Source organism: Trachypithecus francoisi, unplaced genomic scaffold (genome assembly GCF_009764315.1).
Source record: "Trachypithecus francoisi isolate TF-2019V2 unplaced genomic scaffold, Tfra_2.0 Lachesis_group17, whole genome shotgun sequence".
NCBI lineage: Eukaryota > Metazoa > Chordata > Mammalia > Primates > Cercopithecidae > Trachypithecus > Trachypithecus francoisi.
In genome coordinates, this window is record NW_022681462.1 from 79,339,271 (window position 1) to 79,397,803 (window position 58,533).

General features: G+C 40.0%; 1 protein-coding gene and 3 non-coding genes across 4 annotated transcripts; all 4 read right to left on the minus strand.

Annotated features, from left to right (window-relative positions):
• Positions 1-963: 963 nt before the first annotated feature.
• On the minus strand, positions 964-58,038 carry WDR43 (WD repeat domain 43). Its single transcript, XM_033176162.1, has 18 exons — positions 57,752-58,038; positions 50,017-50,154; positions 44,712-44,833; positions 38,754-38,874; positions 37,573-37,712; positions 33,610-33,712; positions 28,700-28,764; positions 26,485-26,656; positions 25,091-25,177; positions 23,714-23,845; positions 21,432-21,563; positions 14,532-14,618; positions 13,197-13,228; positions 10,595-10,658; positions 7,594-7,707; positions 6,795-6,864; positions 2,673-2,722; positions 964-2,571 (listed from the first exon to the last, which is right to left on the minus strand). The coding sequence occupies exons 1-18, from the start codon at positions 57,974-57,976 to the stop codon at positions 2,389-2,391; spliced, it is 2,037 nt and encodes a 678-aa protein (XP_033032053.1). The 5' UTR covers positions 57,977-58,038; the 3' UTR covers positions 964-2,388.
• Positions 23,040-23,117, minus strand: LOC117063140. Its single transcript, XR_004428756.1, has one exon. It is a non-coding gene; the product is annotated as a small nucleolar RNA SNORD53/SNORD92 (small nucleolar RNA).
• Positions 24,275-24,352, minus strand: LOC117063139. The gene has a single exon (XR_004428755.1). It is a non-coding gene; the product is annotated as a small nucleolar RNA SNORD53/SNORD92 (small nucleolar RNA).
• On the minus strand, positions 38,035-38,119 carry LOC117063141. The gene has a single exon (XR_004428757.1). It is a non-coding gene; the product is annotated as a small nucleolar RNA SNORD53/SNORD92 (small nucleolar RNA).
• Positions 58,039-58,533: the final 495 nt, after the last annotated feature.

Here is a 58,533-nt window from a genome sequence, read left to right on the forward strand (position 1 = left end):
CCCCAGACATATCAATGCACCCAATGTTTCCATTATGAAGTTCCAATTTCTGAGCCTCACCAGAAGCATTAACCATTCTACTACGGCTTCAAAACCCCCAAACCTGAGGCCCTGACATCTACTCACATTAAAACCTTCTCATATTCATTTATACCCAAGTAATTCTCTTTTAAAAATTCATCTCTAATACCACCACCTTTTTAGGATTGCTACCAAAAAATATTTAAACCAGAATCTAATCATAAGGAAACAACTGGACAAATTCACAATGCAGGACATTCTACAACATGGCTTAATTTATGTGGACTCATTTAAACATTAAAATCCACACATACATAGGATGAGGGTGACTATTCTGAATTATTAAGAGCAATATGACAAGTAATTACAATATATGATGACTGACTTGATTGTGGTTGGAGGGCTGAAATTTTTCAAAATGAAAAGTTGGGAAGAAAAATTAATCTCAAAAAAGAAAACACACACAGGAAAAATACAATGAAATACTCTAAAAATAGAAGATTCTTTTCACAACAAGCCTAATTTAACTCTGGATTTTTCTAAACCAAAGAAATAATTAGAAATTACCATGTGGTTTGTCATCATTTACTTCTTTAGGCAGAGTCAGGTATAAGGGAAATCGGACTCATAAGCCAAGTGTTGGTTACCAGTACAGGACTGAATTTACCAGCACATACCTCTTTCTTTACTGTCACTATGGCCCTGGGTTGTGAAGTCACAACCCAGTCAAGTGGGAATGCATGAAGAATCAACCAGCTATAGCTGACACTAGACTAACACAAATGTCTTGATTCTTTCACTTCGTTGCAAATTCTAGGTTATCCACAAGCTTTGAAAGCATTTACCTATTTAATGCCAGAGAAGCAAAACTGCTTTTTAAAAACCTTCACACCACAAGCCCAAACATGTGGCTGTGTTCCTCTACATATACCACAAGACAAGCACTGGGTAAAGATGAATATTTATTCACTTTACAAAGAGAATGGTATTAAATTGCCATAAACAGCTCCATTTATAGACAAATATAACTGTACATTACACCAGCAGCTGGTTCAAACTTGCTTTCCCAAGATGCTTATATGGCTCTGGCTCTTAAGTTGAGCACACAAATCTCTGTTCTGCCATTGGTATTAAAAAGTCCCTCAAAGATAATGGTTTTGTTTTACATATTCACAGGTGGGAAAAAATAAGTCCATCTGTCCAGCCCTTTCTTAGAGGTGAGCTTCCATCTGCATGTCCCCTAGTGAGCACTAAGCCAATATCGGCTCATTCTTTAAAAAAAAAAAAAAAAACTACTGATAATTTGCAAAGGCTTTTGTAGCACACCAAAATATTTATACATACATAAAAAATCTTGAGTGAGATTTATCATTTTGAAGGTAAACAGATACCCTAACACTGCCAAGAGTAGGTAATGAAAAGGAAGAAAAACATTAAATTATTTAATTATAAAAATATTTTCTTTGGAAAAAAATTCCAACAAGGTTATCATTAATATCTAAAACCAAGGAGAAAAAATAAACAATTGTTCTTTGATCCATTAGTAATTTAAATAAAATGAAAACCTCTTCAAAAGCAGCTATAACTGAATTTTTTTAAAAGTTGCAGGTAATGAGCACTTCTAATCTACATACTGATGATTCTTTACAAGCAATTTGCATTCAAGAAAAATCCTTAATATGGCTAATCTAGCTTTTTTAATGATCTTAATTTTTGTTTTGTTTTAAAAAAATACTTCACATGACAGCTTAAAAAATAAGTGGTTATTTTGGGGAAGCACTCCAAATAATCTGACTCATGTCAGATTATCACAGTTAATAGACAAACTAGAGATACTGATGATTTTTTTTAATTACTATCATTTTTACTTCAGTTTTTAGTTATCCCTTCATATTTTATGAAAATGTATCAAATTAAATGTACTAAAATTAAAAAAGATTTTCACTAGTGCTGCTTTGCATCTGGATTTGATGAAAGATACCAACCTGAGATAAGAGCTGCCTCCTTCACAACAGTCCAGTTCTTCAACTCCTATGGGAAAGGTCTTTATCTGCACTTGTCAATTCTTGATATAACCAATCATACTAGGATATTATATTATAAAAATATACCATATATTGGACACTGATGTCAGTACATTGCAGAAAATGTGTCTATATACTGTGTAAAGTTTATTAACATCTGAATGAAACACTCTTATTTACAGAGTCAGGTCTGGGGTGCTCAGGACAGCAGAGTGGCATGGGATCCACCGCTGTGAATTTGGAAATGTGCAGCGGTCCTTGGCATCCTGGCACAGAGGCAAGCCTCACCACTGGGCAAGGTGAGCCAGAGTTTATACGGTTTGACCGGCTTGCTTTGCTGTCTTCATTCTTCCTCACTTTCATTTTCAGGATCTAAGTCAGAATCTCCATTTAATTCTTTTTCACTTGCTATATCTCTGTCCTCACCATTTTCTTCATCTTTTCCTTCAGCATCCTCATCTTCCTCTTCATCAATGTCCTCATCTTTTTCACTTTCACTCTCCTCCTCATCTTCATCCCAATTATCCTAGTAGAAATACCAACAAGGAAAGCATTCATGAAGGCCTCATTCTTATGAGAGTATGAGGTTACAAAGGCCGATGTATATACAGGGAACAAATCACTCACTTCAGAATCCTTATCTGCTATTTCATCGTCAGACTCCTCTTCAGAAGATTCTGTAAGGGGAGAAAAAATCCAGCCTTAATTTTAGAACAAAACAGAGGGTATAGCCTGGAAAATAAACAGAACCAGATTCCTGAACTTACTTTTAGAAATATTATTTATATTTAGCAATCATCCAACTAAGACATAACTTTTTTTTTTTTTTTTGGCAAGCTGGAGCGCAGTGGAGCGACCTTGGCTCACTGCAGCCTCTGCCTCTCGGGTTCAAGCCTCAGGCTCCTGCCTCAGCCTCCTGAGTAGTCACCACACCCAGCTAACTTTTGGTAGAGATGGGGTTTCACCATGTTGTCCAGGCCAATCTCGAACTCCCGGACTTCAAGGATCCACTCACATCTGCCTCCCTAAGTGCTGGGATTACAGGCGTGAGCCACACCTGGCTAATTTATTCTTACATGTATAAAAGTATATTCATTATATTATTCCTTCAAGATCTCACTGGGCCAAACCAACTAGCCAAACCCCTTACAAAAATCTCATCTTAAAATACTAAGCCATAGCAGGGCCACCAAATAGCCCCAGCGGATGAGGAACACTTCAACACAGAAAAGCTGGCTTATAAATGAAATGGAAGAATTAGCATTATTTTTAATCCACAAAGTACTAACAATGTAATATTAGCAACTGATAAATTAGATGTATGATTGTTGGGGGAGTAAACACTCAAACACTAAAAAAAATTAACACAGCTAAACTATTTTCTAAGCACTAAGGACGATGTATCTCACAGTGGAGAGGAAAAAAATGTGAACACGCACAATGTGGTTCTCGGTGTGATGTAATAAGAGTGATCTGCATTGATGCAACCCCTCCAAAAATAAAATCTAATCAAACCTTTAGACCTCACATCCAGTTTAAAGGAACTGTAACTTAGAGGAGCAAATTAAAAGAAGCCAAAAGGAAGCAAATCCACAACCACAAGGTGGGGCATTCTGTGAAATACACTTCAGCGAAGTCCACGTCATGAAAAAGGGGAGTTCTTAAAGACTAAAAAGAGACTTCAGAAACACAGTAACCAGATTCAACCCCATGATGCACAACTCGAGTCTAGTATGGGAAAAACCGCTTTAAAGGACAGTCTATGGATAACTGGAGAAAGATGAAGATAAACTGAGCACTGGATAAAACTCAGGAATTGATTTCGTTAGGTGTGCTAATGTTATCCAATAATACAGAATGGGGTTCCTATTTTTTAAAGACATTCTAACATCCTTCTTCTATCTACTTTTTCTTAAGAAAATAAATCATTATCTCCAGATGAAGTTCCCTCACATGCCCATCTCCCTAAGCCCATTTCCCAAAAGAACCCACTGTTGTGAGCTTCTCATTCCTCAGTATGCTGTTGTAACATATACATTATATTACCCATGAATTACACATGTACATATTCACGAAAGACTTATATAGCAGTTTCCCCAATATGCGTTCCTTTTCCCCAGTTTCAGTTTCCCTTGGCAACTGCAGTCCAAAACTATTAAACGGAAAATGTAACAAATCAAGGATTTCTGAGTTTTCCATTGCGTGCTGTTACGTGCAGCATGGTGAAGTGTCGTGCTATCTGGCTCCGCCTGGCTGGAGAGGTAACTCATCCCTCTGTCCAGCTTCGCTGTCTACACTAACCACCTGTTAGTCATTTAGTAGCCACCTCAGTTACCAAAACGAATGTTGCAGTATCGCAGAGCTTATGTTCAAGCCACCCTTATTTTGCTTACTAATCCTTTACAATTATACGATGCTATACAGAAGGTATCATTTTGTGACTTGATTTTGTAATCAAACCTATGCATGTTAACTCGACCTCGACTCCAGGCACTCTGGCTAAAGTAGTGTTATGCTAAAGGAATAAATCATTTTAAACACGCTCCCACTAATGAAGAATTATGTTGTTTACAAGTCTTTTTCTTAATTATAAAGGCTGCAATGAACATACTTATATAATCTCTTTACATTTATGTTTTAAAGCTGTGTTGTCAAGCCTTTTAGCCTTAAAATGCTTTCACATTATTAAAAAACTGAGGGCTCCAAAAAGTTTTTGTTTATGTGGGAAAAGTCTACCTATATTTATCACATTCAAATTCAATTTTTAAATTTAAGAATATTTAATCTGTTTACAAATGCCCATCCATTATATGTTAACATAAATAATGTTTTAATGAAAAATGGTATTTCTGTGCTCACTTCGGCAGCACATATACTAAAACTGAAAAATGGAATTTCCAAAACAACAACAACAAATTCTACTAAGTAGAGTGGCACTGTTATGAACTTCTCATATTTGCTTCTGCATTCGATTTTTTGGATATGTTGTTTTATTTGAACTATATGAAGAAAATCTAGCCTCCCACAGACGACTGGTTGAAAAGTGGAGGACATCATGAGCCTCTCAGAGAGTTCCGGGCATCCCCATAGGTCCTCTGTTCATACTTGGAGAAGTGTTGGTCCTTGGGACACACAAAAGCACTTCAGGATCCAAGCACTTTGGGATCACTTTGGGACAGCCCCCCGATGAATGGAAGGATATGCAAACTGCAAACTTTGAGATTACAAAGTTGCTCTCTAATAAGAATGCACACATACTCCCACCACAGCATGAGTTCCCATTTCCCAAATCACGGCCAACACCTGACCATTTTTACTCTTTCAAATGTATCCATTTCTCACAATATGGAATGTGATGTGTGATGTGATAATGGTAAATTTTTTTGTTCCATGTAAATTATCGTGTTTCTAACGATTTACTGAGCAGGCTATCTTCTCCACAATGAGACAATACACACCATCAATTAATACACCAAGAGTCCATAGAGCTGCGGGTTTTTCAGGGGTAAGTATGCCAATCCATTGGTCTAGCTGTAACTCTATGTCTACGATCAATTTGCTACTCAGGATATTTGAGGATGATCTAAAATGTTCTCTTTTTGACATTTGCAGGTTTTGTTATCAAGATTCTACTTGGCTCATAAAATGACTAAATTGTTAGTACATGACAAAAAGGACAGCCCAGTGTTGTGGGTCATGCTTCTATTCCCAGCACTTTGGGAAGCTGATGCAAGAAGACTGTTTTTGAGGCCACATGCACAAAACCAGCTTGGGCAACAAAGAGACCTCATCTCTACTTTAAAAAAAAAAAAAAAAAAAATTAGCCAGGCACAGTGGCTCAAGCCTGCAGTCCCAGCTACTCTAGAGGCTGAAGCAGGAGGACTGCTTGTGTAGGAGTTTGAGGCTGCAGTGAGCTATGATCGACCTCGAGCCACTGCACTCCAGCCTGAGCAATAGAGAGACTCTGTCAAAAACCACAAAAAAAAAGACTTGTTCTTTGAAGGCTTGATCAAATAACCTTCAAAATTTCTGGGCGTATCTTGTGAGAGGTTTTATAAAGTCAATTTTAGAGCTACTGGCTTTTTCAAACTTTTTATTTCTTTTAAAGTCAATTTTGGTCATTAATGTTTCCTTAAAAATTAACTATACCACCTAGATTTTTTAATGTATTAACATTAAGTTTGTTCATATAGTGTTCTTCTGTTTAAATCTTTTCCATACCTGGCCGGGCACGGTGGCTCACACCTGTAATCCAAGCCCACTGGGATCACTTGAGCCCAGGAGTTTGAGACCAGCCTGGGCAACATAGAGAAACTCTGTCTTTACAAAAAATCTCAAAGTTGGCCAGGCATGGTGGTAGCACGCCTGCAGTCCCCAGCTACTCGGAGGATGAGGCAGGAAGACTGCATTGAGCCCAGGAAGTCAAGGCTGCAGCAAGCTGTGAACACGCCATTGCACTACAACCTGGGCAACAGCCTGAGATCCTGTCTTTTAAAAAAAAAAAAAAAGAAAGAAAAGAAAAAAATCTCTTCCATACCTAATGCCCTTTTTTGTCACTGTATTATACTTGTGCCTTTTCTTTTCTTATCTGATCAACCACAGACTTTTGCCATGGACTTGCCTATTTTAATTAGAGGAGGCTTGCCAAAGGAAGATCTTCCACTCATGTTTCCACAAAGATAACATAATTCAGTCACTGAAAACTGAATGTTGTAATTCTAGACTCCATCCCATGCCCCTAGTCTTTACCTTCTTCATACACCAACTTTGCCTTCTGTCCAGGGGAAGTTGCTCCCTTTGTTTTCTCTGATGCTGTTACCTGGAAGAAGACGAAGTACTGTTCTGAAGTAGAGTGTAAACATATCCCAAGTATCACAACCACCAGCATTCCCAACTTTCCCACTGCTGCTAACTCACCTCCACCACCGTAATGGAGGACTTTCATACAATACAGAGCAAAAAAAAAATCCTTCAGATACAAGAGGGAAAGAATCTCTGTAAAGCTGAAAAACTCTGAGGTGATTAGAGTATCTTTCTGTGCCAGAATTTTTACTGTATAAATACCCTGTAACTTACTAACTATATAACAATTGAAACACAACAGTGAGAAAAAAATTTGAGTAAAAGTTGAAATAGGCACAACTAAACTTACTGTCAAATTGATAAGCTTTCCAAGTTAAAGACTAGATCCTGATTTACCGATTTCTTACTGAAATAGGGAGCTCTCAGCCAGGCGCGGTGGGTCACGCCTGTAATTCCAGCACTTTGGGACGTCAAGGTGGGAGGATCCCTTGAGCCTAGGAGTTCAAAATCAGCCTGGGCAAAGCCATCTCTATGAAAAATTTAAAAATTAGCCAGGCATGGTGGTGCATCCCTGTAGTCCCAGCTACTTGGGAGGCACCTGAGCAAGGCTGCAGTGAGCTATGATCATGCTACTGCAGTGCAGCCTGAGCAACAAAGCAAGATCCTGTCTCAAAATGATCCCTATTCCTCTCTCCATTCCTACCATATCCAAAAGTTTTAGCCCAGAACAATACAATTTACTCACTTGTGTAATTAGAAGAATAAGCTTTCCATGAAGGTGTGAAAGTTTCTGAAAAGTTTTGACTCTGCTTTCCATTAACTGGTAGAGCGTCCCTAGCTGGGGTACCAGGTCAGGTAACTAGAGAAAAAAATGATCATTTGGCACTATTAACATATCAGAGATGACAAACATGCAAATCATGCTCAGCTATGCCTCAGTATTTAGCCACTGCACCACACACATCTGCTTACAAGTACTTCCAGTGGCAGTGGCTACTTGCAATACAGCCTAACAACATCACGAATTTTCACAGAAGACCCTCAATGTCCTAAGAGGAAAAAATAATAATCTTATAAAAAAAAAATGATACAAGTGCAAGAGAGTGAAACTGCAAGGTGGGACTTTTCTGTATTGATCAAATTATTTCAGATAAGGCCAATATCCAGTATAAAGTAGACAGGAAATTAAAAATGCCTCTACCACATATCTTCAAGCTAAAGAGGCTTTCCTCTGAATCTTATCCTCTGATGCTAACATATTATCTACCCTTACTATAAGGCCCAAAGAGGTAGAGAAACCTTTTCCCAGCTCCCAGAGACCAGCAGAACACAGTACAAAGCTGACCGTTTGCATTTTAAATATACTTCCTGTTAGTGAGTCCTCTGAAGCATGCTTAAAAAATGAAAGTAGGACACACTCTTTTGCTCCCATGTTGCTCTCGTCGGAGTCTTTTGTATTGAGAATATAGCTGTTATGTTTGGAACACAACACGACTGATAAAGGTCTGGCTCCTCCAGGTTCGTTGAGGAATAAAACAATGGTAATTCGCCTTTCTCATAAAATCTTAAAGCCCCCTTGCTCTCTCTGCTTTCACACAGATGATCATTTTTAACATTATGAAAGGAAACCATCATGGCCATAACTTTTCTATCCTATATCAACTATAAAAAGCAACTGGAAAAATATAAATGCCTCTTTTTAAAGGAAGCCATTTGGAAGTCCAGAACAAGGTCTTCCTGTCCCACTGCCTTCAAACACCTGCATCTGGTTAATTTTCCTCCCATCTCTGGGCTCTAAGAACAATGCTGACGGCTGGGTGCAGTGGCTCACCCGTGATCCCAGCACTTTGGGAGGCTGAGGCAGGAAGATCACCTGAGGTCGGGAGTTCGAGACCAGCCTGACCAACATGGAGAAACCCCATCTCTACTAAAAATACAAAAATTAGCCGGGCGTGGTGGTACATGCCTGTAATCCCAGCTACTCGGGAGGCTGAGGCAGGAGAATCATTTGAACCCAGGAGGCGGAGGTTGCGGTGAACCAAGATCGTGCCATTGCATTCCAGCCTGGGCAAAAAGAGCGAAACTCCGTCTCAAAAAAAAAAAAAACAAAAAAACAAATAAAAAGAACAATGCTGGCTTCCCCAACTCACCCCCTACCCCCAGGACATGCTTTCATCCGTCCCTGTAGCACTACAGAAAAAGGGACCCCACTCTTTACCTGATTAGCCTTAACCTGCACTCCTATTTCTGATACTTTAGTAAATAAGTGTTTCATTCAAATGTTAACTTTAAACAGCAGACAGACACGAAAATTAGTAAAGCAAGGGTTTAAGGTGACCGCATTCCAATTTATCACCTCCCTTTTGTGTCCCTGTTCAGACTATGAGCTCCAAGAAGATGGGGACCAGAGTGTTTTGTACATTGCTGAATTCCCATGCCTGGCATAGCCCTTGGCTTAAAGAAAGCACTTAAAAATATCTGCAAAGGAAGGAAGAAATGAAGGAAAAGAGCGAGGAAAAACATGGTTTCCTCGATAACTGCTACAGGCTGAGGGGCCCTCCCTACACCATTCTTTGGTCTGTTCTGCCATGACCTTGAATGTTACACCACGACTATTCTGATAGTTACACCTCAGGAGTTGATTCCAGAAAAGATTTCACTACAAGGCCTCCTGGTCTCTCCTCACTTCTAAGCAAGTAACTGAGGCCACATTAGTGTTGCCCCATTTGCCATCCAGATTCCTAAGATCCGACGTCTGCTGGAATCGTTCATGCAATTGTAATACCCCTCAGCCACCCTCTCACCAGTGCTCCCAGGTCACCTCCCAAGAATCCTACAGGTTGGGAGACCCAGGATCCATCCTTACTGTTGTCTCCATGCTATTCCAGCATCTCACCGAGTTCTCCTCAGACACACAAAGAACAAACTACTGACCTCAAAGCAGATTAACCAAGTTTTCCCTAATTCAAGCCACTGAAGGCAAACGAGCCAGTGACAGAGAACAAGGGACTGTGAAAAGGCAAGAGCTGGGTGCGACTGTGTTAAGAAGAGCTATAGTTTAAAGAACAATTCAGGATTTTTTTTACAACTATCCACTAAAAACTTAAAACTTAATGTAAAACACTAGATAAAGAAAAAGAATTGAATACTTTCATTTCCAGCTTAAAATATAATGGATGTAATGATGTGGCAAAGAACCCAACTCATATTATGAATACAAATTTTTTTTTTCTGGTGTTGCTTTCCCTCTTCTATTTGCATAGGTAATCAAGAGCTGACAGCAGCACCAGCAAATTGTCAGGTAGTAAATATTTATTTATGTTACTGTTACCATTAACTACATTTTATCCTCCTGGGGCAAGGCAGGACAGACATGTTAGCATGTATAAAAACATTTAAAACTTGCCGTGTGTGTGTGTGTGTATGTACAGAAAAACATCTAAATCCTAGTACGCCATTATATAACTTTTCTACTTTCTGTATTTGTAAAGATCCCTATAGAACACATGTTAATTTTTAAATCGGGGGGGCAGGGACAGACCAATTTATAAAAGGCCACAGTAGTGACATCATGAAAGGGCCCATGTCATTGCACCTGGGGTAAAACAAAATCTCTAAAGGAAGCATCTAACAGCTGAAGGACAGATGGGAAAAAGATGGTTTTGTTCAGCCATACTTGTCAAATTTTACAATCCTTATCAAAGCCAAACTATTCATACTCGGCAACTGAAGCTGAAAAGACTCACCGTGGACAGGTATGATGCATGAACTGTTAACACACATTTGAGCCACTGAACCATTAGCACAGCACTGGGGAAAAATAAAACAAAACCCAAGTAAACTAATGTTCACAAATTCAAAAGTAAATTCAACTGAGCTATTACAAAAACCCAGACAGACAAGTGAAAATCTGTAAATGTTGCTCTGTGAAGATGACTACAATAAATATATCACTGTGTATATATCACTTTCCGTTTTTTCTTTCAGATTATCTGAGATCTGTGTCATAGATCTTGGGCAGGGATTGGGGGCCACATCAGAGAACAGGACAAAAACCCCTTCCTCTATAACAGTTCAAGAATAAGGTCGGGGCCGGGCGCGGTGGCTCAAGCCTGTAATCCCAGCACTTTGGGAGGCCGAGACGGGTGGATCACGAGGTCAGGAGATCGAGACCATCCTGGCGAACACGGTGAAACTCCGTCTCTACTAAAAATACAAAAAAAAAAAACTAGCCGGGCAAGGTGGCGGGCGCCTGTAGTCCCAGCTACTCAGGAGGCTGAGGCAGGAGAATGGCGTAAACCCGGGAGGCGGAGCTTGCAGTGAGCTGAGATCCGGCCACTGCACTGCATTCCAGCCTGGGCGACAGAACGAGACTCCGTCTCAACAAAAAAAAAAAAAAAAAGAATAAGGTCGGGCGCGGTGGCTCATGCCTGTAATCCCAACACTTTGGGAAGCCAAGGAGGGCGGATCACGAGATCAGGAGATCAAGACCATCCTGGCTAACACGATGAAACCCAGTCTCTACTAAAAACACAAAAAAACTAGCCGGGCATGGTGGTGGGTGCCTGTAGTCCCAGCTACTCGGGAGGCTGAGGCAGGAGAATGGCGTGAACCTAGGAGGCAGAGCTTGCAGTGAGCCAAGATCGCACCACTGCACTCCAGGCTAGGTGACAGAGAGGGACTCTGTCTCAAAAAATAAATTAATTAATTAAATAAAACCCAAGCTTTGCTTCATAATTAACTGATATGAGGGCAGTAATCTTCATCCAAATTGAGTTCAACTGGTTTTGCATTTTATGTTAACAATAAACATAAAAATCTATTCTGTCAAGAACAGCAGTCCTCTATTAACATTAAAAGGCAAATACAGACCAAAAGTGTGCAAAAAACAGTCATAATTAATGAATTATTTAGTTTTCCTCCTTTGTGAGCTCAGAAGGCTTATGCAGCCCATGAGAAAAAAATTTTTTATAAGAAAACCTACATATTTTACCATCTAGATACTGATAATATACTATAAAGCTTAGGATCTTTAAGATGTCATCTTATTTAAATGTTTGATCAGATTATCAAGAAAAAAGACACAATATTTAGTCTTTTAGCTAAAATATATTTTTACAGAGTCTTAAGCAGCTATCACAGGTTCGGCAGGTATATAAGCAGCTATTTTGTGATATGAACACTAAGTTATTAAATAAAATAAGACTAATCAATTAAATGACCTGCTAATAAAGCTAAAATATCTATTTAGGCATTTTCCAAAAGAAAACTACAAAAAAACGCTAAGAATAAGAATCATTCAACTTAAGGGAGGTGACAGGGGGTTAATATTTGACATTTAAAGAGTTTTACTGGCCAGGCGCGGTGGCTCACACCTGTAATCCCAGCACTTTGGGAGGCCGAGGCGGGCGGATCATGAGGTCAGGAGATCGAGACCATCCTGGCTAATACAGTGAAACCCCATCTCTACTAAAAATACAAAAAATTAGCCGGGCGTGATGGCGGGCACCTGTAGTCCCAGCTACTCGGGAGGCTGAGGCAGGAGAATGACGTGAACCCGGGAGGCGGAGCTTGCAGTGAGCCGAGATCACACCACTGCACTCCAGCCTGGGTGACAGAGCAAGACTCCGTCTCAAAAAAAAAAAAAAAAAAGTTTTATTAGTTAGAAATCAGAACCACCTAATATTTAATTTCATGCTGTCAGACAACATTTTTTTTTTTTTTTTTTTTTTGAGACGGAGTCTCGCTCTGTCGCCCAGGCTGGAGTGCAGTGGGGCGATCTCGACTCACTGCAAGTTCCACCTCCCGGGTTTACGCCATTCTCCTGCCTCAGCCTCCCGAGTAGCTGGGACTACAGGCGCCCGCCATCTCGCCCGGCTAGTTTTTTGTATTTTTTAATAGAGACGGGGTTTCACCGTGTAGGCCAGGATGGTCTCGATCTCCTGACCTCGTGATCCACCCGTGCTGGGATTACAGGCTTGAGCCACTGCGCCCGGCCGACAACACTGTTTTTAAGTCACCTGTTTTTTTTTGTTTTTTTTTTTTTTGAGGCGGAGTCTCGCTCTGTCGCCCGGACTGGAGTGCAGTGGCCGGATTTCAGCTCACTGCAAGCTCCGCCTCCCGGGTTTACGCCATTCTCCTGCCTCAGCCTCCCGAGTAGCTGGGACTACAGGCGCCCGCCACCTCGCCCGGCTAGTTTTTGTATTTTTAGTAGAGACGGGGTTTCACCGTGTTAGCCAGGATGGTCTCGATCTCCTGACCTCATGATCCGCCCGTCTCGGCCTCCCAAAGTGCTGGGATTACAGGCTTGAGCCACCGCGCCCGGCCCAGTCACCTGTTTAATCTTACCTATTAGGATGTCCTTGTAACCTCTTTGTAAGCTAAGGGAGAAAAAAACACTATTAACAACAGCACTTCAGACGCAACCAATGCTGTCAATTCCTATGACACAATGACAATACTGAGAAATTATTATTCTAATAAGTAGTCTATTTTAAACCAGCATAATACAGTCTATGAAGACATTCCCAAAATCAGAGTAATTAGCTGATAAAAGTCTAGGATAGGACTTATATGAAGGAATGTACAGAACTAGCAAATCCATAGGCAGAAAATAGCTTAGTGATTGCCAGGAACTGGGAGAAGGAAGAATGGAAAGTGACCACTAATAGATACAGGATTTCTTTCTGGGGTGACAATTGCATAACTTGCAAACATACTGAAAAACACTAAAATGTATACTTTAAAAGAGTTAAATTTTATGCTATGTGAATTATATCTCAATTTTTAAAATACAAAGAAAAAAATCAAGGTTAGGCAAATTTTTATAGTAGGTAGTATTACAAAAACATATGAACACCCTTTTCTATACAAGACATTGCTTTTTTAAGTACACAGTTTTCCCCACCAATAACAGTACACCAGCCCACACTGTTAATACCATAACTATACTTGCAAAATACTTCAGCAGCATGTTAGACAAATGGAATCCAAGTATAATTTCTAATTACAAAGAATACACTCTATTTTTAGGCCTAATTTTTTAAAATTTATACCCACTCTTGTAGGGCAAGTTTCAGTGAAATTATGCATACTTTAAAAAAAAAAAAAGATGGGGTCTTGCTATGTTGCCCAGGCTAGAGTGTAGTGGCTATTCAGAGGTACAATCACAGCGCATTACAGTCTTAAACTCCTGGGCTCCAGCAGTTCTCCCACCTCTAATTCCATATTGCCAGTCACAGAGATTAACAGCCCATCTGTGATTAAGAAAATCAACACATATAAAAACGGCTTCGGTCTTATTAAAGTACCTCACAGGACATAATGGGAAAAACCAAAATGAGCATTTGGGAACTTTATGTTGGGGTGTTTACAACAATTATTCTCATGTAGATGACATCCTATACAAACAGCATTCTGTGCCACAAGTTCCAAGTGCCTCCAGGTAAACAGACACACAACAGCCATTAGCAGAATAAAGGTAAAACTGCCAATGACATTTCCTTTCACTGCCCCAGAAATTAATCTAATTTCACTTTTTTTTGTCTAAAGTACTTTCCTCCATCCATTATTCACTCTTAATGCCATCTGTCCTTACGTATTACAAATCCATTTCTCTAACTACTGAATTTTCCATTTAACTCATGGCATTAGGATGCTAAAATGAAAAAAGCAGTCAGTTACCTCTTGTAACAATGGAATAACAGTATGCAGGGGCATCCTTAATACAGTCTTCTTTATAAGGTTTACATTCCTAGTTTGAAGTACTTTCTGTGAGAAAATAAAAGGATTATTAAGATGAGCATACTCACAAACCAAGGACACTACAGGGAAAAAAAAAAGTCTGTAAAAATGAATTCTTTAAATAATTTAAGATCAAGGCAATAAACTACAAACGGAATTTAGCAAAAATAAAGGTTGGAGGGACTGAATGGAGTATATTATGTCCTATGGTGAACAGACAAGCATAGTCTTTGGGTATCAGTAAATTTACTTCATTACTGAAGTAATTTTACTTCTTTGTGTTTTATTAAAACATCTCTAGACATTTGAATACAGATATACGCCACTTTAGAGATGTTCCCAAACTTCCATTTTATGAAATTTGACCTGTATCCTCCCTAGAGTGAGCAAAACAGTAAAATTACTTAGAAAGCAAGAAATCCTTTTAAATTAGGTGTAAATTTTTTGGTAAAATTTTACGCCAATCAAAAGATGACATAATGAGAGCTTGAATCAAAACCCTTTAACGGTGCGTCTATGGTGGAGACCCAGTCTCCACACTGGGTTACAGCAAAGGACACAGAGCAGATCAGTTCTGGTCCTGCCCCTTAGAAGCACATCTTCTGGGGCAGGCTGCTCAACTTCTTCAAGCCCCACATGCTTTACAGAAGTAGAAGGTGAAAATTAGGGTCCTTTTGAAAGAGGTTAGTCCCAGAGAGTCTTTCTAATGGTATATGTATTTTTTGGTGATGGTTGTGGCTATAAATATGCTCAGAATAGAAACAGCAGTGGCACCGAAAGGCAAAAATAGAGAAAGTTGGTTTCCAACCTATTAATGTATTTATTTGAAACAGGGTCCTCATTCTGCTGCCTGGGCTGGAGTGCACTGACATGATCACAGCTCACTGCAGCTTCGACCTCCCGGGCTCAAGGGATCCTCCTGCCTCGGCCTCTTGAGTAGCTAGGCACACCACTATGCCTAGCTAGTTTTTTAATTTTTATTTTGTAGGGCTGGGGTTTCACTATGTTGCCCAGGCTGGTCTCAAACTCCTGGGCTCAAGCAAAGCTCCTGCCTCAGACTCCCAAAATATAAGGATTACAGGCATGAGCCACCATGCCTGGTTTCCAACTTACTTTAACAGTTCCTAAAATATTTTTTCAGAATTCCCTATGGATTTAATTTGCTTGTAAAGCTATCTTTACACTAAGCCCTTCTAAATCCATCAAGTACTATTTAAAAACTATCACTGACATAATTATATAGTTTGTTTCTTATGCAAAAGAAATAAAACATTTTATACATCATTACTGAAGAACTGAGGGATAGACTATACTGATTTAATAATCTTAACCTAAATTTTCATTTTCAAATAACCAGAATACAAGATTCAAAACAAACTATGCTGATATTAACTTTAACAATTCAAGAGGTGCTTGATGACACTAAATACTCCTCAAACCATCTCTTCATTATAAATAACAGCAAAAAGTTCCAATGATCTAGAGGCTACAGGAAACATTCTGCATGAACTAGTCTACAAATTATCTTTTTATATACAACATGCTCTTGTAAAGGTCCCCAATTTTCACAAGATGGTCACCCAAACCACCAGGCTTCATTGTCTTAAATGGCCAAGTAGAGTGGCAGCGCATCAGGTCAAGAACCCTGAACTTGTTCTCCATTATGTATACGAGAAACCAGAAAGGACTGAAACATAATGGAAGGTTCAAAGACAGGAGGTTTGTGAAAACCACCAGTGCTCTAAATAGAGGATGATCATATAATTTGTTGTCCAAACTGGGACACTTCTGTGAATGGAAGGAGTCACTATTAATTACACCAAGATGAGAGGTATAAACCAGAACTGGTGCAGACAAAAAAGTATGGCCTAGCTATTTAGAAGTTATCCCAAACTGTAGGGCAGAAGAATTTTTAACAAGCTGTTGGATACTTCCATGCCCACTAAAGACCAAGGCTCTACAGTAATGATTTTCTAATTTAAAATAAGCAAATAAAAATACGTTATCCCAAACTAAGTGAAATGATAATAAACAGAGGAGTCAGCCTCATTAATTTCTGCAAGGATATATGTAAAGAAACAAACCTACAAGCCATAGTTATAACTACTAAAAAGGTGGTGTTGAAGACAAGATTTTTCTTTTACAACTTTACTGCAGTACACATGAAGCATAATAAACCACATATTTAAAGTGTACTGCTTGATCAGTTTGACATACTCTTTACCCATGAAACAAATACTATGATAAAAATAAACACTGTTATCACCCTCGGGTCTCCTTGGGTCCCTTTAAATGTATCCCTCCTTCCACGACCATTCCAGGCAGCTACTGAACTATATATTGGTCTGCTTTTCCAGAATTTTTATATAAATAGGAATTTATATTACTTTTTGCCTAGCTTCTTTCTCACAGCCTTAGTTTGAGATTCATGCATACTACTGGTCTATTAATAACACAGTACTTATATTGCTAAACAATTTGTTTCTCCATTCACCTGTTAAAGGACATATGTGTTCTTTCCAGTTTGGGGCCATTACAAAGAACATTCACGAGCAAGTCTTTGTATGAACGTATGTGTGTTACTCTCTTGGTAAATATCTAGCAGCAGAATGGCTGCATCATATGGTGGATATATCCTCAATTTTTTAATAAACTAATTGTTTTCCAAAGTAGTTATACCATTTACGTTTCCACCAGCAATGCAACATATTTGAACTTCAGCTGCTCTACATCCTCACCAACAGATGGTATTATTGTCTGTCTGTCTCATTTTTATCAACCTACAAGGGGTGTATGCAAGCTTTATTTCATTGTGGTTTTAATCTGCCTTTCTGTGATAATTAATAATGCATAATACCTTTACATGTGCTTACTGGCCATTTGAATTCTATTGTGAAGTGTCTGTTCAAACCCTTACCAACTGCTTTTGAGTCCAGATTCAAATCCTTTGACTAACTTGAGTTGCTAATATTTTGTTACCAGCCCTCGGCTTGTTTTGTTACACTCCTAACACTGTTTTTCCAAGGACAGAAGTTTCTAGTTTTGATAAGGTTCAAATGACCAATTTTTTTCTTTAACATTTCATGCATTTTGTGCTATATCTAAGAAATCTTTCTCCACTCCTCTTCACAAAGATGTTCTCCTGTTTTTTCTAGAAGTTTTGTAGTTTTAGGTTTTATAGTCAAGTCTATGGTCTATTTTGCATTGATTTTGTGTAAGGTGAGATAAAACTGAGATCCATTTTTTTCCAATTGTATGTGGTCTATTTCTGGACTCTGTTTTGGCCCCTTAATCTATATTTATTTTTTCACCAATATTAAACTATCTTGACTATTATAGCTTTATTTTGAAATCAACTGGGTGATTCCTCCAACTTGTTCTTTATTTTACCATTTCTTTGGTTATTCCATGTCCTTTGCATTTCCACATAAATTTTAGGATAGGTTTGTCAATTTCTACAAAGGTGGCTGACAAGGACTGCTGGAATTTTAATTGAGAATGGATTAAATATATAGACGAATTTGGGGAGAATTCTTGACCCTTAAAATACAGAATATTCTGACCCATGAATAGGGCTTAAACCTCTATTTACTTAGGTCTTCATTAACTTCTCTCAACTGTTATCATTATCAGTGTAGAGACAGTTATCTGTTTTAGATATACCCTAGGTATTTTTTGGTACTACTATAAATGGAACTTTTAAAAAACATTTAACTTAAATGCTTTTTAAAATATTTAAAAATATCTCCTATGGGTGCCATGAATTACATAAATATGCTTCTCTTTTTGCATAAGCTACAGACTAATTCACTGAGTTACAATTCCACCTTCCAAATGCCATTAATGTTAATGCCAGGTTTTCTATGACACAGTATTAACCTCTTGGAAGCACCCATGTTGTACCCCTGTCACTGCTCACATTCTTCTTTTGTTCTTACTTTTAATATCCTCATAACTATGTATCCTCATAAGGCAGCTTTTGAGAAGGGGGAAAACTTTTTTTAGAAGGAAAAATGTTACTTCCCTCTTTCTTTATTAGAGTACAGAATGTATAAATGCATAATCTCCTAGGTAATACATTACAAGAACATCCATTCTTTTCTTTTTTAAAAAAGGGTTTACTTGACTGGGAGCGGTGGCTCACGCCTGTAATCTCAGCATTCTGGGAGGCCAAGAGGGGCAAGTGACCTGAGATCAGGAGTTTGAGACCATCCTGGCAAACGTGGTGAAGCCTCGTCTCCACTAAAAATACAAAATTAGCTGGGCGTGATGGCGCACACCCATAATCTCAGCTACTTAGGAGGATGAGGCAGGAGAATCACTTGAACCTGGGAGGTAGAGGTTGCAGTGAGCTAAAATTGCACCACTGCACTCCAGCCTGGGTCACAATCCATCAATCAATCAATAGAATAAAAAATTTCCTGAAAGGGTTATTTTATGCCAGCACTTTGAGAGGCTAAGGCAGAAGGATTACTTGAGAACAAGACTTTGAAACCAACCTGAGCAACACAGCGGACCCTGTCTCTACCAAAAAAATGTTAAAAATTAACTGGCTATGGTAATGCATGCCTGCAGTCCCAGATACTCAGGAGGCTGAGGTGGGAGGATCACTTGAGCCCAGGATTTGATGTAGTGAGCTACAATTGCACCACTGCCCTTCCAGCCTAGGTAACAGAGTGAGACCCTGTCTCATTAAAAAAAAAAAGCAGAGGGGCATGTGTATTTTATGCTCTATACTTTTCAAGCACACAATTTTTCATCATTCAACCACTTCTCTATTATTTCTACCTAAGTAACCTATACAATTTAAGAAGTGTTTTCATAAACAGCATTTTATTTTTCCTTTCAACAACCTATAACACTTAATGAAAGTTACATATTAACATCTTTGAAATGTTCTTGCCAAAAATGATTTTAAACTGGATCTCTTCTAGCTTATAGATCTAACCAGATCTAGATCGTCAAGCTTCTAGATCTAACCTATATAGAGAACAAGACAGACAAAGCAATGTGTTAAATGATACCACAATGATGCAGTATGCAAAATACTGAACATGGAACTCTCTACTGCGCAAATAACCTAACTTCTCCAAAAAAATAAATTGCAAGACACAGAAGGGGCATACTAACTAAATACAGTGTAGACTCTGTTGAAATCTTGTTTTAAAGAAAGCAAAAATAGGCTGGCACAGTGGCTCACGCCTATAACCCCAGCACTTTGAGAGGCCAAGGCGGGTGGATCACGAGGTCAGGAGTTCAAGACCAGCCTGGCCAACATGGTAAAACCCTGTCTCTACTAAAAATACAAAAATTAGCTGGGCATGGTGTCACGCACCTATAACCCTAGCAACTTGGGAGGCTGAGGCAGGAGAATTGCTTGAACCAGGACCCAGGATGCAGAGATAGCAGTGAGCTGAGATCGTGCCACTGCACTCCAGCCTGGGCTACAGAGCAAGACTGTCTCAAAAATAAATAAAGTAAAAATTAAAAAAAAAAAATTTTGAGACAATCAGGGAAATATAAACACTAACATTTGATAATTTTTAAAGAATTACTTTTTTGAGGTACAACAATGGATTATGGTTATTTTTTAAAAGGATGTTTTAAGTTGAATGGGGCATATTTATGGATAAAATGTATGTAATCATTTGAGACTTGCTTCACCATAACTTGGGGAGACAAGTGAGACTATCAACAAATCAACAGCTGATTGATTAGTATTGATAATCTTTGAAACTAGGTAATGAGTTCGTGATGGTCCACTGTACTATTCTAAATGTTCTGAACTGTTTCTTAATAAGAAAAAGCAAAAATTTGTACTCGATTCATTTGTACCTACTGAGGAAGGTTTCAAAGCATAATTAGTAGGCAATGAGGGCAGTTAAGTTATATTCCGTTTCAAAAACACTGTCAATTGTTTTCTACAGATTTTTCACCAAATCTTCACCCAGGTTTCTATGCCATGGTAAACTAAAATCTACCTCCACAATACATTCACAAACTATTTTAAAAGTAATTTTAGGATCAATGTACCCTAAAAACACGGATCAAGTAAAATCAGACACACTACTCATAGGTTATGGATTAAAGTCACATTGACATTCACTGAAATCATAACACTGCTATGAGTCATTAAGAATAAACGCATTAGCAAATGTAAACTGCTTTAATCTGATCAGGCAGTACTTGAATCCAACCAGTTTTCACTTAAATGTTCTAGATAGAATGCTGTCAAACTGTAGAATTTACGAGAATCAAACTGAGTAACTTCATACAAGCAGTCACCAACTTACACAGAAATCAAAAATGCCTCCCTTTATACAAAGTTTCTAGTAATTTTACCTCTACATATTTGACAACATAACCCCCAACCCTCTTGAATTTTCCCCCAAACCTCCTACCCATTGCCAAGGTTCCACCTCACTGCCCCCTCTCACGGCCAGGGGGAAATAAGTTTCTGGAATCCAGAGTAAAAACTCAGGAACGCATTTTCCTACAGAAAAAAATATAAATTGTGATCTAGAATGCTGAGTATTATCATTCAGCTACACTATGTTTATAAAGGCTTTTATGAACTAAAGCCTAATAACCTAATAATTCAGAACAGTATTTCTATGAGAAAATGCATTCCAGGTTCAAAATAACTCAATGCAATCCCTTTGTAGGTTGGTGACTGTCTGTATAATGCCACCAAGTGATACATGTTTCACTAAACTCATAAAACATTACATTCCAAATGGCTCTGTAACATGATGGCTCACAGCTGTGAATGTGTTACGTCAATCATTTTCTAAGAAATATTAACCATGTTAATTTAGTTAAAAATTGCTACATACTTACATTTAGCATTTCAAAATCGTTACTTTCTAAGCCCTGGGTAAGAAGAACTGGAAAGCTATTTGTCTGGAGGTCATCCTTTCCTTTTTTGCGTGAGTCTATATCCATTGCTCCCAGGCGTTCTTCAATGCTAACCTACAGAACAGAAAGGATTATTAATGTGTTACGAGACTTAAAGAAGTTTGGAGACAAAAAAAAAAAAAAAAAAACAGGATTTACACCTCAACCTTGGAAAACACTAATATGCTCATTCTTATTCCAAGAGAACCTCATTACCATATAATGCCAATGTTGGAGACAGGTGAAACATCTGCAATCCAAGCTTCCAGATTCTAGCGAAAAAAACAACAGCCCAAGAAGCACATGGTTTGAAAATGTTCATTCATAAAAATCCTTCAGAAGAGGCAAGGACCTGGCATCTGATTCTAAAACCCAAGACTTAAGACCTATTCTCAAAGAAGCTTGCCCCACTACAACTACCCCTTGGTGTCACCCTCAGATCTGCAGGAGGAAACAAAATATTATTACAAGGGCATAAAGACCGCTATGTTCCCAAAACAATTTGTAAAAAATGTCTTCCTATTTTTAACGGTGAGCTCCAAATGATTTATTAGCTAGAATATGCTATACTACAACTAAGTGTCCTTGATAAATACTTATCAGTTACGTGTAAATAAACATGATGCAATTTGCTATACAAAAATTCAACTGTGGTCTCGGTGTGGTGGCTCTCATCTATAATCCCAGCACTCTGGGAGACTGAGGCAGGCGGAACACTTGAGCCCAGGTGTTCGAGACCAGCCTGGCAACATGGCAAAACCCTGTCTCCACAAAACAATAAGCCAGGCATAGTGGCATGCATCTATGGTCCCAGCTACTCGAGAGGCTGAGGTGGGAGGATCACTTGAGCCCAGGAGGCAGAAGTTGCAGTGAGCCGAGATCAAACCACTGCACCCCAGTCTGGGTGACAGAATGAGACTCCATCTCCAAAACACAAACAAAAACAACAACAACAAACACCCTCAATTGTATAGAACTGATTCCTGACCAAATCAAGTCTAACATGTTCTGTCAGCCTCTTGGTAACTAAGTCAAAAAGAAATTTGTTCTATGACTAACAGAGCAAAACAGATGTGCTTGGTTTATCCTAACACAAAAAATATTAAAAAGGACATGGGGAAATTAAGAAGTTGAAACTAGGCCAAGCCAAAGAAAGTTGGCACTTTATTTTTAAAGTCAGCTATCACGTAACTGAGGAATAACTTTTATGAACATGTTATGAACCTATGTTATCCCCACCGTACCACCCAATAAACACATTTAAAATCAGTTAAATTATCCTACGAAGTGGACAAAGAAAAACAAAAGAATAAAAATTTAAGTAATATCAGCTAAACAAACATAGTATTTCTGTAAGAATAAAAGTTAAAATTCCAGATTCCTTATGTAAGAGGGAAGAATGTGAATGGAAGATAAAAAACAACTCTGCACAGACATGTACAGTAACCACAAAGGATTTTGGGAACTGAGAAAAACATGAAAATCATAAACACTTACGCAGTTATAATGACTACTACTTTTAGAGACCAACTGGCACTAAGTTAGCCAGGACTGCTCAGACAGCCAAGAGAAAAGATGCATCACTGAAACTCAGCAACATGCGAAACCCAATGATAGTCATCACAGCAAGTCCTGGCTTGACTTATTCCATTTATGTTACCTAGCTAACTACTAATGGTCAAAACAGCACCCTCTCTAGTTACTAAAGGTTCCATCTTCTCCGTTAAACAAAGATGACAATCTAGAATTTTGAAACCTATGATGGTGAAGATAAAAGAGAGCATAAAGAGCATAATAGCAGAAATCTCAGTAAATTTCTAAAGATTTAACTTTGGCTCTATCCAACACACTTATTAGAATTTCCCAGTTAATTTTTTTTTTCTGAGACGGAGTCTTGCTCTGTCGCCCAGGATAGACTGCAGTGGTGCCATCTCAGCTCACCACAAGCTCCGCCTCCCGGGTTCACGCCATTCTCCTGCCTCAGCCTCCTGAGTAGCTGGGACTGCAGGCGCCAGTCACCATGCTCGACTAATTTTTTGTATTTTTTAGTAGAGACAGGGTTTCGCCATGTTAGCCAGGATGGTCTTGATCTCCTGACCTCGTGATCTGCCTGCCTCAGCCTCCCAAAGTGCTGGGATTACAGGCGTAAGCCACCACGCCCGGCCACAATTTCCCAGTAATTTTAAATCACAAACTCAAATATATGGTCACAGTGGTTGCATTACCTCATTTCCCCCTGATTTCCTCTTGCTCTCTACTTGCTCGGTTTGTGGAGGAGCGGGCTTGATAGCTGCATGATGACCAGGAATCCCAGGCACCAGAACTTTTGCTTCAGAATTCATCACTGGTGTCCTCACCTGTTCAACAGGAACAGCCAAAGTGTGAAAAAGGAAATCATACCTAAGTCCTTACATATCCTCAATGAGAAAACAGCTTTTAAAAGGGCTCCTCTCTTGGAAAAATGCAATATAATTAATTTAATATGATATCAATTTAAGATATATTTTAAATTGAATGTTGACAAATTTTTTAGGTGACAATCTGAAAGACTGTGAATTTAAAGCTTACAATACCACATAAGAGTAAAATCCAACTGGCCCGATGGTAGTAGGTTATCAGAACGTATTAATATTTAGTGTCACTAACATTGGTATACAAGCCCCCACTACTAAATTTGACTGGCTTTAAAAAACTACAGATTACATAAGGACACAATGATTTTTAAAAATTTAAAAAGTGAAGTTACACATTTTACAACTACCTCCGGAATTCAATCTCTGCCAGAAATGCTCAGACAGCCAAGAGAAAGGTGTCATCTCTGAAACTCAGCCAGCAGCGAAACCATATGGATGTCATCATAGCATATCCTGGCTTTCCCTTTCTCATTAAACCATGAAACACGTCCCCTACATGTAGACACCAAGTTATATGCAAATAGAGCACCATGATGATGTTCCTATGCTTTTGTGGTATTAAATTCTAGCCCCATGATGGTTTTACTACACCCTGAAATACAGCATTCCTCTCAGCAAAGTAATGCTCTCCTTTTTTTTTTTTTTTTTTTTTTTTGAGATGGGGTCTTGCTCTGTCGCCCAGGCTGGAGCGCAATGGCATGGTCTCAGTTCACTGCAACCTCCGGCTCCCAGGTTCAAGTGATTCTCCCACCTCAGCCTCCCAAGTAGGTGGGACTACAGGCGCCCGCCACCACACCCAGCTAATTTTTTGTATTTTTAGCAGAGATGGGAAGTAATGCTCTTTTAAGTACTGAGACTGATAAAAAACATCTGTTGGTGAATCTGATATTGATATTTATCCCTACATTCTTCCTGGCCCAGACGATTATGCATGGTGGGCAGGGAAGAACCACACCCAAGGTCTTCAACCGCTAGTCTTCTATTCACTCATTCACTCAACAAATCAGGAGTCAATCCTGACATCTAAACGCATAATCCCACAGAATTTATAAGACAAGAGAATAAAGATATTAAAGAATAAAAAGATAAACTCAGTTTAATCATAATACTAAGTAACAGTTCCATTTACCCAAATTCACCCAAAGAAATATCCTTTTTCTTAAAACTTCGAATTTGTAATGTGCTCACCTTTGTTATAGCTGTTTCTACTTTGGGGGCCCAGCAGTTTGAAATATCTCTTACTAAACACATATGAGGTTCTCTGGAGTTTAAAGCCTGAAAATATATTTTTTTAAAGGGGGAGATGAGAGGAAAGAAAAAAAAGACAGTGTCAAACAAAGCAAATGGAAACAAGAACAAAATGAAAAATAAATGACTACTTGTGCGTTTTTATAAAATATTAAAAAGTATAGAAGGCTTCCATACTCAATTGTTAACCATGATCACCACTCAAACTGATGGCAGTTAAGACAAAGGGTAACTTTGAAGACATTGGGTACCAAGATTTACTTTCCTCAGCTATGAACTGCTTGAATTTTTCACCTTTATTGTTTTTAAAGGTCAACAGAATTTTGAAATATAACAGGTTTTAAAGAAAACGTATCAGTTCATCATCCTTTTAAGAAATAGTCTGTGCTCAAAATAGTAAATGGTTCTACTCTTAACTCTCCTATTGTCCTCTCCATAAGCAAGTCAGAGATAGCACTGATGATTAACAAAATGCATCTGTATGTTCTGACATATTAAATAGGATTGGGGGAGTCAGATGCAGCAAACCAACAAAGATTTAAAGTAATACATAATTCTATATGCCCATGTAATTAATCAATATCGGGAAAGACACAAAACAAATAGTCAACAATGGCTGCAACCAGAGAGGCATGGAATTCATATACGGAAAGGAGCCATGTGTACAGCTTAACACTTTTCTCCTTTTTTTTTTTTATTAAACCATATGTATGTATGCTTGTGTGGGCATATAATATTCCACTGATAGTCTTGCTAAGGACCATACTAAGTAAAAGTATTTTAAATGCAAGCTTAAGAAATAACGTATTGTACATGCTTATGATAACTCACAAGTCTTCACAGAAATGTCTGTAGTAAACAATGTTAAATCACTGCACTGCCCATTAAATTTCCACTTAAAAAATGAGTGTTAACACTAAGAGACCCTATTATTAAGATTTATATCTTCGTAACTAGGCAAAATTCAACATAAGTCATACCTGTACTGCCCAACTAGTAAGACACTAGGAACATGTGGCACTGAGCACTTGAAATGTGGCTAGTCCAAACTGAGATATGCCAGAAGTGCAAAATACACACCAGATTTTTAAAACATAGTACCAAGGGAAAGGGCTGATATAAATAACTCAAACAATGGATTATATTGACCACGTGTTAAACTATGTTGGATACAGAGCTCTCAAAATTAAAATAAACCACTCCATGAAGAAATCCTTTAATTAAAAAAGAATATATTATTTATCTTAAAGACCAATGTTGTTATTTTTAAAATCACTCTCTTGCATGGACATAGGGATGCTATATTGCTTTACTCCAGAGTAGCAGCTACGTACCACTCGCTCAATAGTAGGCTGAAACCAACTGCCATATACAAGCAACAATGATATTTTGTCTGAGCAAAAACCAGCAGCTAGAATAGGAATGGGTTTTGGTGTTGATTTCTTGCCTTTCCCAGGTGTTGCTATCTGAATTGTGCAGTTTGAAGTCAAAGGCTTTTTGCAGTACCTGGAAATGGAGGGGGAAATGAGATTAGAGAATCTGAAAAAACGTCTCACATTAACTCTCTGGAACTGACATCAAGTCATGAAATGTGACCCTCCTCTACCCTCTATACTGCCATCAGGAATCACCTGGGTCTCTGGAACATGAGTGCTCCTTTCAAGATCTCACCTAGCTCTACCCATGCTCAAAACCTCACCACCAAAATCAGCCTGGAGACCCACTTTCCCCTCTCTCATTTTCTCAGGCCCCACCAAGAACCCCAAACTGCCAAACATTCTCTCGTCACCCTGTACTTCAGGTTCTGTATGGTTCTGTCCATGCCCTGTTCCAGTCAGTCCCGTCTCCAGCTTCTCCCAACTCCCAAAAGCCTCTGGAATGTAGTTCCAGCAGCAAAATTATGTCCTCAATGGCTTCTCTAGGGGTTCTCTTCACATTCTTCCTCTACCCTGGCTTGTCCCTGCAGCACTCCCAACTTGTACCTGTTTTCTCTCCCATACCCTTTGTGCCAGCGGCCTTGGACATGATGCAAGTGAGTTCCTTGTTCTTCACTAACACTTTAAAACAAAAGTCTATCCCTTTTTTGTCCCTAAAATCTTTTCAATTCTTGTCACCAGATACCAGCTACCGCTCCCTCCTGCCATCATCCAATGATCTCTGCCGCCATCCACATTTCTTAAATATTTCAATGGCTTGAGATCATTACTTCTAATATTACTCTAAATGAATTCCTTTCTTAGTGGTTTCCACACCCAGTGTCCAGGTTGACGGACACTTCTGATACTCAGATCTGTCAACTCCTTTCTCAAACGAACATGCTCCTCACTGTTTCAGCCACAAACTCCTCACACCTTACACACCTTATTACCACTTATTCTCCACAAGTGTACACCCTGCATAATATTCCAGGTGTAAGCACTCATGATCCCTATCTTTCCAACTTACTCCTCCTATCATCCTGACTCCACAATTATCTCTAGACCCAGGATGTGGGATCTCTGCTTTAGCCTTTCGCCCTCTATAGTCTATTGCCAACAAACGACTATCTTAAAACTTAGGTCAAAGCTCATCGAATCCTCTGCTTGTAATCCTTCACTGGCTTGCCACTGCCCAGGGAGTCCTCACTATGGCCAGCTACCAAAGGCCCCACTTCTTCTGAGTCTCAATTATACATTCCAGGTACACACATCCAGGAGTCCTCACTGTGGCCAGCCACCAAAGGCCCCACTTCTTCTGAGTCTCAATTATACATTCCTTCTATAAATAAAAGCTTCAAGAGTTACACACTAAAAGGTTAACAGTCACTGAGAGGAGCAGAACTCAATGGAGGGAGACTCAGGTTTTAAAATCAAGTGTTTGGGCATCCTGGGTGTTTTGAAATGAGTATACACTTCTTTCCATAATCTGTTTATATTTAAATAAATTCCTATACTGGTATTTTAAAACAAGGGTGCCAAGTGACAAGAGGTTAAAACCATTTTAAAGCTTAACAAACTGTGTGCAAAACTGAGTCTCAGACCATGTTTACCGTATAATGACAAGGTTTGGCAAGTTTTCTGAAAAGGGCAAAATAATAAAAATTTCAGATTCCCCAGACCACAAATAGTCTCCATTGAATGTGGCCTGCAAGCCAGTTTGCTCACTCCTGGTCTATGATTGCTACACAACCTAACAACAATCCTCCCCTCTGTCCATGAAAACAACAGCACTGGCAAGGGGAAGTAAAGCACGCTCAAAGATCAAGAAAACATCATCAACGCTCACAAGTGAATCTCTCCAACTGAGCCACTTTCTTCTGAAATGTATCATTAGTATTATCCAACATTTACTAAGGATGCATCATAAAAAGCCACTCTCCTAATCACAAATATATAAATTTGACACCCAGCTTTAATTGGCAATGTATATAGTCACATGGATAAAGAAAATTGTTTTCAAAATAATCTAGCTGAGTAGTAATATGATGCAAAGAATAACCCGGTGAGAGTACAACCAAGTAACAAGTCAGGGAAAGAAACAAATTTCTTACTTGGAAAATTTCTTACTTACCCATTTAATATGTGTTCAAAAAGATGGACTTGACCATCTCTGCAAACAACAGCCAACTTGACAGGCTGAAAGAAAAATGTAACCAACGTATTATAATGGATAACATACTCCAGTCCCCAATCTAACTTATGAAAACTCAGCTCTCCTTCCCACCCCATTATATAACCAGAAAAAAATAAAATAAAAAAAGCAAGAATCCACTTAAAAATAATTACCTCTGTCAAAATAACCATTAGTTGTGGTGGTGTCAAGATTCTAGATAAATATTTAAGCCAAGAAGGGAACAGTCAAGGAGAATGGGCCCTTGAAGTTAGATGAACGAAGTTACCACCAAGAGCAAAGGCTGACAATGTGGAGCTGACATGTCCCTCATTCTGGGAATACAGAAAAAGCCATTTTGCACGTATGGCTAGGAAGGGGTGTTGTAAGCCCTCATCACCTCTCTTCCTCCATCCCTGTCAATGTAAGTGGCCTAAGCTGTCTGGAGACACCCCTATCCACCTAGAAAGGGGTGTTATAAGCCCTCACTGCCTCTCTCCCTCCGTCCACTATCAATGTGAGTGGCCTAGGCTCTCTGCATGCTCCTACCTACCAGACTCTTGCTGTCAGCCTCTCTAAAGCTCATTTTTTAACATTTTGGAATTTTCTTAAGGAAAGCTTAAATGAAAGCACTTTCAAAACACTGCTATCCCTACTCTAGTTACAAAGGTAATGAGAGAATTCAGGGAGTAGCCAATATATTGAGAGAAAATGAAATATATAAAACGTTTTAAAACTAACTTTGCACAACTGTAATATATCAATTAAAAACTAGAAAAAAGAGACTAACTTCCATTGTGAAAACAACTTTGAAAATGTTTAAAATTCTTTACTGGTGTATTTAAAACTAAGAAATTTCAGAAAGGAGACATTTTATTAGGGTAAATTTCAGTCTTTCTGAGGTTTAGTGCTACATGGCAATTGTCAGGGAGGGCCTGACACGGTGGCTCAGGCCTGTAATCCCAGCACTTTGGGAGGCCGAGGCGGGAAGATAGCTAGAGCCTAGAAGTTTGAGACCAGACTAGGATATACAGTAAAACCCCATTTGCACAAAAAATACAATAAAAATTAGCAGGGTATGGTGGGCATACGTCTGTAGTCCCAGCTACTCAGGAGACTAGGGTGGGATCACTTGAGCCCGGGGAGGTCAAGGCTACAGTAAGCCTTGATGGCACCACTGCACTCCAGCCTGGGCAACAGGGTGAAACCCCATCTCGAAAAAGAAAAAGAAAAACAAAGTTTAGGGGAAGAGATAATTTCCCTACCATCAAATTTTCTAGTTCCCCGTTCTGCAACTTCAACTGACAGGCATCCAAATCTAATCTCCAACTTTCTATAGAGAGGTTGGCAATTTTTGAAGATAAAATAAGCAGATTATTCTGCCATACCATAATCAGGTTTGTTTTGGAATGTTAATTCTAACTTATTGCTGTTAACTACAATCTTATATGAAGTGCCGGAACTAGATCTTGGCTTCCTGATCCATCACTCCTAGTTTAATATGTTAAACAATCATTTAAAAGGCTGGGCACAGAGGCTTACGCCTGTAAACCCAGCACTTTGGGAGGCCGAGGCAGGCCGATCACGAGGTCAAGAGATCAAGACCATCCTGGCCAACATGGTGAAACCCCGTCTCTACTAAAAATCCAAAAATTAGCTGGACATGGTGGCATGCACCTCTACAGGTCCCAGCTACTCAGGAGGCTAAGGCAGGAGAATCACTTGAACCCGGGAGGCAGAGGTTACAGTGGGCTGAGATTGTGCCACTGCACTCCAGCCTGGCGACAAAGCCAGACTCCATCTCAAAAACAAAACAAAACAAACAAAAATTACCAGTTGTGCTCCCTCCTTTATTATTGAGCATTTTAAATATAATGCCAACAGTATTCCAAGATAAACTCTGAATCAAACCTAAAATTAAATCTAAAAGTAGCAACAGAATTCACTCAGAAAAAGAGAAAGTAAAAACTCAGTCTTGCCCAGGCACAATGGCTTACACCTATCATCCCAGCACTTTGGGAGGCCAACACAGGCAGAACACCTGAGGTCAGGAGTTCGAGACCAGCCTGGCCAACATGGTGAAACCCCATCTCTGCTAAAAATACAAAAATTAGCTGGGTGTGATGGTGCGCGCCTGTAGTACCAGCTACCCAGGAGGCTGAGGCAGGAGAATTGCTTGAACCTGGGAGGCACAGGTTGCTGTGAGCTGAGATCGCACCACCGTACTCCAGCCTGACCGACAGAGGGAGAGTCTCAAAAACAAAAAAACAAACCAAAAACATCCCTCAGTCTATTCTCTACATAGACTAGTGGGAAGTTTTGCTACTCCAAGCAAAGTGATTTTTCTTCCATAAATTACTTGTATTTAGACTTAAGGAACCTACCTCTAAAAATCACACACACACAAATAAAGGTTTAAAACTTTTGGCCAGGCAGGGTGGCTTATGCCTGTAATCCTAGCACTTTGGGAGGCCAAGGCGGGCAGATCACTTGAGGTCAGAAGTTAAGACCAGTCTGCCGAACATGGCAAAACTCCATCTCTACTAGAAAAATACAAAAATTAGCCAGGCGTGGTGGTATGCACCTATAGTCCCAGCTACTTGGGATACTGAGGCAGAAGGATCACGTGAACCTGGGAAGCAGAGGCTGCAGTGAGCCGAGATCGTACCAGTACACTCCAGCCTGGGTGACAGAGCAAGATTTTGTCTAAAAAAAATTGCAGGCTTATACCTGTAATTCCAGCACTTTGGGGAGCCGAGACAGGCGGATCACTCAAGGCCAGGAGTTCGAAACCAGCCTGGCCAACATGGCAAAACCCTGTCTCTACTAAAGTACAAAAATTAGCCAGGCGTGGTAGTGCAGGCTGTAATTTCAGCTACTAGGGAGGCTGAGGCAAGAGAACTGCTTGAACCCAGAGGTGGAGGAGATTGCAGTGAGCCAAGATCGTGCCACTGCACTCCAGCCTGGGCGACAAAGAGAGACTCTGTCTCAAAAAAAAAAAAAAAGTTATAGGGGAGAATACCAAAATGTTTCTCATGAGTTCCCTATGATCAGAACGTCCAATCATCAGAATAGTGAGTGCACTGATCACACTGAATATGCACAAGCGTGTCCAACAACTTTATAATAACATTAAATCATTATTGTAATTAAGTGTAGGATTCCTAATAGTTTTCTTTTTTTTTCTGAGATGGAGTCTTGCTCTGTCGCCCAGGCTGGAGTGCAGTGGTGCTATCTCCGCTCACTGCAAACTCCACCTCCCGGGTTCACAGCATTCTCCTGCCTCAGCCTCCCAAGTAGCTGGGACTACAGGCATCTGCCACCATACCTGGCTAATTTTTTGTCTTTTTAGTAGAGATGGGGTTTCACCGTGTTAGCCAGGAAGGTCTCGATCGCCTGACCTCGTGATTTGCCCGCCTCGGCCTCCCAAAGTGCTGGGATTACAGGTGTGAGCCACTGCGCCTGGCCCCTACTAGTTTTCTTAAAGACAAAAGTCTTTATAGGGAATCACTGATCTGATCATCAATGGCCCCCACTTCGTATTAGAAAGCCAAGTTTATTAGCAACAGAATTTATATATATTTACTTATTTACTGAGACGGGGTCTCACTGTCACCTAGGCTGGAATGCAGTGGCAAGATCACAGCTCACTACAGCTTCAACCTCCTGGGCTCAAGCAATCTTCCCACCACAGCCTCCCAAGTATCTGGGACCACCGGTGCATGCCACCATGCCCAGCTAATTTTTTTATTTTTTGTAGAGACAGGGTCTTGCTATGTTGCCCAGGCTGGTCATGAACTCCTGGGCTCAAGTTATCCACCACACCCAGCCAGAAACAACAGTAAACCAAAATTTTTTTAGTTTTAAACCAATGCTTTTTCCCCAAAACACTTTTTCAAAGTATTAAAACATGATGAAAAATGTCTAAATCATCTCTAAATCCTAGAGGTTAATGCAAAATATGCATTTCAAAACTAAATTGACTTAAAAGTGAAATATCCTTAACTTGCATTAAAAACGTGAGATTCTGCGCAAATCAAAATCCTGCAAAGCTTTAGTCAAATAGAAACATCAAGTACTTGAGTGACAACAGGTTTAATCCTTTAATCATCGAATCCCTAATTTTTACATGAAAAATTCTTTTTTTATAGGCAGCAAACAAGAGGACGTCATTCTTATAAAATATATACATATATAGGCTGGGTGCAGTGGCTCACGCCTGTAATCCCAGCTCTTTGGGAGGCTAAGTAGGCAGATCACCTGAGATAGGGAGTTCGAGACCAGCCTGACCAACATGAAGAAACCCCATCTCTACTAAAAAACACAAAATTAGCCGGGCATGGTGGCGCATGCCTGTAATCCCAGCTACTTGGGAGGCTGAGGCAGGAGAATCACTTGAACCCGGGAGGTGGAGATTGTGGTAAGCCACTGCACTCCAGCCTAGGCAACAAGAGTGAAACTCCATCTCAAAAAAATTTTTTAACAACCAGATTATTTATATGTATATATACATAAATAAAAACACACACACACACACACACACACCTTAGTTAGGACCTATCACCAACAATTTCATCTGATTAAAGAATTGTATATACATACTCCTAGCAACAAAATCCATCTCAACAACTTTTCTTAATTCACATAACGAGTTCCTGAATTTACTATCGTCCTGTACAAAATTTTCCCTTCCCCCATAAGAGATTATCACAGTGATTTAAGTTCCTTTGAACAGTCTAAATTTTGTTACAGTTTGTTGTTACTCCCTCAGGTCCTCTCTATTCTTCAAGTCATTAAATCATCAAAACCTTGACTGCAAAAATAACATCTGTGAAACCCAAAAACAAATTCTCAAAAATCGAGCCATTTACCTCTTCTTTGTTTTCTGACAAAGTTAAGTCAATATAGACAGGTTCATCGGTAACTGTAAATGACATCACTGCACTCTTTTCTTTGTTTTCTGATCGGACCTGCCTAGATAACAAAACCAGCAATTAGATCGCAAGACAGATTTAATTTTTTTTTCTAAAAAGGCAAACACCTAAGGGGGCAGGGAGATCGGCACATGAGATTCCCAATAGCTTTGTCATCTTTTGAAAACTGGTAAAGTGACTAAAGATCAAAACAAGGGAAACACCCATGTCACTACCATATAACATGGTTGCTTGAGAAAAGAGAAAGCAATAATGCATTTGTAGCAGATTTAAACAAGAGTAACATTCTGTTCTTTTCTATTGATCTGTTTGTCTACCTTGATACTAACACCACACTGTCATGATTAATGCCACTTGATAACAGGTCTTGAAATCAATCTTAGTCCTCCAATGTTTTTCTTCTTTTTCAAAATGATTTTGCCTATTGTCATTTGTATTTCCATTTGAATTTTAGAATCAGTTTGTCAATTTCTTAAACAAAAAAGCCTGCTAAGATTTTGAATGGGTCTGCATTGAATCTGTAGGTCAATCTGGGGAGAATTAACATGATAATGGTATTGGGTAAAGAGCACAGAAACAGACCTCTATATATACACATATACAATTGATTGTCACTATTCATGGATTCCTTATTTGCAAACTCATCTTTTGCAAAATTTTATTTGTAACCTCAAAATCACTGTGACAATTTTATGCTCCTTCAGTCATGTAGACTAGTGAAAAATCTGAGTTGCCTAACACATTCAACGTCTTCAGCTAAGGTAGCTACTTTCTGCCTTCCCACTGCCGTTCTCATACTATCAACAAGTAGGTCACCTAGTACCAGGTTTTTTGCACTTTGGTGCTTTCGTGGAGATTTCACTATTTAAAATGGCCCCCAAGCATACTTCTGAGGTGCTCTATGGTGTTCCTAAGCACAAGAAGGCTGTGATGTGCCTTACAGTGAAAATATGTGTTAAATAAGCTTCACTCAGACATGAGTTGTAGGGCTCTGAATTCCAAGTTAATCAATCAAAAACATACGCATTAAATAAGGTATCTTTAAATAGAAACAAACATATAACAAAGTTTTCTATATTAATGACAAAAATGTTACAAGTTGGCTATCTTTACAATATAAATAATATAAACAAAAAATAAATAGATGACAAAAATGTTATAACTGGAGGCTCATGGGAACCTAATCTTCTATTTCCCAAAGGAGTAATGTTATTGCCTACATCAGTGTTCATGGGGACTTTATAGGACTTAACAACTATAAATGAGAACTGATATAGGGATAAGAGTGTGGGTACAGGGATGTGTGGGTGTGTGTAGATGTTCGGGGTTACAAGGGGAGGGGTATATGCAAAACCAAGTCAGCAGAGATAATCTTTTCAACAAATGATACTGGGATCCCTGGATATCCATAATGCAAAAACATGACTCTTAACATTATGAGCCATTAGAGAAAGCCAATTTAACAGCACAAAATACCACTACCCACCTATTAGAATGGCTAAAAGTAAATGCTACACCAAGTGTTGATGAGGATGTGAAGGAATTCCCATTTTCATACACTGCTGGTAAAAATGCAAAATGATAAAACCATTTTGAAAAAAAATCAGGTGATGTCTTGAAAAGCTAAATGTACACCTATCATATGATCCAGCCACTGCACTCCTAGGTATTTACTCAAAAGAAATGAAATCACATGTCCATATAAAGACTTGTACACAAAAAATGTCCATAGCAACTTTATTTGTAATGGCCCAAAACCTGTCAACAAGCCTGGAAACTGAGAGAGGTTACAAGAAGACATGAAGACACGCATTCAACATCTTGTTTGTGCTGAGGGTTTCACAATGTATATGTATGTTACAATTCATCAGTTTGTACATTCTGGTATGTGCAGTTCATTACATGTCAACTGTACTTCAATATAGCTGTTTTTAAAATTTAGGTACACATTTTAAAAAATAATATATAACAAACATGATTTACAAACATGATTCAAATCAGCTTCTTTGGAGTCCAGAAGAAAATTAAGAGTTGATTTGATAAATTCTAAATGTTTTCATGGAAAAATTCTGAGTAAGATGCACTCTAACATGAGGTCATTCATGTATGTTCAAAATCTCTGCCATCGGACCACTATACACAGTATCTTAACTAATCAACAGAAGATAGTACTGGGGTTGATCTTTTAATCTTCGCTCAGCAAGAAGCCTTTGAACGTTATGTCCTCACAGAAATGTGTCTTTCAGGTAACTTTAGGCCTGCTCTACCTATCCCCATGCAAATTTACAGAGCTCGTTGGGCAGCTTTTCAATATGGGTTTTAATATTTTTCTTTTGTGTGTATGGTTAATTTTAAGTTTAATTCCTTTATACCAAGATACTATTCAGGTTCTTAAGATTAACATAAAGCAACTTTTATTTTATATTATGAAATTTTGTAGCTAGAGACTCCTACGTATGAGGGAGCCTAAGTGGTAAAACATTTGAGATTGAAGCAACTCAGTAATGCCAGGGAATGCTGGTAGTAGATTTTAATTTTTTAGTACTACTAATTTCTTTTCTTTTTTTTTTTTTTGTATTTTTTAGTAGAGACGGGGTTTCGCCGTGTTAGCCGGGATGGTCTCGATCTCCTGACCTCGCGATCCACCCGTCTCGGCCTCCCAAAGTGCTGGGATTACAGGCTTGAGCCACCGCGCCCGGCCACTACTAATTTCTTATGTAATTGTTAGACCCTCTAAAACTAAAAGAATTTATCTCCATTGGCTCTTCTCAAAAATCAAACACGAAACAGAAAACCAAATCTGTTTAAGTACAAGAGTCATAATTAGGAATTATGGCTTTGCTGGTGGTTTTGAAGGTAAACAGAGGCCCACATTTTGACTTATGACCCCCACACATTACCTTTTTAAGGAATACATATTGGATGAGTCCCACTTCTAATGAGTATTGTATAAATTCATAGTAATTCTATATGGTGAAGAACATGCTCAATTAATTATTACTAAGATGAGAAAAGTAGAGATCTAAAAAGATCTCTAATCTCTACTTATTTTGTCCACGAACAGCAGGGTGGTTTTTTTTCAAGCCAACTTCACCATCAGATGCTGTAATAAAATCCAGGAAATTTCTAAAAAAATTTTTTCATGACTTTGTATCACTGATTTTTTCTTTTTTTTTTTTTTTGAGACCGAGTCTTGCTCTGTCTAGCTAGAGTGCAGTGGTGTGATCTCGGCTCACTGCAACCTCCACCTCCTGAGTTAAGCAATTCTCCTGCCTCAGCCTCCCGAGTAGCTGGGACTACAGGTGCGTGCCACCACGCCCAGCTAATTTTTGTATTTTTAGTACAGACGGGGTTTCGCCATGTTAGCCAGGATGGTCTTGATCTCTTGACCTCGTGATCTGCCCGCCTTGGCCTCCCAATGTGCTGGGATGACAGGCATGAGCCATGGCGCCCGGCCTGATTTTAACTTTTAAAAGTGGTTTCAAAGGGAACTAGTTAATAGCAGCTACTGCAAAAAGGGGTTACTGGAAATTCTCAGACAGCCAAGGAATTTTTATGCCCTCCATAAACAGACATTACTGCATTAACCCAGTGGTGCCACATATTTCAAAATCAAAGGTCTTTCCAAATTTTTTAAAACTTATTTCTAAATTGCCCAACCACAAAACTATTCAGTCCAGTGTATCACTAAACAAGCACAGGAGGCTTTATTACATAATGTACTTAATTTTTTTCTCAGAAAGATCTGCTTTGTAGGCAGGCTCAATTCTTTATTATGACTCAATGTAAATCCAATATTAGATACAACAAATAAAGTCCCATAGTCATAATTTACATTAACTACATAAGCTCTGACAGATTCTTTCAATGCTACCTCCCAAATCCAAAAGAACTACATACCAGACATTAAGCAACCGGTCATGTACTGCTCCAGATAAGAAATAAAGACCTGTGATTCCATCAAAGGGCTGGCTCTCATTAGGAGGTCTGATGGTAGTGAACATCAGTGACGAAACTGGTGTTGCATGTCCTGTGAAATGCTAGAGAAAGTTAAATCCCAGTTAGGAGAGCAGATTCAAAGCAGGGACAAAAATTAATAGTATATATATATCATAAGCAAGCCATATGTGATACATATATGAAAGGAGAACTCCACAATGAAGTAACTATTAAATTCAAATAAGCAAATAAGATTATTTGTGCTACAATTCTCCCACTTCTTAAAAAAAATGCATCTGAAAATACTGAAAATTTAGATGTTCCTTCTAACTCCCATGACCCTACCACTCTGCACCTTTATTTCTTACCTTCTTGAATTTAAGATTCACTTAATTCTATCCATTTTAAAAGGCGTACACTTGAGTGCTCAGACACAGCCAAGGAATTGTAGGTCCTCATTTTACTCTCAGTGAGTCGAAACCACAATATGAAGGCATCATCACAGCACCAAATGTTCAGTAAGCCCTGAGTGGAAGCTTTTTCCTCCTCCAAAAATGTAATACTAAATCTCCACAGTCAAATACAGTAAGTGGACTAAATGCTGAATGTAGGCTAGAAATCAAAATTACCATAATCATCACATAGTAAAAACTTTTTTATTAAGAAAATCTTTTCTGAGCTAGGCATGGTAGCAAGCGCCTATATTCCCAGCTGCTCAGGAGGCTGAGGTGGGATGACTGCTTGAGCCTGGGAGGTCAAGGCTGCAGTGAGCTGTGATGGCATGACTGCACTCCAGCCTGGGCGACAGAGAGAGACCCAGTCTCAAAATCTATTTTGTTTTTTATAAGGTAACTTTTTCTTTTTTATGGATACACAGTTGGTATATATATTTAAATTTTTTAAAAAATCTTGTTTCTTGAATATTGGTTCTATTCATTTTTCCAATACATTTGAAGTAGACATGTGTAGTCTTTTTAACATCAACAAATCAGATTAGGAGGCTAACTTTTGTCCACTAAACTATTTGATGTACCTGACAACGAAGAATTTGTATTCTTAAAATAATATTTTATGGCTCAAACTTCTGCCTTTCTCCACGTTTACTGTAATTTTTATGCTTACAAATAATTTGATTCACTCACTCTGTAGACTTCTTTGGTCTCCAAAACCCATAGTTTGATTGTTCGACCAGCTGAAAGTAACATCTTTCCATCTGGACTGATACATAGGGAACTGACACTGCTATTGTCGCCTTTCCATTTGCTATATTGTGAAGAGAAACAAAAGCATCTCAATACATAAAAGAAAACTTTACTCAGAGCAGAAAATAATACAAAAACAAACTGAGTAATCATTAAAAATATCACCTCAGGTCCTATGACAATTACATTCCCTAAAAGCTTGTGTCAGGTAACTAACCCTGGACATACCACTGTGATAAAACCTCACTGATTGGGTTCCTTAACACAACACAATCTCCCTTTGTCAGGCATGCGATAAAGATTCTCAACATATCAGAAAACGGGTGAGTGAGAGTGGTAAGAATGTAAAATGGATAGCTATACATCCTGTGACCCAGGAGATGAACTTTGTGAATGTCCAGGAAAGTTCCCTATTGGCTAGACCTCCCCAAGCCTATCCTAACCCTGTCTCAACTCTCGCTTTCTCTGGAAGGCTGGCCTTTAATTAATTCCCTTAATAACACAAATGATTTCTCAAAAGCTGCAACCCAAAAAGGTTATTTCTACCCCAAATTCACACGAATACACCCCAGTCTAACAGGTAAAAATTAATTAGATACAAATGATTCCTTTTCATAACCTCAAATATGATTAGAAGCTCAAGTCTTTGCTGTTTGTTACTCATATTAATGCTGTCATAGGCAATAGGGAATCTGGCTATTCACTTACACAAACAAGAAGTAACAGCAGGGGCTGGGCATGGTGGCTCATGCCTGTAATCCCAGCACTTTGGGAGATCAAGGTGGGCAGATGGCCTGAGTCCGGAGTTTGAGACTTCCAGCCTGGACAATATAGCAAGACCCTGACTCTACAAAAACTATAAAAATTAGCCAGGCATGCTGTAGTAGTCCCAGCTACCCAGGAGGCTGAGATGGTAGGATCGCTTGAGCCCGGGAAGCAGAGACTGCAATGAGCCGAGATCGCAACACTGCACTCCAGCCTGGGTGACAGAGGAAGACTCTGTCTCCAAGAAAAACAAGGAAGTAACAGTAGGAACCTTAATAACAAAAGAGGTTATTAAGTGGAAGAAAATGTATGGTTCTGCCAGTCAATACTGGAGTAAGTCAAATTAGTCATTGGAAAAACAAAATTAGATACCTACATTATGTCACACATGCAAAAAAAAAATTAATTTATTAAATTTAAAAGTATTTAAACAGGGTATGAAAATGTTTTTATAATCCTGGGGTTAGGACAGGTCTTCCACAGCAATTATAAATCAGAAATTATAAAGAAAAAAAGGCCTGATTTAATTACATAAAACTTCTGTTCCACAAATAAGTCATAAAATTAAAATATAAGTAAAAAGTGACCAGACGCTCACATCTGTAATCCCAGCACTTTGGGAGCCCAAGGCAGGTGCATCACCTGAGGCCAGGAGTTCAAGACCAGCATGGACAACATGGTGAAACCCTGTCTGTACTGAAAATACAAAAATTAGACAGGGCTGGTGGCAAACACTTGCAATCCAAGGTACTCGGGAGGCTGAGACAGAAGGATCGCTTGAACCCCGGAGGCAGAGTTTACAGTGAGCTGAGATACCACCGCTGCACTCCACCTGGGTGACACAGTGAGACTGTCTCAAAAATAATAATAATAATACATATGTAAAAAGCCAGAAAAATGTATCAAAAATATATATTACAAAGGAGTAACATAATACACAAATAGCTTCTTCATATCAATAAGAAAAAGAACTAAAATAAAAATAGACAAAGGATATAAACAGGCAAACAGGCAACTCATAGGAAAAATACAAATTGTTGATAAACACAAAACATTCGACCTCACTGATAATCAAAGAAATACAGCTGTAATGTACGAGAGAACTTTTCCTTTACCCTTACCAGCTTCTAAAATTTTTGCCAATTTATCATCGATTCCTACAGCTTCAATTCTCATTTACATTCTATTCAACATATATTCACTATGTTGATACATACATAAAAGACACAATCGCCATCCTGCCTAGAGAAGGCTGATAAGCTTCCTGAAACTTCCCCACTCAGTATTGAAAATGCTAGTTAGGCTAATAATACCTTCTCTCTATCCTCCCCACACCCCAATCCCTCAGGAGCTTTGCAACTCAAAGCATAAATCAGCATCATCTGGGAACTTGTGAGAATTATGCATTCTCAAGCTCTAACCTAGATACACCTACTAAATCAGATCTGTATGCACAAGTAAGATGTATGTACATTTAAGGCTTAAGAAGCACCAGATGAAAAAATTCCTCTTTGGGAAATGTAACTGGTTCCAGTGGAATGACCTAAACATATTGGTATTTGAAGGCTTCCCAATCACTCTATAAATGAAGCGCAACAATTGAAAAGTCACACACTCATAACTAAGCCTTCCAATCAGTACTTTTCCCCGCAAACAGGGTCTCACTCTGTTGCCCAGGCAGAGTGCAGTAGCAAGGTAACAGCTCACTACAGCCTTGATCTCCTGAGCTCAAGTGACCCTCCTGCCTCTTAGGTGGTTGGGACTACAGGTACACACCACCACGCCTGGCTAATTTTTTTCATTTTCGTAGAGAGGTGGTTCTCACTATGTTGCCCAGGACGGTCTCGAAACTCCTAAGCTCAAGCAGAGTGCAGTAGCAAGGTAACAGCTCACTACAGCCTTGATCTCCTGAGCTCAAGTGACCCTCGAGCCTCTTAGGTGGTTGGGACTACAGGTACACACCACCACGCCTGGCTAATTTTTTCATTTTCGTAGAGAGGCGGTTCTCACTATGTTGCCCAGGACGGTCTCGAAACTCCTAAGCTCAAGCAATCCTTCCACCTCAGCCTTCCAAAGTGCTGAGATTTTAGGCATAAGCCACCACGCCCAGCCACCAATCAGTTTTTTAATGCTTTGTTTCCAAATAGCAACAGGCAGCCCAGGATCTCCAGTGATTTGAAGGATGCCTTAAACATAAAAGAGGCCAAATCAAACAAATCAAAACACACCCACAATAGAGAGGATGTAAGGAACAAAAGAAAATAATTCATGATCAGGCATGGTAGCTCCCACCTGTAATCTCAGCACTTTGGGAGGCCAAGGCAGGTGGATCACCTGAGGTCAGGAGTTCAAGACCAGCCTGACCAACATGCTGAAACCTCATCTCTACTAAAAATAAAAAACTAGTCAGGCATGGTGGCAGATGCCTATAATCCCAGCTACTCAGGAGGCTGAGGCAGAATAATCACTTGAATCCGGGAGGCAGAGGTTGCAGTGAGCTGAGATTGCGCCATTGCACTCCAGCCTGGGCAACAAGAGCGAAACTCCACCTAAAGAAAAAAAAAGAAAAGAAAAAGGAAAACCTCAGGATAATCATCATTCAGCAGAACTTACAAGACAAAGAAGTCTTCCAAAAAATGAATAAAACTGACTGACTGATGTGTCCAGAAACAACTGAGAAGATTTATACCACTAATAGAAAATGACCTAGTAACTAATAAAATGAAATTAAACCAAAGCAATTATAAACCCCAAGAAAAGCAAAATTTTGTACAAAAAATACATTAAACATAGGAAAGTCTAAGGCTCAGCTGTAACAATATTTAACTAGTCATAACGTAAACAAATACTGCTTATCAATCACTATGATATGACAATATTGAGAGAATTGAGAGGGGGAAAGAAGGTAAGAGCTAAATCCTCATCTTCTACAACAGAAAATCAATACATAGCGTCTAGAACAGAAAACAAAATCAAGTAACAGCAGCATAAGAATGAAGCTGGAAACATAATGAAATTATGAGACAACAGTTTAGTGTATGGGAGGTCAGGCTCTTGTTTAACCTACTTCAAAACAGCAAAGTGGGGCTAGACGCCACCTCACAGGCTTATGATTACATACAATAAAGCACACAATGTGTTGAACAGCTCCTTGAACATTACTAGTCCCTATGTGAAGGACCTATCTTTGTGACCTCTCATCCAGAATACAGTAACACAGGCCCTATCCCAGACCTACTGGATCAGAATCTCTGCAGGCATTTCTAACAGGTTACTAACATAGAAATTACTGTGTCTGCTACAAGTAAATGAAGCACAAATACTCACTGAGCCATCAGGGAGATGATTTACTCACCTGCATCTCCAACCCCAAACCCCCACTTAAATTCTAAGCCTCTATCACCACCCTGTCTGCTGGGTCTTATCTTTCACAAAGTGTTATTTCAAAGCCAACTTGTCTAAAAACCCCAAAACCATTTATCTCTTGTAACCATAATTTCTATCCTCTACCATGCATTATCCCCCAGTACGTCCTCCCTCTAAATTGGTTTACTTGCCTGGTTAGTAAAGTTGAAAACTAAACTCAATATCCCTCCTCCACACCAACTCAATGATTGCGATCATTCCCATTTTAACTTCCCACACTTACCATCCTACAACCGGATTACAGTAACAATCTATCTGCCTTCTCTGACTTTAACTAGCTCCTTTCCCTAAATTGTACACATTGCTGACAGATTACTTTTTCCTAAAGCATTACTCAGAATACTCTATCCCACAACACTGACCTGCAGTGGCTTTTTTTTTTTTTTTTTGAGATGGAGTCTCGCTGTGTCGCCCAGGCTGGAGTGCAGTGGCGCGATCTCGGCTCACTGCAACCTCCGCCTCCCGGGTTCAAGCCATTCTGCTGCCTCAGGCTCCTGAGTAGCTGGGACTACAGATGCCCGCCACCATGCCCAGCTAATTTTTTTTATCTTTTTAGTAGAGACGGGGTTTCACCGTGTTAGCCAGGATGGTCTTGATCGCCTGACCTCGTGATCTGCCTGCCTCGGTCTCCCAAAGCGCTGGGATCACAGGCGTGAGCCACCAAGCCCGCCCTTTTCTTTTTCTGAGACGGCATCTTGCTCTGTCACCCAGGCTGGAGTGCAGTGGCACAATCATGGCTCACTACAGACTCAACCTCCCAGGCTCAAGCAATCCTCCCACCTCAGACTCCATTGTATCTGGGGTCATAGGCCATGTATACCGCCACACCCAACTGTTTTTTTTTTTTTTTTTTTTTGTAAAGAGGTGGTTCTATGTTGTTCAGTCTTGTCAAGAAATCCTCCCACCTTGGCCTCCCAAAGTGCTGGGATTACAGGTGTGAGGCACTGCACTCGGCCAGTGGCTCTCTCTTGCATACCACACAGAATCTAAAACCCCAACTATACCAGAACTCAAAAGAGCAGGATCTTCTCTGGCAGCTGCAGGACCATGGGCATCATTTTCCTCATGAGGGTCCTCAACTACACAGTAAGTGGAACTATATTCAACAGCCCACATTTACTAAGCATCCCCTACGCAGCCAACCTCAGGATCAGGTGGTTGAACTATAATTAACTGTCTATGACCTTTATCTATGACACAAAGCCAGGCTCTTAGGATACTTTCACCCATACCATCTACCATCCATTATGCCCTAGTATGTCCCTCCTCTGAATTACTTTGCTCTGTGCCAAGTCAATCTTTTACATTCCTGTCTCCCTGCATTTGCTCTTGCCATCTCCCCAACTTCCTTTCTCCACCCTTGAAAGGATTATCCCATCCTCCTCTATCCAAATCTTACCTATCCTAGAAGGTTCAACTGAAATCCCTTCTCCTCCTCCAGGCCTTCCCAACACTACTGTACTCATCTGACAAATAGTCACATGCTACCTTGTGACATCTCTCATACAGTTGCTTTACTTCTGTACCATTTTTAGCTTTTACGTATTTTATGTATTTTAGTATTTTATGTATTAAAATCTTGCATGCTCAATTTGATTAAAGGTTCTTTGAAAATGGAACCTATAACCTTATTAATGTCTGCATTCCCCGTAAGTCCAGCATTTATCCACCTCTACCGCATTTCCTGATACCATGAATGTTACTCACCACTTTACTTTGCATGCCTGTACATTCCATTCCACAATATGCTTATCATCTGAACAACTATATAAACAGCCACTGTCTTGATGCCACTGTATGCAGTTGACTCTGTTGTCATGTCCACCACTCTGTAGATTAAAAACAAAAATTTAAGGCTGGTCTCAAACTCCTGGGCTCAAGTGATCCTCCTTCCTCACCCTCCCAAGATGCTGGGATTACAGGCATAAGCCAGTGCTCCTGGCCCATACGTGGATATTTTAGATCAGTAGAACTAGATAGAGCCAATCGTGTATTTTTTTTTTAAAGGTTCCAATGGTGATCTGAGGCCAGTCACTGGCAGAGGATGTGAAAGGCAAATAGAGGCAACCATGTTAGAGATGCAGTTAATAATCTGTAGAGGTAGGAGTCAACTCTTCTTTTTTTTTTTTTTGGAGACGGAGTCTTGCTCTGTCCCCCACGCTGGAGTGCAGAGGCGCAATCTTGGCTCACTGCAAGCTCTGCCTCCCAGGTTCACGCCATTCTCCTGCCTCAGCCTCCTGAGTAGCTGGGACTACAGGCGCCTGCCACCACAGCCTGCTAATTTTTTGTATTTTTAGTAGAGACGGGGTTTCACCGTGGTCTCGATCTCCTGACCTTGTGATCCGCCCGCCTCGGCCTCCCAAAGTGCTGGGATTACAGGCGTGAGCCACTGTGCCCGGCTCTTTTTTTTAACTGACAAATAAAAATGAAGACATTTATGGTGTACAAAAAAAAAATTCAAGAAGAAAATAAAACTTGTCTTATATGTTATGATAATATGAACCCTAGAGTCATTACCAAATAATTAACTAAAATGTTAGGCCTTAACTAAAAACTTTAACCTTTATCCATTTTAGTTTTCCAGTATCAAAAATGAGATAAACAACTCGGGCGTGGTGGCTCACACCTGTAATCCCAGCACTTTGGGAGGCTGAGGCAGGTGGATCACCTGAGGTCAGCAGTTCGAGACCAGCCTGACCAACATGGTGAAACTCCCGTCTCTACTAAAAAAAAAACACAAAATTAGCTGGGTGTGGTAGCGCATGCCTGTAATCCCAGCTACTTGAGAGGCTGAGGCAGGAGAATCACTTGAACGCGGGAGGCAGAGGTTGCAGTGAGCCAAGATCACGCCATTGCCTCCAGCCTGGGTGACAACGGCAAAACTCCATATCCAAAAAAAAAAAAAAGAGATACACAGCTAGAACTTCAAAATGTTAACTTTCCTTCTCCTCTGTTTAAAATTAAACAAACTACTTTCACACCCCAAGTCAGCATTTAAGGTAAAAATCTAGTCAAAAATATTCTTAAAAAGTCTCCTATTAAAAAAGTACCAAAGCTACGTCTCAAATCAAAAATCACTGTTACTTCAGGTAAACACTAAATGTTTACTTGTACTATGGGGCCATAGCATAGAAACAATACTTACACATTTACAGCACAGCAACATGCCCACTAAGAGGCACATAGGAATAGAAACTAACTGAGAAGAGCTCATTCATGTTTCTCATCTCACAAACATTCCAGGACTAACTCGCTTAGCAGAATGAGGTACTAAATCACCCACAATGCAAGCATTTCATTCTTTCCACCTAAAGTCACATTTATCCATTATCCATTACCCCCTGGTATGCCCCTCTTCTAAATTAGTTTACTCTGTGCCAAGTCAATCTTTTACATTCTGGTCTCCCTGCATTTGCTCTTGCCATCTCCCCAACTTCCTTTCTCCACCCTTGAAAGGATTCTCCACCCTTCTCTATCCAAATCTTACCCATCCCAGAAGGTCCAAATGAAAACCCTTCTCCTCCAGGCCTTCCCAACACTGCTGTAACTCATCTGACAAATAGTCACATGCTACCTTGTGACATCTCTCCTACAGTTACTTTACTTTTGTACCATTTTTAGCTTTATGTATTAAAATCTTGCAGGAATAAAGTAAATACATATACAATGAAATATCACTATGTACATACCTAAGAATAAAAGTGATTACTCAAAATTACTAAAGCTACTTCCAAATAACATTGTTACCACTTCAAAAGAAAAACATTTTAAAATGTTACATTCAGTTACTTTCCTATCAGCTGTGTACTCAAAGAACTAATTCTTATATACACGCAAATAACTAAAAGACATGAACAGATACATTCCATAGAAAGAATTCAGTTAGAAAATATACCAAAATATGGCCGGGCGCGGTGGCTCAAGCCTGTAATCCCAGCACTTTGGGAGGCCGAGACGGGCGGATCACGAGGTCAGGAGATCGAGACCATCCTGGCTAACACGGTGAAACCCCGTCTCTACTAAAAAATACAAAAACTAGCCGGGCGAGGTGGCGGGCGCCTGTAGTCCCAGCTACTCGGGAGGCTGAGGCAGGAGAATGGCGTAAATCCGGGAGGCGGAGCTTGCAGTGAGCTGAGATCTGGCCACTGCACTCCAGCCCGGGCGACAGAGCAAGATTCCGCCTCAAAAAAAAAAAAAAAAAAAAGAAAATATACCAAAATATTCGACCTTGTTAGTAATCAAAGAAATACAAACAAAAACAAAGTGGCATTTTTAGTCTGTCCCTGTAGCAATGTGTTTAGCCTTATGATGCCCATGCTGGTGAGATTACATAATACTATTGCCAGCGGCAGTGTCAACTAGCATACCCTTTTGGAAAGCAATTTAGCAATGTGTTCACTCACTTGTTCACTTACTCATTCAACAAATATTTACTAAATACCACTTACAAGCCAGGCACTTTCAATATATTATTACATCTAAGTCTTCATAAAATCATGCAAGGTACGCCAGGCGCGGTGGCTCAAGCCTGTAATCCCAGCACTTTGGGAGGCCAAGACGGGCGGATCACAAGGTCAGGAGATCGAGACCATCCTGGCTAACACGGTGAAACCCCGTCTCTACTAAAAAATACAAAAACTAGCCGGGCGAGATGGCGGGCGCCTGCAGTCCCAGCTACTCGGGAGGCTGAGGCAGGAGAATGGCGTAAACCCGGGAGGCGGAGCTTGCAGTGAGCTGAGATCCGGCCACTGCACTCCAGTCTGGGCGACAGAGCGAGACTCCGTCTCAAAAAAAAAAAAAAAAAATGCAAGGTAGGTTGTTAATACCCACTTAAGGAATGAGAAGTTAAATTATTCACACATGAACACACAGCTAGTAGGATTCAATCTCAGGACAGACTAGCTCCAAAGCCTGGTCCCTTTCCACTTTACCATACCATCCCAGCACCCCTCACCCTGACCCTCTTGACTCCTTTTTGATAAATTTGTCCCTGTCAAAGATGTATTTACAATCTTGTAAGGTACTGAAATGATATAAAAAGGAGTTCTAGGCTGGGTACAGAGGCTCATGCCTGTAACCCCAGCACTTTGGGAGGCCAAGGCAGGCAGATTACACGAGGCCAGGAGTTCGAGACCAGCATGGCCAACATGACAAAACCCCATCTCTACTAAAAATACAAAAATTAGCCAGCAATGGTGGTGCACGTCTGTAATCCCACCTACTCAGGAGGCTGAGGCACGAAAATCGCTTGAACCCAGGAGGCAGAGGTTGCAGTGAGCTGAGATCGCACCACTGTACTCTAGCCTGGGCGACAGAGTGAGACTCTGTCTTTAAAAAATAAGTTTTCTAAGCTCCAGCAGCCACAGCAGCTGAGCGGCTACCACACTGCACAAGATGCTAGGTACCTGCTGACCACAAAAAACCTATCAAATTAAAGGACAGCCTCCTACCTATAGTAGATGTAAGAGCTCACCTGAGGACCACACTCAACTTGGGGTGGGGAAGAATATAAGGAAGGATGCCTTCTTGAGACAGATCTCTGAATGCTTTAAAATTCATTTATAGTTGAGTATTATTTTTGTAATATTTAATAAAAAGCAATACATTCCTAAATGCAAACTTAAAATCAGATTAAAATGTTCATCTACCAAATTATCTGTTTCTTTGTTGTCATGGTTGCTGTTTTAATGGGCTATTCAGTATGAATGATACTGCTGAGATAAAGTACTTATCTCCTATCACTGATATTAAGCATAAATTAGTAAAAATTATTCCAGAAAGTATTTTTATACTACATATATAGCTTTGGCTCACTAATTTTAGGTTAGTAATTCTGTGAATCCATGTAAGAAAAAAAAAAATTCATTGTTTTACAACAATTTAAAAATTTGGAAACCCCTAAATGGTCAACAAGTTAAGTAACATAACGGACTATTCCACTTATTGGGATTTTAGGCTGGCATTAAAAATCTCTACAACCAGTTATTGACAAATATAAAAGACAGTTATGTTGTAACCTAATGAAAAAAATCAGGATACAAACTAGATGAACAGATGGCCAACCATATTTTTTTTAATGTATGTATAAAGCAAAGAAATACACAAATTATTAAGAAGATCTCTCAGTGAGAGACTTAGGTATAAATTTTTTTCCTTTTCAACTTTATGTAGTTAGAAATTTTCTATAGATGTTACTTAAAACAAAAAACTTAAAACACTCCTATATACAGAAGTCCAGCGAACAAAAACACACTGCAATAGATATTGTCTGAACCAACTAGGCCAGTTCAGTTACTGTCTTCCAATGCCAAACCCGCCCTTTATATTTTGCTGTGATGCTGAGACTCAGCAAACCTGATTTCTGATTTCCCAGCTGGATCCATAGGCTCTGCCAATAGGAACTGCTAGAGGGAGACAAGGATGGAGACAAAAGGGACTTGTCCTTCCTGTCTCTTTATTTGCATCACCCCAACAGTGGTAATGCCCAACAGCAGCAGCTGAACCCAATATGCAATTTTTCCAACCCTAGGAGAACCAGTCTCATCACCTCCGTCAGAGACACTAGCACCAGGCAGCTGGAGCCTCCTTCTCAGTTTGAGATCTGGATCCCATGCCCGTGGGGCCACTCCTCAAGAGACAGCAACAGCAGCACAACACCTGCCCCTAAAAGATCTCAGTGTCAGCAGTAACTCCAACTGCCTCCGTTATTCCCCTAGGTCAAGAGTTGGGGAGCTGCTTCCCACAGTTGCTATCTATGATTCCTTAGAGTTCCTGTAACCCTTCCTTATTTTAAACCTAGTCAAGAAGTCTTCATCCTCTGACCCATAATAAGGACTGCTGTTAACTATTACAGCTTTTATCAAATATTACTACTCAACTACTTAAACGTAGATGAGACTGAAAACTGTCCCTACAGCACAGATCAATCACATACCCTTAAGTGTTTTTTAATAATCTCTAGCAATCAGCTTCCCTGTCACATCACTTTTAAATAAAATATATACACACTTACTACTAATTTACTGTGTAATTCTCCTTTTACTGTGCTGTATAATAAAATGCTACCAACTGCTGTGCCAAGAGCCAGTAAGTCGGTCTGGTTACTCGTTCCTACAGCTTCTGATTTCCTTTTTTTCCTCTGGGGACTTTCCTGGAAAACAAGAAAAACAATGTTTTTATTTAGTATTTCAAACACTAAAACATCATTAATGAACAAATACAAATGCCCACCAGCCAACAAAAGACATTTTAAAAGGGAGGAAGAGAGAAGCTCTTGGGTGATTTACTTCTCACTACTTCAAAAAGCAATCCCTCCAATGGGAAGAGAAATTCATAATTCTCTGTCCCGTCTCCCACCCCTACGGTACGGAAAAAAGACAGCAAATAGGAAAACCTGGTGTGTTCTTGGTACTCTCCTAACAGGTCCAAGAAGCCTCAATGATGCTTCCACTTTTTAGAAACAGCCCACCCCTCCTGACAGGTCCAATCTAAGCAAAGCCTTCACTCCCCAACCAAAGAGATTCATACCCAAAACTCTCTGACTCTGTAAGTCCGTACCTCAGCAGCCAACTCTCTTTTTCCCCTCCTAATTTGAGTAAAAACTCAAAAGTTTTTACCTTTATAAACATGCATTAACTTCAATTTGAGTCAACAAATAGCTTTAACTAGCAGAGCAGCTCAGAGCACACACAAAAGAAGTTGCCCCAGTGACTGGTCAAGGGCTGGCTCGGTGATTCAATGACTTCAGAGACACAAGTCTCACTCAAGTGGCAAATGCCACGAGACTTCTTTTATTTCAAAAGTGATGCTAACAGCTCATGTCTACCCAACAAAAAGACAATGACTCTAACTTAAAATCAATACATCAGTTTATAATGCTGAATATTTATCATTATGATTTCAGAAGTTCTCTTCCGTGTTTTTTGAAATTACAGCTCACCAGCCTATATGTTTTTAGCATAAAGTTCTGAGAAATCCATTCTTTCACTGTAAAACAAGCCAATGCCATAGAAAAAAGAACATCTTCTTCTTAATAGTGCAGGATCTTAGCTCTACAGCACGCATGGGCACGCACACAGCCCAAGACACGAAAAAATCTGTCTTAATTCAAAAACAACCAATGACAACCACAACGTTACTAGTCCATAAAGAGTATCAGGGAACAGAGTTAAAAAGCACTTCCCAGCCGGGCACGGTGGCTCATGCCTGTAATCCCAGCACTTTGGAAGGCTGAGGCGGGCAGATCATGAGGTCAGGAGATCGAGACCATCCTGGCTAACACAGTGAAACTCTGTCTCTACTAAAAATACAAAAAATTAGCTGGGCGTGGTGGCGGGTGCCTGTAGTCCCAGCTACTCGGGAGGCTGAGGCAGGAGAATGGCATGAACCCAGGAGGCGGAGCTTGCAGTGAGCCAAGATTGCACCACTGCACTCCAGCCTGGGAGACACAGCAAGACTAGGTCTCAAAAAAAATAAAAATAAAAATAAAAAAGCACTTCCCATTTTTTCTTTTAGTTATCCTAGGGGGATGTTACATTTAAAGAATTTGACTCATTGGACACACTTAGATTAACAAAATGCAGTCTAACAAAAAAAGATAACCTTCTACTTACAGGAAAAATAATACACATCTTGCAAGTCCTTAGAAATGTATTAATAAACACAAAAGACTTTGGGAGGCTGAGACGGGCGGATCACGAGGTCAGGAGATCGAGACCATCCTGGCTAACACAGTGAAACCCCGTCTCTACTAAAAAATACAAAAAAATTAGCCGGGCGAGGTGGCGGGCACCTGTAGTCCCAGCTACTCGGGAGACTGAGGCAGGAGAATGGCGTGAACCCGGGAGGCGGAACTTGCAGTGAGCTGAGATCTGGCCACAGCACTCCAGCCTAGGCGGCAGAGTGAGACTCCGTCTCAAAAAATAAAAATAAAATAAAAAATAAACACAAAAGAGAAGTTACAATTAAAAGCCAAAGTACAAGAAGTCTGATGGTCTCATTTAATTTGCTGAAACATTGAAACCTCAGCTTTAGCAGTGTTCTAGGTACCCGCTTCAGTTACATGAATTTCTAAAACTACCTTCGAATGACTTCAGGGGCAAATATAATTTCTGTATAAGGTTATAAATACAAACACCCATTTCAGGCAAGGAAAGTGGGCGGAAGTACATCAACCTAGTACCATCTCAGCAGGAAAAGATTCATCTTTTTTAAAAGATTTCAAGAAGGCTGAGCGCGGTGGCTCACTCCTTTGGGAGGCTGAAGCAAGTGGATCACGAGGTCAGGAGTTCAAGACCAGCCTGGCCAACATGGTGAAACCCTGTCTCTACTTAAAAATACAAAAAAAATTAGCTGCGAGTGGTGGTGGGCGCCAGTAATCCCAGTTACTTGGGAGGCAGAGAATTGCTTGAACCCGGGAGGCAGAGGTTGCAGTGAGCCAAGATCCTGCCACTGCACTCCAGTCTGGGCGACAAGAGACTCTATCTCAAACAAAACAAAACAAAAAAAGATTCCAGGAAATCTTTCTTCTACTCTTGGTTTTCCCAAATCAAAGCTATCTAAATGGAAGTTTCTCAATGTGTGAAACAAAGATAAGCCCAAATATGCATATGCTTTATAGACAATTTGAATTTCCATTAAAAAGCACAAAAAAATTTTTAGAAATTTACATAGCCTATGTCAAACATAACATAGTCAAAGCCTTAATTTCTGCATCTGCAAATCTCTGTATTTTTTGGTACAAGCAAGCAGGGGCAGGCAGAAAGAATATCTACAGGATTTATGACCAACTTTGAGGATCACCAGTCTAAACCTAAATAATTCTCCAGTTTATTAAACTCAAAGAACTCACGACTCATTTATTTTTCAGGTTGGATAGTCTTTATTCAGCAGGATGAGCATACCTAAAAAGGTAACACATCAATCAGACCAGAAGTGTATATAACCAATGTAATTTTAATGAAAACTAATATTCCAAGTATTACCCATACTAAACATTTTTGAAACCAAGAGTTTAGTGCTGATTATAGATGACAAACTTCTGTTGGCATTTACTATCTAAACATGTTATTCTTGTAATCAAAAAACTTCAATGACTCGCCAGATAATAAATCAATACGAACAGTTTTATGGCATTCAAAAGCATCCACAATTTGCCTTCAACCCACCTTCTCCAGTCTTATCTCCAATTCCGCCCTTACATTAACACTCCCTATACACACATTTTCCCATTTTGCTTTTGTTTTTCCCTTCACTTGGGAGGGGGGCTTTCCTACTCACGTCAATTTTCATTAGTTAAAAATCCTATCCATGCTTTAAGGTGCACCTCAAATACCACCTCCTCCACGGAAATTTCTTTCCCTTAAGACACACGTCATACCCTCCATTAGACACGGCAAATATGAAACGTATTTCTTCTTTTACACCTTAGTCAGTCAGTTGTGCTTCCTCTTAAGTGCCCAGCACAGATTATACAGATAAATATATAAAGTAATAAAAAGGTAGGATAAAAAATTTATTTCATATATTTGTAACTGGAAAATCTCAATTCCTGAAGGCACCAGGAGTGAATATCCCAAGGAGGTGATTTCTCAGACTAAGGCATCTTTTCCACCATGAAGAGACTGAGTTAAGCAATGAATAATACTGAAACCTGTCTTACAAGAAAAGCTTATCAGCATTTGATCCATTATCAGCATTTGATCCAGAAACAATAAGGCTGAGGGAGAATCTGAATGGCACATGTGCATGATTTATAAAAGCAAGGAGTTGTACAGATGGGATGAAGACAGAAAAAAAGCACATTCGGGTTATGAGAAGTCTGAATTTGTACAGTAATTAAAGTAATGACTTTTTAGACTGAGATCCCAGAGAAAGGAGTTTTACATGCAGAGTCACTACACCCTCGTAAAAATACATGTATAGAAACAAGTTTCACAGAGAAGCTTCCCATGGCTAGCAGTACTCTGATACTTTCAATTCTTTTTTTTTTTTTAATGTTACAATCCACTAAATTTATTATACACTTCACTAATGGATCAAAATCTGCTCTGAAAAATACTGAACTCTAGACACCAAAAAGTATGCCAAGTTTCAAGTTTCATTCTGCAATTAGTCTCCTAATCCATGTCTTCGTCTACCTCACTGCCACTGCATGTAAGTTTCTTGATCTACCTCACTGCCACTGCATGTAAGTTTTTACATAAAATCACATACAGTATTTATAACAAATCAATTAAGTCCTAATACACAGAAACTTCTATTCTGCCAATCAGATCTATCTGCAACCTTTACTTCTTAGGAAGTTTAACTGTTAGCAAGACCTCAAGACACACCATTGCACAGCCCATGTGAACTGTCCTACCTCTCCAAGGGATGGTAATGCAGACACCCAGCTCAGATATCCTGTCCAATGTCTGAAATGCCATGTGCTTCATTCAACAAGTACTAAGCTGTACAGGGTCATCCTAATTGCAGTGACAGCAAAGCAGTATAAACACATTTACTATGACAGCCAGTAGCAGACAGGTCTGTTAGAGAAGGAAAAGCAGAAAAGTTGGAAGACTTTCAAAAGTTTGAAGACAAACAGCAGCATCGGTTCCTAGGTGGCCAAGCCACTGTACTGTGTGGCTTTGGTAGAGAATATAATTAACATTTCTGCCTCAGTTTACACACATAAACTTGAGGAACTCTTAAAAATAGCATCCATCTAGATAGAGTCCATCCACTTGTATTTTTGCACTTTCCTATTTTCTTGTCCTCATTAAAGGTCCTCTTACTCCTGGCTCCAAAGACCAAATGGAGTGCCCAGCTACATAACATACGAAACCCTCTAAAAACTACTGTGGCATGAATGCAAAGTACTGTAATCATTCTGTGACCAACAAGAGGTGAGAATCTAATTGTTCTAAACACTCGTGAACCACAAACTTAACACCTGTTACCCAAGAAACCCAACACTAACTATCTTTCTCCATTGATGAGTTATCATCATCACACTTTGTCCTTGGGTAGCAAACTGACAATTACTAAACCAAAGGTAGACTACTTTTCTTACAAACTGATTTACCATATTAAATGGTAAAATGAGTCCAGATTCATTCAATAATAACATTAAGCCACTTATTACATGCTAGGCCATGCTACACCAGTCACAAACACTGCCTAATTTGATCCTGAGGATCCTAAAAGGTGGGTGATGTTACTTCTATTTCAAATTTGAGAGTACTATATGTCATCATATACCAGGACCTTAACAAAATGCTGGAAAGTGGGTTCAGAGTATACCCTTTTCATGCCTCATACACTAAGCCTCAAAGATATAAAATAAAAGGAAGGGTTTAATAAGATGAGAGCACCTTAACATGTGCCTTTTTTTCTAAGATAAGACATACGACTTTTTAATTTTATACTGTAATACATGTGCAAGTTTGTTTTAATACAAGAAAACTGCCTCTCCTTAGTTTTTAAGTTAAACTGATGCTCCAAGAGGACACACCCTCAAAGTAGGGAATGTCTCTACATTCCTTCCAGCTCTCTCAGTTCTGTGACTCAAGACTGAAGAGTAACAAAATTAGGGCACTGGACCAGGAGTTCGGGGCACCTTGACTCCAGAGGCCACACTCCTTTATTGATTATTAAGACTTGGATCAAGTCATTCACCTTTCTTAGCTCTGATTTTCAATCGGTTTTTTTTAAACGCAATAATTTCAGGGGATTCCATAGTCATGTGGTTAAAAGGAGAGACTGCAGGTAAAATGACGCTGGAATCTAAAAAAAAAAAATTTGTTTAATGTAGCTCAACTCTCATTTGTCAATGAGGTCCTCAAAATTAAAACAACTTGCTCAATATGACTAAACAAGTTTTGAGTCTTGGTTATGAACTCAAATCCAGTTATTTTTCTAATTTACCACAGTGTTGCACATAATCCAAAATTATGACTTTTAATATGAGATTAGGAAACTTCTCTTGGGCATACAATGCAACTGAAAGTCAAGAGAAAAGCAACGTGGGTGACATTTTTTCCAACCTAATATTAACTATCTTTTGAAGATAATCAAGAACTGGGCTCTCAAGGACCTGAGTTTTAATCCTGGTTCCATTTTTTACTTTATTCAAGTTGCTTAGTTTCCCAGAGTTTCTGTTTCTTCCCCCTAAACAAGGCAGAAAGTTCTTTCCTTATCAACATTTCAGGACTAACCATACAAATATCAGACATTAATAATACTTAACACTTAAAGCACTTACCTGTCAAGAACTATTCTAAATGTTCTCTGCATTATTAAATATATTAATCTTCACAACCACTCTATGAAGTAGGTATTATTATCCTCATCTTATAAATGAGGAACCAGAGGCGCAATTACCACTATGAAGCAGAGGCTGGAATCAAATGTAGACAGTATAGCTAGCTCAGGTCCATGCACCTACCTAACCACTGCTCCGTATTTCTCTCAGCATTAGTATTACTATCACTTTACAGGACTGTTAAAATACAAGCACAGAAAACTTTGAAAATAAAAGATAAGCAGAGCACTGTAATTTTAACAATAAAAACTGATTTTTTTAAGTTTTGTGTTTGACTTATAAGCCCTAATAGGTTTATTTTATGAATCAACAAACTATGAAAACGTAGCTTAAAATCTGAAAAACATCGGAACATACCCAAAGTATATACAGCAACTTAGATGTATCCCTTCTCCCAACCCAAAAATTTAGCAGGTTTCCCAGGTCGTCAAACAGAGTAAGATCTATCCTAAATACGAGCTTTTGCAGTTCTCCATACTGAAACAGCTCACACCACACACCTCAGGATGCCTGATGCTTCCAAATCACTTTGCAGTGATTCGGTTTGGCTACTCTATGAATGCAATAACCACGTGCGTGCTGAGTTAAGAGAGATGGAGCTGAGTGACTCAAATGTGAATGGCATTTACCTGACACGGGTCCCTAACAATGAAAAGCTTTGCCTAACTCGGCAGTTTTCCATCTAAGGGTAACTTCATCTGGCCTCATAAAACATTCACTAAATCACGCTACTACTTCACTTTACTTCCACATCCTAACACAGACTTCAGATTGGGATGGGTGGGGAGTGGTGTGATGGGCTTGAAAGCGGGGCGGGAGGGGCGAGCAGATGTTAAAATTAAAAAGCAGCGAGTTCAAAAGGCTGAGAATCCAGAGGTGCCTGGGAAAGGCAAAAGTTAAGAGTTGAGAGTCCCACGACCTGGATGTGGACAAGAACACGTGGTGAGCCGGCACCCAAAGGAGGGGGCAGGAGGGGGAAGGTCCGGAAGCAAGTACAGACTAGTCCACACCAACTGCCCAGGGCAAAACCGATGAGCTGGATCAGAGACAGAGGAAAGTTAGATAGTCCCAAGATGGGGCTCTATCATAAACCAGGACTCTGATGAGCAAGGTCCGGCAGAAACAAGCCGCCCCACGGGGACCAAGGGACTTGGCGAACATGGCTGCCCGTCAAGAGTGGAGCCCAGGCCGCACAGAGCCAGCCGGCAGGGCTCGGATACGCGACCGGCCGAGTCGAGCTGCGCCCTCCCTCACTGCCCTCGCGGCAGGCCGCACGCGGGGCTGGCGGCTTGGGCCCAGTGCGCGCCGACGCCGCGCTCCGTGCCTTCTCGCCTTGGGCCGCCAAGAGCCACGCGCGATGCCGGGCCACGCGCCACCCGGCCCGGAGGCCCGAAGCCGAGCCCAGGAAAGCGCCCGCCCCGCGCTGTCCCGCTCGCTTTACCTTGGCCTGCAGCCTTGCTGGCGCCCAGGCCAGACAGGTGCAGGTACCACTGAGGTGCGCGGAAGGCACGTACTCCTGGTGCAGTCGGTTGTTGGCCGTCTCCCATACTCGTAGGTGACCGTCGGTAGAGGCCAAAGCGAAGTAGGCCTGGCTGTGCGGGGAGAAGGCGCAAGGGACCCCAGCCGGGGCCAGGGGGTCGCCGCTACCGCCGCCGCCCGCCGCCATTGCTGCTCTGGCCCCGCTGCAGCCACGTGTTCGTCGGTGCGCAGGCGCACCGACGCGGGGCGGGGCCTGGAGGAGGAAGTGAGGCGGAGGGAGCGCCGGGGGCTAAGGGGATGGCTCTTCGCGTCACAGGAGAGCTTTGGACGGATCCACTCTGTGGACGGTGGCCCGTTAGGGCCTGCTGCTAACTTGTTCTGGGGCGGGCGTGGGAGTATGGGAGAAAGTAATTGTAGAATCAAGATCAAGTCACGTTCCTTTAAAGAAAGAAAGAGGATCGGGCGCGGTGGCTCACGCCTCTAATCACAGCACTTTGGAAGGCCGAGGCGGGCGGATCCTTTAGAGATCAGGAGTTCGAGACCAGCCATGGTTAACATGGAGAAACTCCCGTCTGTACTAAAAATTTAAAAATTAGCCGGGCGTGGTGGCGCATGTCTGTAATCCCAGCTACTCGGGAGGCTGAGGGAGGAGAATCGCTTGAACTCGGGAGGTAGAGGTTGCAGTGAGCCGAAATCGCGCCATTGCACTCCAGCTCTGGGCAACAAGAGGGAAGTTCAGTCTCA

Bases quoted from the DNA above. Each gene is read 5' to 3' on its own strand.
- WDR43 (XM_033176162.1), bottom strand. From the start codon at position 57,976: ATGGCGGCGGGCGGCGGCGGTAGCGGCGACCCCCTGGCCCCGGCTGGG. The intron at 37,713-38,753 runs GTGAGTGAATCA...AACTTTCTCTAG, and splicing joins AGACCAAAGAAGTCTACAGA to CATTTCACAGGACATGCAAC. The intron at 25,178-26,484 runs GTACGTAGCTGC...ATATATTTTCAG, and splicing joins AGCCTACTATTGAGCGAGTG to GCTTTAAACTCCAGAGAACC.